The sequence below is a fragment of the Danio aesculapii genome, chromosome 18 (assembly GCF_903798145.1).
Source record: "Danio aesculapii chromosome 18, fDanAes4.1, whole genome shotgun sequence".
Taxonomy (NCBI): Eukaryota; Metazoa; Chordata; class Actinopteri; order Cypriniformes; family Danionidae; genus Danio; species Danio aesculapii.
In genome coordinates, this window is record NC_079452.1 from 8211830 (window position 1) to 8274226 (window position 62397).

Consider the following 62397-nt stretch of genomic DNA (forward strand, 5'->3'; position numbering starts at 1 on the left):
TACGTATGTAAATGCGGTTCTATGAGTTCTATATGACCGCCAGAGGCAGTGCTACACACTGGATATCATCCCTTCGCAGATGCACAGGTCGAGTCTAATACAAACAAAGTCCCTCATAACTAGGAAGACTCGGGATCCTCCCCTATTTAATCCCGTAACTTCCTGCAAACTGTCCCTATGGAATCTTCTCGCCTAGACTCCGAGTGACAGAGAACTCTGGCGGTCATCCAGAACTCATAGAACCGCATTTACATATGTAAAATCTCGTTCTATTTCGTTCTTCCTGACCGCCAGAGGCAGTGCTTCACACTGGATGACTTATAGCCACAAGGTTATGAGGAGGCTGTTTACCTTTAGGAAGTTGAAGGTCCCAACAGGACAGCGGTTTCAAAAGTGTTCAATGCAGCCACATTACATCTGTAGTATCTGGAAAAGGTATTCATAGACGACCAAGAAGCCGCTGCACAAATATCATTTAGGGGAACACCTTTTAGTGCGGCCCAAGATGTCGATATACCCCTTGTGGAATGACACTTCACTCCTGATGGTAGTGGGTATCCATTTGATTTGTAAGCATGAGTGATAACCTCAACCACCCAATGTGAAAGTCTCTGCTTTGAGAGGGGCTGACCTCTCCTGCCCCCAAAACAGAGAAAAAGTTGGTCTGATTGACGAACCTCTTTCGTAGCTCTGATATAGTAACGAAGGGCTCTTACTGGGCACATACGTTTATAATTAGTTCCTTCTTCTGTATCCTCTGTAGGAGGATTAAATGCTGCCAATTCAATTGCTTGGTTTTGGAAAAAGGCTGAGAGTCTTTTGGGTAGAAAAGTTGGGTTTGGCCACAGTGTCACTGCTGAACTATCTGCATTCCAACGCATGCAGGTGTATTGACAGATAATGCGTGTAGCTCACCCACTCGCTTTGCCGAAGTAATTGCTAAAAGAAAAGCAGTTTTCAATGATAGCCACTTTGTCACTGTGCTCCAGGGGTTCAAATGGAGGTAGTGTAAAGGATTTCAAGACTAGACTCAAATCCCATGAAGGTACTCTAATTTTTTGCAGAGGTCGTAATCGCTGTACCCCTCTTAGAAATTGAGTAATCAAGGTATGAGATCCCAATGTGTGACCCTCTACTCTAACATGATGCGCTGAAATTGCAGCTATATAGACTTTCAGCGTGGAAGCTGCTCGATTGTTTTCCAGCAGAGATTGCAAAAAACGTAACACCAAGGGAACAGGGCATTCTTCTGGGAATACGTTTTCCTCTTTACACCAATTTGAGAACAGCTTCCACCTATAAGTGTAAGCGCTCCTAGTGGAAGGAGCTCTAGAGTTCATTATAGTGTTTTGCACCTCCTGATCACAGACTCTCAAAAGTGATTCTGGCCCCCCAGAGGCCAAGCACAAAGCTGAAAGCGGTCCGGATTCGGGTGCCAAATCTGACCCCCCAACTGGTGGAGGAGGTCCCTCCTCCTGGGAAGGCTCCAGGGTTCCCCTTCTAGGAGCCTGTGCATCATTGGGAACCAAGGTCTCCCCGACCAGTTTGGTGCTACTAACAGAACACTGTGGCACCCTTGAAAGACTCTGTGAACGGTTGCCAATATCAGGGCTATTGGAGGGAAGGCATACAGTAGCTGATGTGGCCAGTCGTGTGCTAGAGCATCCTGCCCTAGGGGGCTGGACTCCTCTGACAGTGAAAACCAGAAAGGGCACTGGGTTGATGCTGCTGACGCAAAAACGTCTACTTCAGCCCTGCCAAACCGCTGCCATATCATCTCCACTACCTCTGGGTTGAGTTTCCACTCCCCTTCTGGAGGCTTGTGACGTGACAGGAAATTTGCCACTGCATTGTTCACCCCTGGTTTGTGCATTGCTCTGAGGCTTGCCAACCGAGGAAATGCCCAGGTCAACAGTTTCTGTTATACTCAAAGAGACTGGCTGGACCTTGTGCCCCCTTGATGGTTGATGTGGTAAATAACTGAAGTATTGTCTGACCTGACAAGAACATGCCTGCCTAACAGATTCGGAGCAAAGTACTTCAATGCCAGCATCGCTGCCCGTAGTTCCAGGGTGTTTATGTTCTCTCCTTTTTGCTTGGAGTTCCAATGCCCTCTGATTATTCAGTGCTTCCAAACTGCCCCCCAGCCTGAAAGAGAAGCATCTGTCTGGACTACCTCCCGACGAGATGGAATCCTGCCCAGAGCAACTCCTTGTTTTAGATAAGCTCTGTTCCTCCATGGTTGCAATGTGAGAAAGCCTTTCTGTGTTACTTTGACCATTGCGTTCCTGTGCCTCGTGGGATCTAAGTGCAATCCGTTCACCCATCTCTGAAAGGGACGAAGTGAGAGTAGGCCCAATGGTATGACCGTAGCTGCTGCTGCCAGCATACCCATGAGTCTGAGAAAGCACCTGAATGGTAGCTTGGTTTGGTTTCGGAATCGTTGAATGAGAAGCAGAATAGCATCCAACCGCTATTCTGTTGGGAAGGCTATCATCAATTGGGAGTCCAGTACAATCCCAATGTATTTTATGGACTGAGTTGGAGTTAACTGGCTCTTGCTGAAGTTCACTTCCAGGCCCAGTTGGGCAAAGTGGGAAAGCAACTGAGCAGCATCTTCCACTGCCTGCTGCTGAGAATGAGAGCAAAGAAGCCAGTCATCCAGATATGGGAGTATTTGTAATCCTTTGGCTTGCATTGGGGCAAGTGCTGCTGCAACGCACCTGGTGAAGACCCTTGGTGATAGAGACAGCCCGAATGGAAGTACCCGGAACTGAAACAGCTGTTCTTGGAATGCAAACCGTAGGAATGGTCTGTGCTGTGGGGTGATTGGAATATGGAAGTAAGCATCCTTTAAGTCTATTGTGGTGAACCATTGTCCTTGTCTGACTGACTGGAGAACATCTGTTGCATGCAACATGCGAAAGGGTAATACCTTGAGAAACTTGTTGAGAGACCGAAGATCGAGTATAGGTCTCATTCCACCGTCTTTTTTTGGGACGACAAAGTATATTGAATAGAACCCATTGAGCCATTCTGACCATTTTACTGGCTCGATCACTTCTTTCTGTAGTAATTAGTTATTTCTAGTTTTAAGGCATTTGTGCTGTTGGGGTCTGAGACTGTAGTCATTCTGACCCCTCTGAAAGTGGGAGGCCGCCGTCGGAACTGCAACTTGTATCCCTGAATTAAAGTTGCTAAAACCCAAGAGTCTGAGGTTGCTGTCTCCCAGTACTTGAGCTGCTGATGAGAAAAACGTCTGACAGACGGCCGCAGACCTTCAGGTCCTGCGTCTCTGGCCTTTATTATTCCTGGAAGGCTGCTGGGTTGGTGCTCTGCCCCTCGGGGCCTGAAAAGATTGTCGGCCCTGTCCTTGAGGTCGCTGAACGGATTGTTCTACCCCATGAAACCTTTCCAAGTGCTGAGGCTGGCTTCTACGGACACCTGCTGGGTTGTGGTGCTTCATTGCACCTAGGGGTCTGCCTGTACTGCAAGTGAGTTGATGGATGTCTCTTTAGGTCTGCATATTGCTGTCTGGTCTGATTGGCCTGTACACTACGTTCTAATGTCTGTTGAGCTGCTGGGCCAAAAATCTGTCCAGGAACTACTGGTAAGTCTCTCAGAGTCTTCCTACAGGATTCAGACAGAGGTGATTGAGCAAGCCAGACCTGTCGTCGCGCTTGTGTGAGTGTTGACATAAGTCTACCCAATTCTCTTGACATGAAAGCCATTGATTGTAAAGTAGCATCACTGAAGTCTTGGACTATAGTGTCTCTCTCAGCTGATTGCACAGATTGAGACATTGCTAATACAAGATGAGAGAGAGAGTTGCCAATGCGACCCATACGCGCTGTGGTGTTATATGCCTGTATAAGAAGATCATCTGTAATACGACACTGAGGCCTTGGGCAGCGCACATTAGGTTTCACAAACTCATCCGGAGAAAGAACAAAAGAAGCAATGATAGGATCAACCTTAGGCATCTGACCCAGCCCAAAAATATCTGCATCTTGCATCGCAGCCAAGGCCCTGCTGGCACTTGTATGGTGGGTCAGTGATTTTGGATTAGCCCAACATTTATGTAGTTCCTCAATATAATCCTTTGATGGTAGAATTGTGAGAGCAGATGGTTGAACCATCCCCCTAAAGAAAGCCGAAGTTGGTGGGGCTGCTGATGGGGCTGTATCAAGACCCAAGTGGGCTAATGCTGCCCAAAGTGCTCTTTTCACTACTTCTTGCTCTGACTGAGAGCTTTCTGCAGATCCACCAGTATCATGTGATTCGTCTAAAGAAAGCGAAGACTGATTTTCTGCAGTAATTTCACTTTCATTTTCCATGAAAAACTGGCTTTGAGAAGCAGCCATGGATATAGCATCCTCTTCAGAAACAGGTAACTGTTGGGTTTTCAACTGATGAAACTAGCATTTCTCCCGATTGTAAATTCATAATAAGTGATTTAATTTGGGCAAACTCAGCAGTTAACACATCCATCTTTTTAGCTAATGGATCCTTTGATCTTTTACTCAAAATAGCACCTGCATCCACAGTATGCTTTCGTTTGGTTATCACCTTACGTGGTGGGGGTGGTGTTGGCGGAGAATCAACCAACAGCCCTTGCACTGATGCTATTCTCGAAGTCCTCCTTTCCCAAGACAAAACTCTGCAATTCATGCAGGCATCCTCTGTGAGACCCTGTTTCAGGTGTTCCAAACCCAAGCAGGATGGGCAGCAATCATGACCATCATCCTTTTGCATAATAGCCATGCACAATGTGCATAATTGAGACGATTTTTCCATTTTTTTTATTATTATTTTATTTATTTATTTATTTAATTTTATTATATATATTTTTTTTTTGCGGAGCGAAAACACTTAAGGGTTTTTATTTATTTTTTTATCAAGCGAAAAACTCTATAATCAGTGAATAACAAGAACTGACAACAGAGCAGTCACTCTTAATATACTGTTGTAAGAAATTACAACACAGTCCAATAGCGCCCCCGGCGAACACACCCTGAACTGCTATAACAACGCAGAGGAGCTGATTCACCACTCAGTAATATATTCAACAGAGATGCGCACACACACTCGTGGAACATAAATACCGCACCGCAGAGCGTAATCACTCTTGCTGCAGTACTCGTGTAGTATACAGTAGCAACCCAAGCGAAAATCACTCTATGGCTGCAACAAAGCAGACGTGTAATTATACTCACCTTATTTTTAAGAACCTTAACTGAACCAATGCAGCCTCTGGAGGACGCGTAGTCACGTAACACCAACAACTGAATTGTTACGAGGCTGATAATGGCTTCGGCGTGTCTTCCATAAAATTCTCTGACCTGTAGTACATATGCTCGAGAAGATTATAGGGACAGTTTGCAGGAAGTTACAGGATTAAATAGGGGAGGATCCCGAGTCTTCCTAGTCATGAGGAACTTTGTTTGTATTAGACTCGACCTGTGCATCTGCGATGGGATGATATCCAGTGTGAAGCACTGCCTCTGGTGGTCAGGAAGAATGAAATAGAACTCATTTAACTCATTTGTAACTCGGAATTCTGACTTTATAACTGAGAATTCTGACTTTATAACTCAATTCTGACTTTATAACTTAGAATTCTGACTTTATAACGTGCAATTCTGACTTAATAACTCAGAATTCTGACTTTATAACTCGCAATTCTGACTTTATAACGTGCAATTCTGACTTAATAACTCAGAATTCTGACTTTATAACTTGCAATTCTGACTTTATAACTCAGAATTCTGACTTTATAACTCGCAATTCTGACGTAATAACTTAGAATTCTGACGTTATAACTCAGAATTGCGACTTTATAACTCAGAATTCTGACTTAATTTTTTTTTTTAACTTTTAATAATTTATTTATTTATTTTTTTACTTTTTTTTTTTTTCAATGAATTATTATGATTTTTTTATTCAGTGGCGGGAACCGGCTTCAGTAATAGGCTGCTTTTCGCTTTACTTTGTGACATAAAAGGAATATTGAATGTTGTTCTCGATCCATCATGGAACTTGCAGGCATATAGACTTGTCCCTCACACCTCATTTCTGTTGTCTATTACTAAAGTAAGCAGGCTGTATGCATGCGAGTAATACATTTATTTAAATATATCTTATGATAATACTATTTAGACACATTTATACATACAGTTTTAAAACTTTTACAACAATCGTAAAGCAAAACAAATGTATTTCCCCCGTAAAAACGATCCAAAAGGCACGTAGGTCTATGTGTTTTTGTGTATTTATTTGTTTATAATATATAGCGTTGATTATAATATAATAAACAGAAAGATTAACTCTTTGTCATGGACCATATTTCTAATAAGCTTAAAAGGTTGTCTGTAGCAGGGTGGTGCTGACGTCACAGGCGAGCGCCCCAAAGGTACTGTAGTCTGTTTATAGCCTATTGTTAGGTTTCAATTCTTGCGTTTGCATTTAAGATCCAAAAGTGCTAAAAGTTGTATTTTCGTGTGAAGATTATGCGGTTGGACAAAACCTTTTATACAGTCATTGGACAAAACATTAGTGTAATGAACAGTGTTTGAACACAGAGCTTATTTTTTGCAATCTTCGAAAAGCCTATGGGAAAATCCTATAGGGATTTTATCGATGGAACCCGTTTTACGCTAGCAGCCAATTAGCCTACAAGGTGACGTCATGGTTCCTCCACTCTATATGGCAAATGAAGCCCGCCTTCTAGTTCAAGAGCCAATCAGCGATTGCTATATGGCGAATAAAGCCCGCCTTCTAATACAGGAGCCAATTAGCGATGGCTATAGAATTACAATTCTCCGGGGGAGGTGCTCGTACCAGACGTAAATTTCTGCAGATTTTGTGTGATACGAACATTTAGAAATGAAATAAAAGAGACAGTTGTTGTTTCGTTTTATTGGTTATTTGTAATATGAAATGTAATCGTGAGCTTGGCAAGCAGTTTTGAAGAATTTAATGTTTCCTTATTCAAACAGAATGCCCAAGCATACTGCCCAAGAGGCGTTTCAAAGATGGCCTCAGAGTGAAATGACTTGCCTTAAAGGGACTTTGATTAAGCAGACAGTCTACTAATACTCAAATGGACCATCAAAATAAAGTGTTACCAAAACATTTATTGGTCTGTCTCCCTGTCAGTTAAATCCATTTCCTCTAAATTTGTTTGCTTGCTTAGAACTGAACCTGTGCAACCGCAGTCCAGCAACCTGTACACACACATACACACTTCCTTTTTCCTACAGAAAACTAGGTCATTTGTGGTTTAAAGTCAAAAAGTCTAAAAAAGAAAGAAAAACAAACATTTCCAGTCTCATTATTTTCCACTCTTAAGAAACATTTAAGAACTGTTCTTATAATTAAATAATCGAGTTATACAAATGGCAAATGAAATCCATTAATTGTGTAATTTTGGACATTTCATGTGGGTTTTATATTAAGAAATATCCACAGACTATCTTAATCTGGCTGGATTATATTTTGTTACCTTGCTGCCCATGTTTAAAATTGAATATGCAAGACGTTTCAAATTTCAGATAATACTATTTGGATATATTGTCATGCAGTTAAATTGTCGGTATTCATATGCTCAGTTCACTATATCTGAAAGAATGTCATAGTTTGTTTGATGACATTAGAGTGTTGCATTTCCTCAGTTTGTGTGAATAAATGGTTGGGATTTTTAAGCAGATCATTCACAGTCACATTCTAAGTGAAACCAAACTTTAAAACAGGAAAGTAAATACACTTTAGGATGTTTTCAATGTGTTTGAAGACTGCCGTATACTGTGCTTGTGTTTAGAGTCCCCTGAAACTATTAATTATTTAAATGGGAAATTCTAAAAAAAAAAAAAAAAAAAAAAAAAAAAAAAAAAAAAATATATATATATATATATATATATATATATATATATATATATATATATATATATATATATATATATATATATATATTTTTTTTTTTTTTATATTTTATATATATATATATATATATATATATATATATATATATATATATATATATATATATATATATATATATAGGAAATAACTCAAGATTTTTATACCAAAAAAAAAAGGTTTTCTCTAAACTGTGTTGAAGCATTTGTTATGATAAAATGCTTTTAATTAGATGGTAATAAGGGTTGTATATTTATTTTGATTTGGTTTAGTATAATAGCCTATTGCTATCCTACTGATAAAGTCGTATGGAACGATAAATTACTACACTTTAAACTATTTAAATTTAATATTAAATTATATTTGAAGACTATAGACTTTTTAATGTAAAATGTAAAAGCTAAAAAACTTAGCTGTGGTTTATGTCGTTTTTCACTGCCTTTTCACTTTTTCTCTTTTATTTATTGTATTCGTTCATATATATATATATATATATATATATATATATATATATATATATATATATATATATATATATATATATATATATATATATATGCATTATCCTTGACATGTCACGATTTACTCTAAATAAATTATAGAATTTATAAGTAAATATACACTCGCCAAATTATTATACTTAAAATGTAACGCAAAATAGACTGCTGGATCTCAGAGAATTTCTGAGCTCCAAACACTGCAAGGGACGCGACGCTCACGACGCGAGTTTCTGATTGGTCTACTGCCTTGTGACGTCATCATGGAAGACGCTCACTGGACGGGTGTCATCATCACACGCGCGTGGATCAGGTTTCACTGGATGGAGCGCGTATCTCGCGCAGGCCTGCGGTAACGACAATGGCGACTGGAAAAAACCCTCACATTTGCCGTTTCCTCTAAATATCACCGCTGGAAATGCGCTGCTCCGGGTGTGACGCTGAAAGCATGTCTATTTATATATTGTGAGTAGCACTAGTGTTTTTGGTGAAGGCAGCTTTAATAATAACGGATTGAAGATGGCGGAGTTTTCTCCGGTGCTGCCTCTGTTGCGGGATGATGGAGGAGGGGGACGGTATGGACAGCCGCTGTTCCCCAGATCCCGTTCCGGTTCGGAGTCCGACAGTGAATTGTCGCAGAGTTTGGCCCGTACAAAGACGCGCTCGTACGGCAGCACCGCGAGCGTCACCGCGCCTTTAGGAGAGAAATACATAGAGCATCGCGTAACGGATGGGGAGACGCTGCAGGGAATAGCACTCAAATATGGTGTTACGGTAAGAATATAAGCTTCACATTAATATAATCGCACACATATACAGGAAACCATGACCTGGTCATCTGCACGAGTGTTGTATGTATCCTTTTTTGGCTGTATAGTCGCGACGTTGACTGTGACATAAACACTAGTGAGGTGCCTATCTAGACATTTTTTTGGAACATTCTAATAAATAAGCCCTTGCAGCAATATTAATTTCTGTTCATATATCAAATTCTCGTGAGCGCTTCGACAGCGTTGTGCATCATAAAAGCGTGCGGTGTTTTGGGCCATCACTGACGCACCTGCAAGTTTGGGCCAATATGTAAAATTGAAACCAATAACCAAAAAATGAAATTGAAACCAAAAATTCTGAAAGTTAGTAATGTCCGGTTTTCCAAATGGTGTAAAAACAAACCTTTTTTCAGGCCTTAAGTTTTTTTTTTTTTTTTTTTTTTTTTTTGGAATAATCCTTTTAGATCTGGATGCAGACTTAAATTTGCAAGCTGAGACTGCATATCTCAGAGATGAAATGTGAGACATAATGCACTCAGTGGAGCTAGGGATGTCACCTCTCCAAGTTTCATTTACGTAGTAACGTCTAAAAAGATAGGTAGGTCTTAAATGGCATTATCAAACTCCTGAGAGCTTAAAAGAAATATGGGATGAACATTTGTTTATATTTTATCTTTGAGAGAACCTTGTCCAAACATTTCTGGATGTCTGGGATGCTTTTGCATAGTAAACCTTGTAAGCCCTCAAGATTTTGGTTCTTTAAATTGATATTTTCCCTTATTATTCTGTTATGTTTCATTATTCATTTAGGGCTAAAAAGAAGTTACATATTGGTATTTGATTCAAAAGAACAACAGTGAGTAATGGAAAATTTTCCAAATCAAAGAGTTCAAGGGAGTCTCAGGGAGAGTCCACAAAAAAAACACCTCTTGGTTGTCGGTCACATGAACTAATGTTAGTTTGAATGTGTTTACCTGCCAGTGCAAAATCTTTTGGAAGTTTCCCTTCTGATGCATTATCTGTGTCACTCTGATGTCTAGATTGACTCTGTACAGATATGTAATTGGACAAAATATGCGATAAAGTTATGTTACTCATTGCTATTAATTCCAATCATCCAACAATTTGGGTTTTGAGAGAAACTTTGGGAATCAAATGGGTGTGTAATCTGATTGCATGAAAGTCGGAATTGGTTCATCTAAGGAAATCACATTCTTATTTATAACCTTAATCTCAAAGCAAATGTTTATATAGTTTGGCTCGTTATACAAATTATATGCTGGTAAAACATGCAAACTTTAGGTAGATTGGTTCATATTTAGGGCTTCTTACTGGATATGAAAGTTAAAATGTAATATTGTTGTATGTTTATAATTTTCCTTTATCTCCACAGATGGAGCAAATCAAAAGAGTCAATAAATTATTCAGCAATGACTGCATATTCCTGCGAAACACGCTCAGTATTCCAGTTAAGTCAGAAAAACGCTCTCTCTTTAATGGACTGTCTCTGGAATCGCCCGACAGTGAGGGAAACACACCTCAGGAGTCGCCGTGTGTGAGTCAGGATGTGGACGCTCCATCGCCCCCACCAGAACCATTCGTCCCAGAGCCCAACACCCGGCCCGTGCAGGCGGAGGAGCTGTCCGCTAAAGACTACTTACACCGGCTGGACTTGCAGATCAAACAGTCCAAGCAAGCCGCTCGCAAACTGAAAGAGGATGGTGGGAGGTAAATTAACTTTTGACCTGCATTATAGTCTGTCTGCCTTACTTAAGAAATCAGTAGATGTATTAATCGTAAACAGAAGCTCTGTTCCTAACAGAGTAAGCCATCTATCTGTGTATTGGTTACCTTCTAAAGACATGTCTTAAAAACTGTACTTCCTTTACTCCTAAAGAAGTGGGCTTCTTTACTCACACAGGTGAGTGGGCTTTACAGACCACCTGTAAGAAACGCACACTTTTATCTCTCTGTCATCTAAAAAAAGGGCTTTTATGAAGTGAGCTTTACACAGGTGAGTGGCCTTGACAAACCACCTGTAGAAATGCTCTTCTCTTTAAAAATAAAACACTCCTCCGCCTTTATCTAGCACTTAATTCTCTAAACTCAAACTGTTCCTTTGGTATAATTAGCACTTCTTGTATGTATTGCCTCTTCTTGTTGAATCTCTGAATGCTTCCTCAATTGTAAGTTGCTTTAGACAAAAGCATCTGCTAAATGTAAATGTAAAAGGTGTAGATAGCAGGGCTTAGCTGCGACAGTTTTGATCGCTTATGCGCATGAAATTTATTCTATGCAACCTCATAATATATTTGGGAGCATTTGTGCATTTCACTGCAAAATATTGCATAAATATATTATGGACATTCCCACAGAATGCGTCTTTGCACCTTAAAACGTAAATTGCAGCACTCAGAAATGGTTTAAAACAGTTGTTTTGGCAACTTGCTACAGTAAACAAAAGTCTGCAATGCTAACCCCACCTTCTCCCTCTTCTGATTGGCGCACTGCTCTGGAACTGAGAGGCAGTGTAATGCATGTAAAAGTCGAAAATCTTTAACCTGATATAGGACTGGGCGATAAAATTGTTATTGATATTTATTGACCGAACACTATTGTCAATATTGATAAAAAAATACTCGGAATGAAGTTTCGGTATGAATCAGAATCAGAAAGAGCTATATTGCGAGGTATGTTCACACATATGAGGAATTTGTTTTCGTGACAGAGCTTCTACAGTGCAACAGGATAACGGAGACAGGACAAAAAACAGATAATAAATATATTTTAAAAAATGTATAAGTAGTGAGTGCAAATATACAAATTGACAAGTGTATGTACGTGTTTATTACTATATACAACGTTATATGTGCAGCTCCTTTGGGAGGTTAAACTTTCTCAGCTGACGAAGAAACAACAGCCTCTGTTGAGCTTTTTTGACAATAGAGTCAATGTGAGTGTCCCACTTCAGGTCCTGAGAGATGGTGGTGCCCAGGAACCTGAATGACTCCACTGCTGCCACAATGCTGTCCATGATGCTCAGTGGGGGGAGAGCAGGGGGGTTTCTCCTGAAGTCCACTATCATCTCCACTGTTTTGAGCGTGTGGAGCTCCAGGTTGTTGTGACTGCACCAGACAGCCAACTCCTTAACCTTTGTGGCAATATTTCCCTATTGTATTGAATATTTATGTTTGTTTTTATAGTATTGTGACAAAGAAGTTTTAGAAAAGTTAGTTTTCTTATGGTGCATTCACACCAGACACAGATGAAGCATCAATCGCGAGTGATTTACATGTTAAGTCAATGACGCGAATAGACATCCTGCAGTGCGAATTGACCGTTTAGCATGTTTGACGCGTTTAACGCGCAAATCGCTCGAGTTGGAAAATCTGAACTTTAGCAGACAGTCGCTCCGTGTAAACCAATCAGGAGATTGTAGTGGCATGGGTGATGGGTTGTGGGGTGAGGGCAGTGGTTCGTAGGTTGCTAAGCAACCATCAACCGTTTTCTCAGAGCATGACAAGCTGACAGAGCATTGCTGTCACTCTGATCCAAGTTTTTTTTATGAAGGAGATGTGTTTGTCTGAGATTAGTCTACTGAAATGTGTATATTACTTAAAAGCTGAAGATGATCAGTCAGTTCTTGTCACGTGACTTGCAGTGCGCTCGCGGCATTCATTCAACTGGGTGTGTCTGGAAGGCGCGAGCGCGCACCTCTTTTGGAAATAATGAACTTGCGCAAACTCTTATTTGCGATCTCCAGCAGTTGATCTTACACCGATATAGTGGACTCACCTGATTTGTTGACAAATGGGTTGTGGATTCAATCCTTGGCAGTTTGCGGGTCCTTCGCAAAGAAACGTTTCTAAGACATCTGTTTCTTATTAATTTTGCTGCTTGTGGGTTAAATTTGGGCCCTCAAGTGACTGAGATGTAACAGAGAATACGGTCATTTTTCTAAATATATGACTTTTAAAAATAAAAGATCATTCAGATTATAAATAAAACGGAAATAATGAATGATTTCTTGTGCGGCCTGGTACCAATTGATCCACAGACCGGTACTGGTCCTCGGCCCAGGGGTTGAGGACCACTGATCTAGTAGACTCAAGGTGCAAAACAAATCTATGCTCCTAATGCACAAAAAACACAGCTACTCTCTCAATAAAATCCATGTTAGCCATTTAGCAACGAAACTGGAGTCACTGGGCAAACAGCATGCAAATGAAGCGAGTATGTTCACATGTCTAATTATGCCCCAATAGCACGATTTGTTTGCCCAAGCCATGTCTGGTGTGAACGCCCCATTACAGTTCTACATCTAGGTAGCATAAAGGAGGTTCAGTTGTGTCGTTCTTTATACTCTTAAAAGCAATTTGTTGCACTTTTTTTCTTCTAAATGTACACCAGAGCACTGTTTTAGTCAGCACACTTCAAAAAATGCTGTTGAGGTAGGAAGCTTACTGGAGCAAATGATGGCTGAGAATGAAGTTTGCTGACCTGTGTTAAGCTTGTCCGTCAGATCCATTAATCTGAAGCACTGCAGTTTTTTTTCAGCTGAATTAGTCATTTGTGCGCACACATTTTCAAGCAAATTAGGAAGGAGGTTTTTGAGGAAAGCCTTGTAGTCTCTGCTCCAATTTCAAGCAATGAGAATAGAACCAGTCAAGTCAGTCCTGTCTTGAAGCATAAGAAGACATATTACTGAGATGTCTACAGGCGAAAGCTTGCCCACATGTTCATTCAGTCGACCTGCTGAACTTTGGGAGATGTTTCTGTTGATTGCAGTACATTACAGGTTATAACATGTTTGACTTTTAATGCTAATGTACACTTAACCAAGAGGCGTAGACTAATGCTGGCAGTCCTCAGATTGTTACATCAACACTCAAACATTACAAGATCAGATCAATACCAATTCAACTTGTTTAATCACCAAAAACAAGTGTCGAATAACCCACAATATTGGAATGATCAAACCTTGTCTGTGAGCACTTGACAGTTGTACAGATGTACTGTAAGAATATCTACGTCTGCAATAGACTTCAGCAGAGGATTTGTTTAAACTTGCACAATACAAGATGAAATCGTTAGTTAACACAGATGACATAAAAATATATAGAAGCAAACATGTTTAGTTGAATGTAAAAGCTCAAACAAACACATTATCATGAAATTATTTAGCTTTTATAGAATTAGAGTTTTCAACCAGATGTTGTGCTATATTGGAAAACTCATAGATTTTTCTGACACACCGAGGCTACATCGAGATGGCAATGATTCTGTTTTTTTTTTTTTTTTGTGAATTCTAAAGGTTTCATTTCAAATAATGTCTCCCTCCAGATGAAAAAGGAAGACTGGTTTAAAATGCTGTAATAGGTATACCACACCTATATGTCAAGGTTATTATAGTTAACATAAATTAACGAAAAACAAAAACTAGAATTGAAAAATCATTTTCGTTAACTGAAAAAAAAATTATAAAAATTTTTAAATTAGAACTAACTGAAACTGTATTGTGTACATACAAAACTAACTGAAACTAACTACAGTTATTGCAAACCCGTCCTTCGTTTTCATCTTTGTAAATATATTTAAATGAATAAATACAGACTTTTTTAAGAAGTACATTTATTTACTTCTCGATGCAAATTTTACGCCTGGTGTTTGAGCCATAGGTTCAATCCTGCTGCCATTGGCCAGATCAAGCTGGTCCTCCTCCAGTCCTCGCTGTTGCTCCCGCGACAAAAACAATGACTGGACATGACAGAAGCATGGTGACAGCAATAAATACAACCCAAGCAGACACTTAAAAGTATTAATTTAACACATTTGTGTCCAATAATGGCTTTTATTTCCGTACTAGTGATCTTGATCTCGAACAAATCATTCTTTTTCTCTATCTTCTAAGTAAAGCGGTTGAATTAGTTCATCAAATCAAACTGAATCATTTGAAACGATTCACGTCTCTTAGCAATTATCAGCAAAGACTTTATAACATGCCTGATACCCTCCTCTGACTCGAAATAAACCATTTTCCTGAGTTATTCAGTTATTAGAACAGTACACAAAGATCAGATTTGAGAACGGGTGAACTCATAATAAGGCACATGTGTGATTCACTGAACCGAGCACAAACAGTACATGACAGCCTGCTGTGACTGAACTAACTTGAACAACTGCAGCGCGAGTAAACCGAGGGCTCAAATGAGAGGATCTGGCGAAACTTAAGTTTATTTCATAACAGAAAATTGTAATGGAATTTAAATAAATCTTCAGTTGGGTTAAAAAAACGTAATTGTAAGAAACTTTTCAGATCATGATGATGTTTTAACTGACTGAAGTTAGGATTGCTGACTACATATTTTGATATGTTGAGTCCTAACATGGGAGGATTGTCACGAAAGATCTGATTCATGGAAAAGATCTGAACTTTCCATCATTACTGTGTATCTAACTCCAGAAGCATCCTTGCACACATATTGAACGGTACTTAGGCCTGCTATCTTGTGGGCTGTTGTATTAGGATTTGAGGATGGGTAGTGTTCATGTGTCCTCTGAATACAGGTTTTGAAAATATATCTTTGGTTGAGTTATTATACAATATTCTGATGATTTTGTATCTTACAATTATAATACACTAACAAATATTCTAATTTATATATATACAAAAAAAAAACTAATACTGAAACTAATAAAAACTAAATTAAAACTAAGCAATTTCATTATATAGAAACTAATAAAAACTAGTAAATCTGCCTCTAAAAACAAATTAAAACTAACTGAATTTGAAAACAAAAAGTCACAACTAAATAAAAAACACAATAAAAATATTGAAAAATCCACAGAGCTGCAGGATACACTAAAATTACAGAAGAAAGCACTCTTTAGCGTGCTGAGTACAGGCAAACAGGACACCTTAGTGAATTTAAAAGTGTCTATTGTGTAAAAGGGCCAGAACATTAAGCGGATGCCAAACAACTAGTGCAGGTGAAAACTAACTGTGTTGTCGGCTCACGTCTGGACCAAAAAAACGCTTATGAACACACCAAACAGATGGTAACTGACTGATCTGAAAGCACATGTTCGTGCCTTTGTTAAAGGATGTGTCTTTCTGCACCCACAGGTGACAGTAAGCTGTTCTTTTATTCCACAAAAGGAAACCAGAACCTTCGACGTACACATACAAACTGTTAACAAAGCTGTGTTTGGTACCATTATAACAGTAAATATGTCTGATAATCTAATAATCCATATCGTTTGCAAATATTTGATAAATTATAGCTGGCTTCTGTGTGTTCCCTCTTGACTTGAAGTGTTTACTTGGTTACGTCACTTCAGTTTTGATCTCGTGCTATGATTCGTTGCTGAATGACCAATTAGAGCTTTCTTCAGCCGATGGTCAACGCCGATTCTACATGCTGAATCAGGCCAACTCGATTCAACGTTAATCCGATGTGAAGCGATGTGTGGAACACACCAAATGATCTAGCTGGACTGATGCTGCCCAATAGCTGATCGTCACCAGCCTTAACGGTTGATGTGTCTCAGCTGGTAGTCTAGTACAGTGTTTCCCAACCCGATTCTTAAAGGCACATCAACAATACGCATTTTCAACCTCTCCCTAATCAAACACGCCAGAATCAACTGATCAGAACATTAGCAGAGACTCCTAAAACTGAAATGAATGAGGGAGACATCCATGATATGTACTGTTGGTGTGCCTCCAGGAACGGTTGGGAAACACTGGTCTAGTGGGTATAGCATTTCTAGGTATTTCTGTAATAGTGCTAATAAACTTAGCAGTGCCTGCTGCACAAACACAGCTCTGCAATCTGCATTGTTGTTCTCTGCTCTTTCTCCTCCTGGTCACCTGATACTGTGGTGTCATTGTTTCAAAAAAGTGGCATTTTGCTTATCTACATGGCTATGAAAGGGACAAACATTTCAGGTTACTGGCGACAACGATGTCGTCATGTGGACGGAAGGGCAAAACAATTGACTTTTTTTTTTCTTGTGGATTTATCTAAATCCATTACTGTTTGTATGGGACATGAATGTTCCAAGATCACAGACGCACTGACATATCTAGAGCAGTTTATTATAATATATTTCTAAGACTATTATATTCTTCTGTAGACGTTTGATGTGACCTTAAAGCTTGGTAAGAAACTAATGACATCCAAGGACAGCTAATGATATCCAATATATTCCTGATCCTCTGAACCCATGCTTGTCTTTCAAAGAGTTAATTTTGTGTGGACCAAAACTGATGATATGCAGGTAAAAAGTAATAATGACATCATTCATTTTCCTTCGGCTTAATGCTGTGTTCAAACAAGACACGGCATGTGCATGTGATAAATCGCGCTATTCGTGCTTGAATAGACATGTAAACATTTTGAGTTTAGTTGCTTCATTTGTGCGTCAAATCCGCTTCATTCGCTCGTCAATTCCCTTCACAATAGTCGCGGATTCGCATCATGGGCAAGGCTTCTGTCTGCCCGGTGACTCTCGCTTCGTTGCTAAATGGCTAATATGGATTTTATTGAGAGAATAGCTATGTTTATGTGCTTTATGAAGGCTAAAAAAGTGTCGATTCATTTAGAGCCATGTCTGAGTACACTAGATTCTTTCAGAGGTGCACCCAGCTCTGTGAGCTCATAAACTCCTCCAGAAAAGTAATCTGGATGATGGAAGCTTTCAGTGGTGACTCCGAGTGAGCCGAGCCCAGTATGACCAACTGTTGTTCGGTGTCGGCAGGAGGATTTCCCCCCTGGGACACCAACAACAGGTGCTACATCATAAGCATGCCCCTACAAGAGAAAGCTCCTTATTGGTTAATGCAGCGCGAGTGTCCGCTGAAGTTCAGATTTCTCGCTTTATTCGCGCCACCTCATTCGCGCGTATCGTGCCGCAGGATGTCTATTCGCGTCTTTGTATTGACTTAACATGTAAATCACTTACGCTTGATGCTTCTTCCGCGTCTGGTGTGAACGCAGCATAAGGCTGATTTCTACTTCTGCATCGAGTGATCAGCATGACCCATGGCGTCTGCCTTGCATTTTTACCTCCTGCGCACTTTTTGTGTTGCTCTGCAATAACACTTCTGAAACGCTAGCTGGCAGTAGGTTTTTATGTTGGTTTTCCTCGCAGATGTTTTGTTTTTACTGAACCCTACAAGTAGCTAAAACTCACTCATTCAGAGGCAAGAACCGGCGGACATGTAACAACTTTAATTATAAGGTAAACACAAAACAAAAGTTTCCACCTGGAGCTCCTTTACAGGGCTCGACACTTGTAAACACTCGCTCCATCGGGCTTGTGGCTCTCAGCACTGCACACGCTTGTCAGTGCTACCAAGCCAACCAATCACAGAGCTTGCGCTATGCGTTATTGTAACGTGTAGTTACATTTTTTTGAGAGGTGTGCACCAGTGTTGACCTCAGCCATGGTGAGCATGTGCATGGCTGCACCGGACCATACACGTGCGCTTGATGTAGAGTAATAAATCAGAATTTAGTCCCCCATTCATCAGGGATCGTCATAGCGGAATGAACCCCCAACCACTGCAGCACGTTTCAAGCAACAGATGCCCTTCCAGCTGCAACCCGTTACTGGGAAACACCCATACGCTCTCTCATTCCCACACTGATACAGTACGGTCAATTTAGTTTCTTCAATTCACCTATAGCGCATATCTTTGGACTGTGGGAGAAACCGGTGCACCTGGAGGAAACCCACGCCAACATGGGGAGAACAAGCAAACGCATAGAAATGCTAAGACATGATAAACATGATGATAAACCCTGAGTACACATGAACAGAAGTGAAATTTTTATCAGATCAATACTGCAGCTGAGTCATGGAAATGCTCAATGACCAACGCTATTAATCAGTGTATTTACACTCCCAGCAACTGCCAATCCAAAAGCTTCAAACAAATCTCAACAACTTTCCACTGTTTAAACAGCCTGCTTAAGGAACACAGGAAGTCAAACAGAGACAGATACATTTGTTTGCTCAGAAATCTCAGTGAACGGTTTCTTTTAGGCAGAGCAGAGATGACTGGCACGGGGAAGCCAACACGTTTAACACTGTTGCCAATAGCTTTCAGTGGAAAGCAGATCAAATGTTTCTAGATTATATCCTATTGCTGCATCTTAGTTAACTAGATCCACACTACTGGTTTAAAGTTTAAGAGCAGTAAGAAAAGAGCAAAAAGAAGCCTCTTTTGTTGACCAAAGCTCCCTTTATTTGATCCAAAGTTCAATTAAAACTGTCAAATTTGTTAAGAATTTTTAAGTAAATAACAGTTTTGTGTTTGATAGTATTGTAAAATGTCATTTATACCTGTGATTTCAAAGCAAAATTCTTACCATTATTACTCCTTTAGAAATCATTCTAATTGCTATCAATATTTTAATGTACTGTTCAAGAAACATTTTATATTATAATTACATTTTTAGACACTTATACAGATGACTGATCTGAAAGCACATGTTTGTGCCTTTGTTAAAGGATGTGTCTTTCTGTACCCACAGGTGACAGTAGGCTGTTCTTTTATTCCACAAAAGGAAACCAGAACCTTGGACGTACACATACAAACTGTTAACAAAGCTGTGTTTGGTACCATTATCACAGTAAATATGTCTAATAATCTAATAATCCATATCGTTTGCAAATATTTGATTAATGCAACAAAATTATAGCTGGCTTCTGTGTGTTCCATCTTGACTTGAAGTGTTTACTTGGTTACGTCACTTCAGTTTTGATCTCGTGCTATGATTCGTTGCTGAATGACCAATTAGAGCTTTCTTCAGCCGATGGTCAACGCCGATTCTACATGCTGAATCAGGCCAACTCGATTCAATGTTAATCCGATGTGAAGCGATGTGTGGAACACACCAAATCAACTAGCTGGACTGATGCTGCCCAATAGCTGACAGTCACCAGCCTTAATGGTTGATGTGTCTCAGCTGGTAGTCTAGTACAGTGTTTCCCAACCCGATTCTAGAAGGCACACCAACAATACACATTTTCAACCTCTCCCTGATCAAACACACCATTCTTTCATGCTTGATGCGCTCATCATTGTACTGCTATTTGCAACCACAGGGGGCGACACTGAGTAGGGTAACTGTTGTGACAAAACAAATGAAGAAGTCAGCGAGTGGAGTTGCAATGTGGAATTGCTACAGTACATCTGGAAAGTATTCATAGTACTTCACTTTTTCCACATGATTTTATGTTACAACCTTATTCCAAAATGGATTAAATTCACTAATTTCCTCAAAACTCTACACACAATACCCCATAATGACATAATGGCCAGCTCTAGGATGAGTCCTGGTGGTTCCAAACATCTTCCACTTATGGATGATGGAGGCCACTGTGCTCATTGGAACTTTCAGAGCAGCAGAAAATTTTCTCTAACCTTCCCCAGCCTTGTGCCTCAAGACAATCCTGTCTCTGAGGTCTACATACAATTCCTTTGTCTTCATACTTGATTTGTGCTTTGACATACACTGTCAACCCTGGGACCTTATATAGACAGGTGTATGCCTTTTCAAATTATGTTCAATCAGCTGAATTTACCACAGGTGAACTCCAATTGAGCTGCTGAAACATCTCAAGAATGATCAGTGGAAACAGAATGTACCTGAGCTCAAATAAGAGCTTCAAGGCAAAGGCTGGGAATACTTATGTACATGTGATTTTTAAGGTTTTTTATTTGTAATAAATTTGCAACAATTAAAAAAAAATTGTACATTGTCATTATGGGGTATTATGTGTAGAAGTTTGTGGGAATAAATGAATTGAATCCATTTTGGATTAAGGCTGTAACATATGGAAAAAAATGTGGAAAAAGTGAAGCGCAATGGATACTTTACGGATGCACTGTATTTGAATGAATATAATAATATATCAAATGAATTGGTTGTGGATAAATTTGGAAAAACTCATGAAAACTTTTGGTGAAAATGGTGAGTATAATACTCTGGTAAATATTTCCGCCATCTTGCCAACAACATCTCGTTGTGAATTCTCGCATGGTTCAATGGGATCTTAATAACTGTAAGTTATTGCACCTAACTTACTACAAGTTACACCCATTTATGTTACGCCCCTGTCTTGCAGTCCGCAGACAGAAACACTTGCCATAAAATGTCCCTAGACTGTTCAGAAGATGCATAATTGACCATATTTGGATTGGTCCAGCTCACTGACACACCATGGCAATATAATAATTAATTTGTCTAAAAAGCTATTTTAATAAGCAAACTAGATGCCTAGTTAAATCTTTTTAACTAAATAAAGGTCATCAGTTGACCAAACTCACAGCTGTTTACTATGTAACCACAGATACAGGGACACTGGAGCATTTTAAAGCCATGATTCATCAGCGGATCGCTCGTATATGTCAGCTTCTAGACAAACCAGCAGATCGGCGTGACTTTGAAACGCCCCAGTGTCCCTGTATCTGTGTTTACACTCAGTAAACAGTGGTGAGTTTGGTGAACTGATGACCTTCACAGCCAATCACATTTCTGTCATTTCTGGCAAATCAGCACTGTTTAAGAAAGCGATCAACAGCGATCGAATGTTATCGGAAAATGGACATTTTTCAGATTTCAGTATCACTTGTTATCGAATTCCAGTATTGTGACAACCCTAATGTATTGTTTGTATGCTTCATTTCAGAGAGGAAGATGACACAAACTCATATCAGGAGATCTGATGGACTCTTCATCTGTTTTCCTGCAGCGCTGACAATGACCCATCATCAACTTTCCATCCCTCTTTTGCCTGCTTTGTTTTTAACTTGACCCAAACTGCAACACAGGACCACATGCCATACTCTTGTGCTGAGGGTCCATCATTGCCTTCTTCAGCAGTATTACACTGATTTTATCTCTGATTTTTATCATCGTTCTGTCTCGCATAATAGTAAGGATAGTTCATTTATTATAGGAAGAGCAATGGCCGACCACATGTAGATCTCAAACTTATGATAACCTCTGCTTATAAGAAACACTGTATCTGCAGTTTATCCTCTATATACTGTATTACAGATAAAAACAACCCGGACTCTGTGTGGCTGCCTGCTGATTTTAATTTATATATGTTTTGTTTGCCTATAAAAGCTTTATGTGTGGGTTTGAAAGGGATAAATAATGCTGTTTTGGTGTGAATGTTGTGTTTTTTTGTGTGTTGGGGGTTCAATAAATTAAAAAGTTTTACTGTGCTGTTTGATTTGAGTTGTGCAGAATAAATGCTTCTGTAAACTGAGCTTCTGTTTCATGAATCATAGATCTGGCATGAAGTATTGGGTTATTATAGGATGGATGATCACATAAAGACTATAAAAGCAACCACAGGCAGTAGAGATAGTTAGATAACAGTTCCATGACAAATAAGTTCTCAGTTTTTCTGCTAAAAAATAGAGTTGGCTTCTAAATTTAATTGTAGCTGGATTGGTTATTGTTTTGTTGTATTGAGACTGCTGGGAGAGGGCTTGCAAACTCTATGATGGCCTGTTCCATGATCGTGTTTCAACAAACTCCGGATTAGTTTTGACAAAACCAAACCTGTGCAATCAGGATTTGTTGCTACCATGATGCTGGTAATCAGCTTTCTACATTAACTCAGAATTTTATTTAAGGTGCGTTCGACTTCATGCAGCGCTGCACAGCTTAATTGAAATGTCTTGCAGTGGTGCATGCTGGTTAGAAATTTTGTCCAACTTGAAGCTACGCCAACGCCACGTGACTATCACATGTGGCATCAAAGTACCCCGACAGCACTCCGAGATCAGACGATTGATTTAGCCAATGCAGCATCTGAAAAGGGACTGCAGGAGCTGCGATGACGACACCGATATTACACGATGCCTTTCAACCCTCCTGTTTTCCTGGGATTCTCTGTATTTTACAGTTCTATCCTGATATCCTGTTAAGGTATTTATTTTCCCGTATTTCTCCTGTTTTTTTTTTTGTCTTTCTCTGAAGGCTGGCATTAAACATTAAATAGCTGATCCTCCCTATACGCAACCCATACCGCCGAACCACCAGGGGCCGCCCCTTGCTCTTAAATGTGAATCTGTTCTGTGTGTTTGCTTTATTTAGGCATGAAAACACTTTGAAATAAATATAAAAATGACACGATTCCCTTCCTTTTCTTTACAGGTGCCGTCGCTTCTTTTATGCAATCCTCAAAACAGTCATGTAGTGGTGCGTAACTCTCTGACGCGCTCCATAGTGATAAATAGTTTCTCAAACGGATTCTGTACTAGGGATTTGGAGCGGAGCGAAAGTGTGCGTTTTGGGTGCGTACATAATATTAATAACATCTAAAGATGTCGATCTTGGTGGATTTTTTGGGGGATTCCCAAATTAGCATAAACAGTTTGGAAAACAATTGAATGTTTTCATTAAAATGTTAGATATGTGCATTTTTAAAGTGACACCTGTTATTTAATGTAATCAAACGAAAATCCAAATAAATAAGATTAATTCGTTGCTCTTTAATCAGAATGTGTAAGTTATACAGTGCAAGAACAGATTGAGATTTGACTACTTGATTGTATTTTTTAATAATAGGTATTAATTTTAATAGGCTAAACTGTTAATGTTAACTTGCTAATTTATTCGCTGCTAATGTATACAAATTTTGTTTTGTAAATAATAATAATAAAACATATTACTGACCGTTTAAGGTAATTAATCTACCAAAATATGTCACATGACTCGCGGTTTTCAAATAGGTGCGCCTGGGAAATGTGAGCGTGCGCAATATGCACTCCATATATGTGTGCGTGCAAAGATGCATTACGCGAACGGCTTAATAAGAAGCTGCTTCTCTTCACATTCAAAAGAAACCTTCACTCCCGCTCCTGCACAAAAATTCTATGTATCCTGTTTAGGCTGAGTTGGGCCGCCGTGTTTTTGGGCGCCGGTGTCCTCCTTGGTGACGAGTATTGGCGTAGAATGCTTTCTATTCAAGCGCTTGAACAAGTTGCTGGTTGAGTTATAAGCAGTGGAAAGTTCTTTAGACTGTATGTCACGCCAATATTTTTTTGTTTTTACGGCTCAATGAAATCAATGTCTGTATTTCCAAGAAACAACCACTATCAATAACTACATCGGCTCACGTTATCCACCAATTTAAAAGCTTGCTTATAAACTGACAATGCAGCAGAAAACTTGATTTAAAAGAAGTATTTTTTTTCTTCCAAAAACTATATTTGTAACGTAAGTAATGCAATTACATTGACTTTAGTAACTGTAATCAAATTACACAAATTTAAAATTTTATTTCTTACACTACTGCGTTCCTCAAAAATTTTATAACAATACAGTAACACAATGATGTAGAACTTCTAAAACCCAACTCTGGCCATTACGAAAAACAAACACAAAAAAAGACCAACGACACAAGTTACATAATCAAAGAAAGGCAATGTTTAATAGATTTCTGGAAAAAAATCACAATATTTACATTTAAAAATACTCGATGTGTGTGAATCTCTAGCATGTGGAATACACGGAGAACCCAAACCGAGAAACGAAAACTAAAGATAGAGAAGGGAGATGTAAAGTTGGCCCCCCATAGACTGGGAGACAAAACCACAACAGAAGAGGAAAGCAATTTAATGACAGACAAAGCTGATTCGTTTTTGGATGATTTTTGGTCGACTGAGAAACAATAATAATACGTCAATTTCCTTCATCAAATAAGATCAAAAGATTAGCAAATGCTATACACCATACATGAGTGAATGTTTACATACAGATATATGCATATGGCGCTGTAAAAGTCTATTGCGAAAGAGGTGCAAAAGCTTCTATTTTCATTGATCTGCAAGTCATAGCAAAAAATCCACTGAATTTCAATCTAGGTAGCAGATGCACATGTTCTGTCCTAATGCGTAAGAACACTTACAGCTCAGATGCGATTGTGGCTCGTCTAGAACTAGATTGTGTTCTATTGCTGACTGTTGACTGAGAGAAGATATTGCCATCGGGAGGGAATTAGAAATACTGTCTGATTCGCAGACTATATATGATTTATTAGGAGTTCTAGCATTAGGATCTGTGTTAGTATGCCGGTCCGAGTATTTAGTAGATTTTAGCGGTGCCGTTACTACAGGCTTCCGTAGATTCTCTTGATGACATCACCTTCGTCCTTCTCAAGGATGCCTTTATCGATGTAGGAGTCCACCTGCTGGTCCATGAAGTCCCTCAGTTTGGAGAGGTCATAGTCTAATAGAAGGAGACAGAGAAGAACACACAAGCTGATTAGTTCAGATATTGAAGATGCTTTTTTTAGGACTTGAGGGCATGGTGATGTTTGTGTGCAACATAAAAACACTGACAATGTAATGTTCATGAAAAAGGTTCTGCGTTCAGAGTTATTTAAACATTTTAATTCTGTAATTAGTTTTTCTTCTAACGAACATACGTTTTTTTAAGTATTTTTACTAAAGTTATATTATATATGATATTTAATATAAACGAAACGAAAATGCATTAACATTTACAATGGCAAATATAGCAGCTGTCGGATAACATAATGTACTTTTGAGGCTTTTAAGGTGAGAATGCAGTTGTTTAGATTGCCACTATGCAGTTTATTTAGAAGGTTAGTGCCTTTTTTAAATATATATTTTTTTAATTTTGGAGCTAAATCTCGTCAGCATCCATCAGCCTATCATACTGAGCAGAGCAAAGACCGTTGATGTTCTGCCAAAAGATGGTGACAGAGACCGCATAATGAGCCCTTAGAGGAGAAAAACAGCGCAATTTCAAACTACAGCTGATCAAATCATTATAAAACAGGTAAGTGACATTCTAATTTGATCTCTTTCTTTTGTATGTTGTAGTGCTGTATTTATACCACAGTAATCTGGTAGTGTTACTGGAAGTGTTTGCTTTGTTTTGGCTTTTTTGGGGATTATTTATTGTGATATCTTGATTGCAACAGAGAAATACTGGGGAATCTCTGTAGACCCTGTAGCCAACGCATGCCTCCCACCAGTGCCGATATACAGCCATATCACACTGCTATATATATATATATATATATATATATATATATATATATATATATATATATATATATATATATATAATGCATTTTAGAAATATTGTACTATTTTAAAAGCTTTATTTTACATTAAAAATAAATAACTAAATAATAAATGAATGAATGAATGAATGAATGAATGAAGAATCCTTAAAAATAAAATGAACAGAAATGATAATAATAACTATTTAAATTAATTACATTTGGTGGTATTTTACATTGTTAGGCTCTTGCCTTGGGGAAAATGTTTTTCTGTCTTTCTTTTTTTTAATTAAATATTGCTCTTTGAAAAGATGGAAAATGTTTACTGTGAATAATGACAGTGAAAGAATATTCTGAGTAATGTTTTTTTAATAATAGCCTGTTATAAAACAGCTTTGCACTGAACAGTTTTGTAACATTAAGATATAATAACGCTCCCACAAACACATTTTCTTCCCAGAAAAGATACTATTATGAATGCTCAATGTCAAAGTTGACAGTAATGCTGTGTAAAACTCCACAAGCATGAGCATGTTTGTCTGTTTAAGAGTGGGTGTTTGTGTGGGAGACCGAAAGACTCAAATCACAGCAAACATGTATAAATCGACTTCCAAAATCACTGGTTTTGGCACAGTGTGTGTGTGTGCGTGTGTGTGTTTGAGTACATTGTGTGGGCTGAAGAAGTTGCTGGCTATTAGTTTGTGTACAGTATGTTTGTGTATTGGCCAAATTTTCAGTCCAGTGGATTCATCCTACACTGACCATTACAACTGTCCACATAAACACAGATCAGAGCCATGGAGTTTCCTCCAGACCTCCTAATTAATGACTAATGTATGTCTGTATGAGTGTCCATAATGATCATGACTCAGAAAGCACTCACACAAATGTTTTCATGAACATTGGAAAACAGAAACAGCTTAAAAATATCTGTAGAGAACAAAAAATGGCCTTAAAAAAGAATTATCCACCTTATTTTTTATGTAAGAGCGGGTGCAGCTATTGAATGTCAAATTTAACTTCCATTCTCGTTCCCTTCCATTGACTTTTAGCCATAAAAAGTTTGTTATGCTGCATATTGGCTCATAATAATATTTTAATTTGAATGCGTTGTCATCACTGTATGTCCACACATGTAGCTAAACGACAATAAAGCTTTACTTGGCTTGACTTGACAACGAACTGGTTTTAGCAGACAATAATTTAAATATTACTGCCTTTTGTTCTTTCTAATCTTTTACCCATAGCCAAAGGTACAGTATAATAAGTCCTAACACAATTGCAGAAAAGAGCGTAAAACACATCGTAAAACAAGGCGAATAAATGCAAAGGAAATAAACTACAGTGGGAACAGGTGAGCAACAACATTGGTAATTATGAAAACCTACCAGGTGTAAGTTTATACAACAATATGCTAATAAAACAGAAATATTTGTGTCTTCTTTGTGCTATTGAAAAGCTTCATTTACAGATACCGGTGTATGATGCAAGCCAGGTTAATAGTTGCCAATGTTGGTAAAGAACCATTCAAAACTTTTAAAATTGCTGCATTTTTTTTTTTATCAAATAAAGGCAGCCTTAGTATGCGCAAGATACATTTGAAGAGTAGTGTAAAATGTTTAAGTGCCAAAAATTTATGTATTGGCGCTATGGTATTATGGATGATATTTTTTTAAAGATTTATTTTTGGCCTTTTTTAGATAGGACAGTAATGAGACAGGAAGCAAAGTTGGAGAGAGGGAAATGTCCTCGAGCCAGGATTCAAACTCGGGACGCCCTGACGTGCTACTGCACCATATGTCGACGTGCTAACCAATAAGCTTTTGCGCCGACTGTATGATATATTCAAGGTAGTTGTATGATTTTAATTGCACACTTTTGAATACATTTTTAGTTAAATCAAATGAACTTTTCTAGTCATCTCAACTTAAATCGGTCAAACTGACTACAATTATTTTGTTAAAATTTGTGTAGCTACAAAAATGTTTTTGATTAACTTATTAAAGTAAGTTAAAGTAACAAAAACATGTGTTGTCCTGAATTTTTGTCATTTATTTTTTTCAGTGTACCGTTCAAATAAAACACAATGTTCTATTGGTTTTGATAATAAAATATGAACAATGAAGTTCTGTTTTTCCTTTGCAAATCTCCACTGTAAATGCACTACTGTACCTGCTGTGTTTTGTGCTGACAACTGAACAAAAGAGTAGCAGCCCACATTCTTTACAAGCAAAATGTTCTTCCTTTCTCCTTTTTCTTTATTTTTTCACATGTCCATCTTAAAATAATTCTCTAAATCCCTCTACAATGCATGCCACTGTTCATTTATTTTCCCTCAGACTCAATGAACAAAGACATTAGCAAAGCCTGTCAGACTGCAGGTGTTTGTGACGCATAGAAGAAGTAAGAGTGAATGTGTGTTTGTGTGAATTTTGCATATTTTGGATGCACATTAGTGTCTTTGTTTTTTAAAGGTTTTGACTGTGGAGACACAGTGACTCAGTGGTTAGCACTGTCGCCTCACAACAAGAAGTTCGCTGGTTCAAGCCCCGGCTGGGTCAGTTGGCATTTCTGTGTGGAGTTTGCATGTTCTCCACGTTTGCTTGGGTTTTCTCCGGGTGCTCCGGTTTCCCCCATAAGTCCAAAGACATGCGCTTAGGTACATCGGGTAAGCTAAATTCTCCATAGATATGTGTGTGAATGAGTGTGTATGGATGTTTCCCAGTGATGCGTTGCAGCCGGAAGGGCATCCGCTGTATAAAACATATGCTGGATAGGTTGGCGGTTCATTCCGCTGTGGTGACCCCAGATTAATAAAGGGACTTAGCCAAAAAGAAAATGAATGAATGGATGAATGAATGCACATTAGTGTCTTTGTTTTTGAAAAGTTATGACTGTGGCGACAGCAAGAAGTTCGCTGGTTCGAGCCTCGGCTGGGCTAGTTTCTGTGTGGCGTTTGCATGTTCTCCACGTGTTCGCATAGGTTTACTTCGGGTGCTCCGGTTTTCCCCACAGTCCAAAGACATGTACTATAGGTGAATTGAACAAACTAAATTGGCCGTAGTATATGTGCGCGAATGCGAGAGTGTTTGAGGGTTTCCCAGTCCTGGGTTGCGGCTGGAAGGGCATCCGCTGCCTAAAACATATGCTGGATAAATTGGCAGTTTATTCTGCTGTTGTGACTCCTGATTATTAAAGGGACTAAGCCAAAAAGAAAATGAATGAGTGAATGTTTTGATTTGTAAATATTTTTGTTTTGGGCGGCGCGGTGGCGCAGTAGGTAGTGCTGTCACCACACAGCAAGAAGGTCAGTTGGCGTTTCTGTGTGGAGTTTGCATGATCTCGCATTTGTGTGGGTTTCCTCAGGGTACTCCAGTTTTCCCCACAGTCCAAAGACATGCGGTACAGGTGAATTAGGTAAGCTAAAATTATCCGTAGATTGTCCATAGTGTATGAGTGTGAATGAGTGTGTATGGATGTTTCCCAGAGATGGGTTGCAGCTGGAAGGGCATCTGCAGCGTAAAACATATGCTGGATAAGTTGGCGGTTCATTGTGCTATTCCGCTGTGGTGACCCCAGATTAATAAGGGGGCTAAGCCAAAAAGAAAATGAATGAATGAATGAATATTTTTGTTTTATGTGCTTATTTGGTTTTCCTTTCTAAGACATAGTAAATTCTACTGGGTTTAATTTTTTTTATTTCAATTTAAAAATGACATTCATTTTCATAAATATGATGTTAATAACTCAACTGGTAAAGTTATTAGAAATTAGTTACTAGTTACACTATAGAAATAAACTTGAATCGAATTGAATTAAATTTTAATTTCATTTTTAGGACTTTTTTTTCATGCCAAACTATTTAAAACTGCCTTTAAATCTTGATTTTGTACTGTGTTGTCAAACCATGTAATTATAGTCATGTTTTACCTCAAAATCAAACATAAAAACGATGCAATATGTAATAATAATGATGCAATATGTAAATATAATTAAAAATTAAATATAAAAAAAACAAATTCAAAAATACGCGATTTTCACATTCCACTTCATATTTTTTTTTACAACCATAAATATTTCCATTTTGATAAATAACAAAAATACACAAACAAATAAATAATAAGTGATTCATAATACATATTACATAAACTATGGGTGATATACAGTTGAAGTCAGAATTATTAGCCCGCCTTTGAATTTTTTTTTCTTTTTTAAATATTTTCCAAATGATGTTGAACAGAGCAAGGACATTTTCACAGTATGTCTGGTAATATTTTTTTCTTCTGGAGAATTTGAATTCTTATTTGATTTATTTCGGCTAGAATAAAAGCAGTTTTTAATTAAAAAAAAAAAAATTAGGGACAAAATTATTAACCCTTTAAAGCTATATATTTTTTCTATAGTCTACAGAACAAACCATATAACTTGCAATAACTTACCTAATTACCCTAACCTGCCTAGTTAACCAAATTAACATAGTTAAGCCTTTAAATGTCACTTTAAGCTGTATAGAAGTGTCTTGAAAAATATTTAGTAAAATATTATTTACTGTCATCATGGTGAAGATAAAATAAATCAGTTATTAGAAATGAGTTATTAAAACTATAATGTTTAGAAATGTGTTGAAATCTGTTAAGCCAAAAGGGGAGGGGGTGGGGGGGGGGGTGGGGGAATAAACAGGGGGCTAATAATCCAGGGGGTTTATAATTCTGACTTTTTTCCATTTTGAGCATTATAAACTAATAAAGCCCAAAGTGTCTTCTTTACAAAGATACATGAACCGTGAATGTAGACCAAATTATTCAGCAACTGTTAATGTTTTAGTTTGGGAAGGTCATTTTTGAGAAAGTGCCTTTGACGGTGAGGGAAAGGACAACGATATAGTCTCAGAAAATCTTTTTTACACAAATCTCATTTTGCATGCTATCCTAATCAAATTTGAAATATAAACTCATGAAACACTTGGCTTTCAAGGCATATTTTTTTTCTAAGACATTACAATAATGTTTTCCTGTGTTTGTACAGTATATGGACAAATATTAAACAATAAAAAAAAATTCTAACCACTTCATAATATATAAGTTTTTTTTATATTTTTGAGCATAAAACTTCCCAGATGGACCACAGTTAAGCTCAAAGTTTTTTTTTCCAATGAAGATCCAATGATTTTTGTTTGTAGCTCACTTGGGTCACAAACTGTTACTATTTAAAGTTAGGTAGGTGTAAATCCCCTAAATTGAGTGCTGGCTAACTTAAGGGATTATATGCAACATTCTTTATTTACTCTCTTAGGTAAGGCAAGATCTCTACTTAAGTGTCACGATTAGAGGGAAATGTGCTTTATGTGCTTTATTCAGAATCTGTGCTCCATATCGGTCGATCACAATGATAAGGAATCGGTACTCGGTATCAGCTGCAAAAATCCTGATTGGAACATTCCTACTAAACATAATTATTTATTTATCTGTGTTATTACATAACATAATCATAAAACAATGATTTAACAGCAAAATGCCTACACATGCTCCATAAATACTTGAAAATTACAACTTTTTTTTAATGGTTACATGCCTTTAAAAATATTTTACAAATCTGAATGATTGAAGAAGTGTATTTTGAAGGTCTTAAAGCAATTGCAATGTTTTATTGCCTAAATGTGCAGCTTTTGAAAATTCTTCATTGTGACAATTATTTAATATCAATTTAATACAATATAAATACTGTAAAAAATGAATTCACATTACAGCAATGCAAAAAAGTTTATTATTGAAAACCATTTCTTCTATTTATCTCAATTAACATACTGTAAGAGGTATCAATCTTATTAGTATAAATCTAAAAACATTCAAATTTAAGTCAAATGTTCAAGAGCAACAACAGTCCTAAAATAGTCTTTGTTAGCTTTCTACACATTGTTTTATTTATAATTTGGTGATGAACATGACCTGACCATGACTCAGTCTAGATTCTGACAGGCTGCTTTTAAATGAATCACTTCAGAAAACGAACAATAGTGATTTTTTTTTTGTTGTTGAGCTGATCAGATGATGAACACTGAGGAACACAGACAGTCTCTCAGTCTCCCGCTGGCAGGTATGAAGAGAGAAACACTGATCTTTTGTGTTTAAAACAGCAGACTCACAGCCAGGCTCATCAAAGCCACGCATATTCATGAGGCTCTCACCCACGCTTATTTTAATTGCAAATTAAGGGAAGAAAGGAGTCTTTAATTTGACTGTTCTTCTCCATGTATCCATTAAATTCAGTGTAAACTTGGGTTAAGGGTGAACTCGAGAGAGAGAGATGAGACCAGGTTTAAAAGGTTAGCCGGTATTACCAGCTTCTTTACTAGAGGGGATTTTCTATGATACAAAAATATTGGCAACCGTAAAGCAAATACAAATTTGGCAACATCTGTTTTAACTAAATAGAAATATTTGTTTATCTCGCTTCAGTTTTATTGCTGCAGTAAAAAATGACCAACATGTAATGACAAACTGCCATAAATGTTTTAAGCACCTGGTCGTTACTTAAGTTAAGTTAATGACATAAGAAATTAATTACCAATTACATCATTACAATTGTATGCTTAGATAGCTTTTGTAATTTCGTAAGATAGCTTTCGTAATTACTTTCTCTGAAATGTAATTTAAATACTTGTTAAGTAATTTTAATAACTTGACTTTAAACTTTAAATCCCTATAAATCTCAATACATAAAAAAGTTTATAAATTTTTTTTTGTCAAACAGGGCCTTTTAACTTTATTAACAAAAGTAACACATTCTATTTTTCAAACTTTCTATGTAACAAAAGATAAAATATTATTAAGATGGAATATATATATTTTATTATTTTGACCTTAAAATTGGTGTTAAAAAAATTTAAAACTGCTTTTATTCTAGCCAAAATAAAAACAAATAAGACTTTCTCCAGAAGAAAAAATATTATCTGTGACATACTGTGAAAATTTCCTTGCTCTGTTAAACATAATTTGGGAAATATTTTTTAAAAAATAATTCAAAGGGGGGGCTAATGATTCTGACTTCAACTGTATATATGCCCACACACACACACACACAATTACTCTACCTCTGAATTAACTAATTTCTCACTCAAATACATTTTCTAAAACATCTTAATAAACCTTTAGTTGAAAAAAAAAACAAAAACACAATTACACTGCTTCTCAAAATTGATTTAAATAATATAAAATAATAATACATTTATTCATTTTCTTTTCGGCTTAGTTCCTTTATTAATGAGGTGTCGCCACAGCGGAATGAACTGGGACTTATCCAGGATATGTTTTACGTAGCGGATGCCTTTCCAGCTGCAACCCATCACTGGAAAAATTTCATCCACACTAAATCACACACTAAATCACACACACACACGCACGCGCGCACGCACGCACACACACACACACACACACACACACACACACACACACACACACACACACACACACACACACACTATGGACAATTAAGCTTACCCAATTCACCTATAGCTCATGTCTTTGGACTGTGGGAAAAACCGGAGCACCCGGAGGAAACCCACGCAAACACATGGAGAACATGCAAACTCCACACAGAAATGCAAACTGACCCAGCCAAGGCCAAGGCATTAAATAATATTAAAATATTAAATTATAAAGCGTATTAATTTAATAAATGTATTCATTAATTAAATTAAAACTGAAAAGTAATCTCTTTACTTTTTCTGCAGAAAAGTAATTTAAATACAGTAACTAATTACTTTGTAGTCTCAGGTCGACCTCAGACTGATGGCTGGAAACTTTGCCCACATTAAATTGTCAAGGACCGCCCACTATGTTATTTGACTGACAAGTTACCAACCAATCACATTTTGGTCCATGCCATGTTTGTGGGTGTGAAAATGTCCTCAGAGTAACAGCAATTTAAAAAAAAAGTTGTAAATTATTACATGCAACACTGCTGTCATCTTTATTTTACTGCATATTGAAGGTGACACAGCTCACCAGAAAAAAACTACAACAACAATGTTGTTTACTATTCACCTTATTCTCCGCGTATGAGCGGGTGCAGCCATTTGAATGTTTTTGGCTCGAGACTTCCAGTCTCATTCATTCCTTTCATGTTTAGACATAAAAAACTGCTCATTATGCTGCTTAATGTTGCAAACTGAAGTTTTTCCCCACAGTAGAAAGACATCCGATATAGGTGAATTGGGTAAGTTAAATTGTTTGTAGTGTTTATGAGTGTGTTTGGATCATTTCCCAGTGATGGATGGCAGCTGGAAAGGGCATCTGCTGCATACTGTAAAACATATGCTGGATAAGTTGGTGGTTCATTCTGCTGTGGCGACTCCAGATCAATAAGGGGACTTTAAACCGAAAAGAAAATGAATGAATGAATGATATAGCGATAATCCCAGTCAAAAGCAGTACTAAACTGCATTGGAAAATAAACGGAGCCAGGCAGAATCAAACCAAAACAACTCCATAAAATTCCATATCATGCAGTGGATAACTTTCATTTATTTTTAAAATCCAGCAACACCCTCGTGATCTATTTAAGCAGATATTGTGTAAAATATATGTTTTTTTTTTACTTTGACGAAACGTGTTATTCAATATTTAATTAAACTGCATTATGCATGCTATCATCTGTCCTCCATCGCTTTAATATAACCACTAATTAGTAAGTAGAAATCAATTTTTGCCATAATACTAAAATCGGTGTGCATTAAAACGTTAATTTGCAGTGCACACATCCTGTGGGCTGAAACCACGAGGAAATGAAGCTTCAATATTTATCAAATCTTTACCTTCTTTGTTGCCTTCCTTGTTATGTTTTTTCAGCCATTCGATGTTCTTCCTGATCGCCTCCAAATAACTCTCAGACTTCCCAGGATGACCTGACAGACAGAAATGATAAATATTATTATTATTGTTGTTATTGTTGTTGTTGTAATTAATTAGCACGCCCAGCATCTTCACGATTCTATATAGGACTATATATAGGATTCTACTCTATTAGTTCTACAGAGAACGAATAAATGGATTATCATTAATGATTATTATTAGTTATTTTTTTGTTATTTCTTCCTCTTTTTATATAAGTAATATTAATAACATAATAATTATTAATTATTAAATAATTATTAATTATTATGAATCTGTTATTTTTGTTTTTTTTTAACTTCTTTTACTACTACTATTATTATTACTATTATTATTATTATTATTATTATTATTAGTAGTAGTAGTAGTAGTAGTAGTAGTAATAAGAAATATATTATATTAATAATATTTTTAATACAATAAATTATCATTATTGGTGTTAAAAAACATAATTAACTATTTAATTAATTAATTATTATATATTATTATATAATTATTACCATATATTAATACTAGTTTTTAAATAATAATAAATTAGTATAATTATTTTAAATATTTTATATTATTTAAAATAATAATAACAACAACAACAGCAACAACAACAACAATAACAATTTATTATTTAAAAAATAATGCCAAATTAATATTATTCATTTAAATAAATAATAATAATAATAATAATAACAACAATATAAATAATAAATTTAATAATTAATTTATAATTATTAAATTATTTTTTTAAATAATACTAAATTAATATAACTAATTTTTAAAATAATAATAAATTATTATTATTATTATTATTAATAATAATAAATGGTTGTTGTCATATTTTTATGTGTAATCTATTAATAATTTGGGTTTTATTTTTCATTCGTAACTCAGAAAATAATATGAATAATACATTCACATGTTTTGGTGTGGATTATTACAATTTGCACATCTTTTACAGCAGAGAAATTTGATGTATTACTAAAAACAGGAAGTATTTTTCACTCATTAGTCAAAGCTAAAAATGGCTAATTTTGTTTTGAGTTAAGAGGGTTTCCACGACAATAAATCATAATGTTCTGAGATATCATTCATTCTGAAGGCATCGTTAATGTAGAATGGCTGTGTTCTAAATGATCCTTGGGTAATAAAGCACAGTGATTATCACAGCTTTTAACAAAAATATGAACAGTAAAACATTTCAAGGAATCAATAAAAGTACTGTCAGGTCACATTAACCATGTTTTTAACATGAAGCGATTAAGATTACAGCTGATTAGTCACATTGGTGTAATCTTGAATGTTCATGTAGCAACATAATTTCCTTAATGTTATTCACTTTACATTTTGGTAACACTTTTTAAGGTGTTCATGTTACATCCATCTGCTTACTATAGTAATTACAATTTATTACATGCAACTCAGTCTAAACCTAACCCTCATTCTAGCCCTAATCATACAGCAAGTGCATGCAACTAATTAATATTCCTCAGTTCTTAAATGAATAGTTACACTGCAACAAAGATACCTTAAATAAAGTGTAACCTAACTCTTTTATTTTTAAGCTTTCAAGGAATGCTTTTTTTTTTGGCATTACCATCACTGGTTTCTGAAGCAATACTTTAAAATGCGCATTAAAACAGGATGATGGAAGCATAGTTGCTGTGTGTTTCAGCACTGGCCTCAATCTGTCGGCTGCTGCAGAGTCTCCTATGAGACAGACTTTCTCTCTGGATCTCTGGATCACACACTGTATACTGCAGTATGAACGCATGTTTCCACAAAAAAATGCAGGTTAGTGTAGAATTGTGTTTAATTCAGGCTTTTCAAAATATCTGTCTAATTCTGTGACAAATCTGAGGTGATTTTGGTATTTTGTAAAGTGTTTTTTTTCTGTCTAATAGAAAGGAAACACCCAAAAGTAAACTTTTAAGTGTTCTTTTATCACACTTTATCAAATCAGGTCTGTAGATCTACAAATATAAACTATTTAAAGGCTGCTTTCTTAAAAACAACCCTTCAATGAGTCATAAATATCTACTTCAGCTGCACTTACAGTTGAAGTCAGAATTATTAGCCCCCCTTTGAATTTTTTTTTCTTTTTTTAATATTTCCCAAATGATGTTTAACAGAGCAAGAAAATTTTCACAGTATGTCTAATAATATTTTTTCTTCCAGAAAAAGTCTTATTTGTTTTATTTCAGGTAGAATAAAAGCAGTTTAAATTTTTTTTTTATAAATATTTTAAGGTCAATATTATTAGCCCCTTTAAGCTATATATCTTTTCAATTGTCTACAGAACAAACCATAGTTATACAATAACTTTTTTTCCCCCAATTTCGGTTTAACAGAGAGAAGATTTCTTTAACACATTTCTAAACATTATGGTTTTAATAACTCATTTCTAATAACTGATTTATTTTATCTTTGCCATGATGATAATATTTTACTATATTTTTTACAAGACACTTCTATCCAGCTTAAAGTGAAATTTAAAGGCTTAACTAGGTTAATTAGGTTAACTAGGCAGGTTAGGGTAATTTGGCAATTTATTGTATAATGATAAATTGTTCTGTTGACTTTTGGAAAAAAATCTAGCGTAAAGGGGCTAATTATTTTGACAGAAAAGGGTGTTAAAAAATTTAGACTGCTTTGATACTAGCCAAAATTAAACAAATAACTTTCTCCAGACTTTCTCCAGAAGAAAAAATATTATCAGAAATACTTGAAAATCTCTGTAGACTGATGGCATTTTATGCCATTCAGCCTTGTAATCTTAAAATGTGAGCAAAATGACCTGTTTTGTCATCACTTTAGACATTATGCTTGAGAATCATTCAAATTCTAGCTCTAAAGTGGCATTAGTGAAGTAGTATACCCTAATCACCTGCCCTAAACAGGTAAATTACAGCAAACATGACAGGCTGTAATGTCACCTGAAAGTGCAGTATGATGCTTGTATGAAATGTATGAACTCACTGATCTCCGCAGCGGTCTGGGCATCTTTGGTCGAGTCTTTTAAGGACTCGTACTCCTTCTGCATTTTGGCAGCTTCTGTTTTGGTGTTGTCATCATCATCTGCTGCTTTTCCTGGAATGAGGACGAAGGTGAAAAAAGTCAGCACAGTGATGCCAAAGTGTTTGTGAGCAGAGTCTGCAGTGGATGACTTGCATCTGTGATCTGGGCTGGTTAATGATGTACCTGTAGGTGGTGTTATGCTCAGAGGAACCAGAGATTTGCCAAGTTTGTTCTTGGTCTGCAGGGCAATCATGGCATCCAGGTTTTCTATATGAAAAACATAATATGTATACATATAGAGATTATGTTTTACATTTTTAAAACAGGTCACAAGGAATCAAAATTACAATGTTTATTTAGCTAATGCACATTGTTATTCTAGATCGGATATGTGGCCAGCCAGAAGTGCGATATGCACATCTATATAGCAGCAGTTTTTATGACACTGTACAACAATATTTAATATTTTTACAGAACTTTGTCGGCTGGGTAGGGGATAAAAAATACAATTTATTGGGTAATTTAATAGATAACAAATATTACTCAGTACAACTACTGTTTTTACGTTACAGTGACGGTTGGGGTTAGTAATGGGGTGGGGGTAGACATTAATAAAATATAACAAATGGGAAATTTAAATAATAAAATTTAAATTAAATTAAACAATATAAATAATTCTCATTGACTTCCGGCTGCAACCATTTCCGATCTAGCAACAACCCAGTTAATCCTCAAGTTAACCCACTGATTAAAAAAGGTTTGCTTGGTAATCTTCAATCAAAGTCTGTTCATTGGTTTCCACATTTGGAGCGGCAGTCCTCCTCTTTTAGGTAAATTTTTTAATATAATTATAATACATTTTTTTTTATTATATATATATATATACATACATATATGGACAGTGGAATGGACAGGACAGTAGAGATTACAGACAGGAAAGTGTTGGGAGCAGAAAAAGGACAAGGATCAGCAAAGGACCTCAAGCCAGGAATCGAACTCAGGTTTGCAGTGTCGACTCTCTAATCACTAGGTTATTGGCGTCAAAAAAATTAAGTAATCACTGCAGGTTGAAGGAAAATAGTATAGTAAAAGTACCGATACAGCACTAAAAATGCAAACTGTTGAAGTCAATTCTACTGATTCAACCACAATATTCATAACCACAACCCTCTTAGCATTAATTTGCTTTGAGTAGGCCCACTTAGAAATCTGCGCACGCAGATCTGAGATTTTTAGCCCATCATTGAGTCTATTTATTTACTTGTGTAAATGTGTGTAAATTTATATTAATTCAGTTTTTAAATTAATTTCATTAATATCTTTGACTAATATGAAAATGTTCTTTTGATTTAATTACAATAAAGTTTAAAAAGTAATATTTCTGTTTTTTGTAGATATATTATGAGAGACTTGCTTTGTTTACCAAATAAGTGGATCTAGATGGATTTGCCTTGTAAACATTAAATAAAAGTTTAAAAACTATTATTTTTAAATTAATATATTACATTTTTAATTAATTTCCAAGTGACGGGTTGCGGCTGGAAGGGCATCCGCTGCTTAAAACATGTGCTGGATAATTTGGTGGTTCATTCCGCTGTGGCGACCCCGGATTAATAAAGGGACTAAGCCAAAAAGATAATGAATGAATGAATGAATGAATGAATGAATGAATGAATGAACGTTTTTAGTTACGATACACCCAAAATAATTCCGCATAAATTCACAGATTTTTTGCAAAATTCTGCACAAATAGTTTACATTTTTAGAGCTGTATTGGTACTTTTACTACACTATTTTCCTTCAACCTCCAGTCACTACTTTATTTTTTACTTATGTTTTTTATATTTGATTGGGTAAGTAGAATAATCAGTCGTGTGATTCCCGTCTAATCAAATCACAAGTATAAAAATGGCATCATACAGAACAACCTCCATGAATACATAAAATCATCAGTATCAGTGAGCGAGAGACTGTTAAATGACGTACGAGGGAAAAAATTAGGACTAAAATCACTAAATGGTCTTAAAAATCACAAAATTTCCTACAGAAAGTTACATTTTCGAATACATGAATGAATAGCAAGTAAACACATTAACCTTTCACAACCTTTCACATCACTACTCTTGATTAAAGCTACTTTGTACTCAAACTTTAAGTAATGTTTACAACAAATACTTTTTTTACTTACTACATTTTTGGCCACATAATGATACTTTTAGTTGGGGATGATTTTTCAGCACTCTTTCCTCCATCGCATGGGTTGTAGAGCTTTTTCGTACAGTGCGCCTAAGCTATGGTATGGTCTACTCATCAGCATCAGGAATGCCGCTTCTCTGGACTGTTTGAAGATCTCAAGACTCACCTTTTACCGTTGCTTTTAACTTAGATTAATTATTTTTGTCAATTTAATAATTAAATTATTTTGTTCATATATATATATATATATATATATATATATATATATATATATATATATATATATATATATAATTTTTTTTTTTTTAATTGTTCTGCTTTGTTACTGTTTGCCTTGTATGGCTTGTAGCGCTTTGGGTCTGAGAAAAGCACACTATGAATCAAATGTATTATTATTATTATTATTATTATTATTATTGTTATTATTATTGTTGTTATTATTATTATTCATAATCCACATCACATCATTTTTTAAGTAAAAACTATGGTAATGTGCATTTCTACTCTTTAAGGTCGTATTTTTTAATTTGAGCAGAGTTCATATCTAGATGGGCATTTACTATGTGCTCATTATGCATTGTGTACACACTTTAGTGTCTTAGAGCTGTTTGCCATAGTCAAACACACACATTAGAGCACAATGATAAGAGCTTCATCTCATGTTTAAACCACAGCAGATCAATAACCAGCCGTTTCCAGGCAACAAACCCGGCCATTCCATTTGATCTTTACAGCAGTGTCATCGTGTGGCACGGGTTGCCAGCGTAACCCCTATTATTGCACGAAGGAGATTTCCAAATCGTTATCTGTGTTCTATCATAACGAGCGTGGCAGAATTAATTACACGCAATGAAAGACAGGGACAACAAAGGAAAGAACGCTGCCTGAATGAAACAGGATGCTGTTTGCTGGAGCAGATGTCTTGTACTTATATGGGCATGAGAGGGCTTGAGTTTCCACAAAACAAAATGATCTGTGATGAGTAGTAAGAAAAGTTTAAAATGTTTAAATATGAAATCATAGCAAAGTTAATGAAACATTACAATTAAATTTTTCATTTCAGAACAATCAATTTGAACTAAAAGCTCATTTGACTGGCGTGCAATAAAATAAATAAATAAATAATATAAATACCATATTCAAAAAACCTCATTGGTACTTGACTGCAGAAATTAGTTCTAAAGGTTGCAGTATATTCTTTAAAATATTAACTTTAGTACCAGGTTATATAATAATCAGACTAAAAGATGTCAATATATTAGCATCAGTTTGTTCATTATTGATAAGCTACATGCAAAGAGATCAGCACAAACCATCTTTAGCAAAAAGAAATGCGTGTTGTGTATGAATGTAGTGCACCTGGAAAGTATTCACTTTCTCCACATTTTTTATGTTACAGCCTTATTTCAAAATGGATTAATTTAGTTCCTCAAAATTCTACACATCATACCCCATAATGACAATGTGAAAAAAGATTTTTTTGAAATACTCAGTACTTTGTTGATGCACCTTTGGCAGCAATTACAGCCTCAAGTCTTTTTGAATATGATGCCACAAGCTTGGCACCCCTGTCTTTGGGAAGTTTAACCCATTCCTCTTTGCAGTACCTCTCAAGCTCTATCAGGTTGGATGGGAAGTGACGGTGTACAGCCATTTTCAGATCTCTTCAGAGATGTTCAATAAGATTTAGGTCTGGGCTCTGGCTGGGCCACTCAAGGACATTCACCGAGCTGTTGTGAAGCCACTCCATTAATATTTTGGCGGTGTGCTTTGGGTCATTGTCTTGCTGGAAGATGAACCGTCGTCCCAGACTGAGGTCAAGAGCACTCTGAAGCAGGTTTTATTCAGGATGTCTCTGTACATTGTGGCATTCATCTTTCCCTCTATCCTGACTAGTCTTCCAGTTCCTGCTGCTGAAAAACATCCCCACAGCATGATGCTGCCACCACCATACTTCACTGAAGGGATGGTATTAGTCAGGGGATGAGCGGTGCCTGTTTTTCTCCAAACGCAACGCCTGGCATTCACTCCAAAGAGTTCAACGTTAGTCTCATCTGATCAGAGAATTTTGTTTCTTATGGTCTGAGAGTCCTTCAGATGCCTTTTGGCAAATTCCAGGCGGGGATTGGCTTCCGTCTGGCCACTCCACCATACAGGCCTGATTGATAGATTGCTGCACAGATGGTTGTCCTTCTGTAAGGTTCTCCTCTCTCCACAAAAGAACACTGGAGCTCAGACAGAGTGACCATCGGTTTATTGATCACCTCCCTGACTAAGAACCTTCTCTCCCGATCACTCAGCTTAGATGGCCGGTCAGCTCTAGGAAGAGTCCTGGTGGTTCCAAACATCTTCCACTTATGGATGATGGAGGCCACTGTGCTCATTGGAACTTTCAGAGCAGCAAAATTTTTTCTGTAACCTTCCCCAGCCTTGTGCCTCAAGACAATCCTGTCTCGGAGGTCTACAGACAATTCCTTTGTCTTCATGCTTGGTTTGTGCTTTGACATGCACTGTCAACTCTGGGACCTAATATAGACAGGTGTATGTCTTTTCAAATCAAATTAACTGAATTTAGCACAGGTGAACTCCAATTAAGCTGCTGAAACATCTCAAGAATGATCAGTGGAAACAGAATGTACCTGAGCTCAATTTCAAGCTTCACGGCAAAGGCTGTGAATACTTGTGTACATGTGATTTTTCAGGTATTTAATTTTTAATAATTTTGCAACAATTTCAAAAAAATCTTCCTGCATTAATATTACACTGATTTACAATTAATATGAAAATAAAGTCATTTAATATAAATATTTAAAACATTTAATATAGTTTGCACTTTTGTATATTCATTTTAAGTGTATTATTTCCTAAATCACACTTAATCTTACAAATCGCCTACAACCACAACAGCTTAAAATATTTGATTTAGTATTACAATAGATGGTGATCTGCTGCTTAAAAAATGTATGTTGTGGTTGGCCACACAGCAAACACTGACACATCTACAAAAATCAGGTTGTATATTTACCTCAAATTTGATTTGACTAAGCATAAAATTTCACATTGGGATCAAGCAAAACCACAGCTGCTCTCTTTCACTGTCTCTCTTTCAGACAGGACAAAGCTTTATTGCAGCACACAAAAGCCTTCAACCACATTAAGCTTATCTCAGGGATTCCTTACTGGCCACAAACACATACTATGTGTCCTAACCCCAAAACAAACTATCCATAACAAGTATCTACCACAATCTTCTCTGAAGGGGAAAATACTGCACAATGTCAGCCATTAAGAACATACTTGTGATTTAAATGAAACAAACTACATCTTCTATAGCTTATTTAGAAGAGACAGCTAACCTCACTTTATCATTTTGACAAAATTTAAGGCAATCAAAAAACAAATGCAGAAATCACAATATTCAAAATGGAGCCTTATTGACGTTCATATGTAGTTAAAAGATCAGCGTGACATACTGTTTAGCCTCATTTGACCTAGAAAATGTCAAACTGGTGACTAAGCTAAGCTCCAATAACATGAAGCTTCTTTCAGAAAGATTACCAAAAAGTGGATTTGCTCAGCACAGAAAACGTCTTCTTGACATGTGAAAAATCACAGAGCAAAGAAGATTCTGTTCATGGTGCAGCCAGATCAAACCATACTCTGGCATTATGCAAATATGTTAATAAATTGACATATTTTTATGCCGGAAGGGTGCTGGAATTACTGATGATGAGTTTCAGGCAGTTCACTTGTTTTTGGGAAACTAGCTCCATTTATTTTGCATTTTGAAACTTTACACTCACAAACAGTTACAATACACATAAACTAAAAAAAAAGCATTCCAGTTTGGATCATTAAGCAGCCTTGCACATTTTAAAGTCTGCGTCAAATGAAAATTTACAATGTTTTACAATGTGGTGGACATTCTCATTGTTTAGTTTGATCCACTGAAAAAAATGTTTTGGTAATCTTTAATCAAATTCAGACCATTTGGAGTCGTAGTTCTTCTCTTTTGACGTCAGTTTGACAGCTTCTGCCACAATAATCTTAAACCACTACCCTCTTACTGTTAAGCCCCCGTCAGATCACATAATTTTGTCATGATTTCGGCATGATTTTCTTGACGTAGGGTGTCGTGGGGAGTCGTAAACGACAAATGGGCATCGTGACGCAAGTTTAAATCCTTTCTTCTAGTGTAATGTGGCATAGTTCATGACAATCAATACAATGTCTGCGACGCCTCACGACACCATCGCAGAAATGTAGCATGTTAAATTTTTTCCCCATTCTTTACTACGAGTTCCATCAGGTAGGTGACACTGGACAATAGGAGCACATCATTTCTCAGTTTTATCTGCGGTTTCTGCTGTTAATCAACTGGTTGGGTAATCAAAAATAGGCTGCATATTTACGTATGGGTGGGTCTCAGGTGGACAAGATCAATCATTGGTTATGCAAACTTTAACTATTTTCTCTAAAATTAAAGTGTTTTAAGATATTTTATTTGACAGACTGGCACAAATATGCAGACATCTGCTTTTTTCACAGTTCTCTCAGCCTTCCAAGTTCGTTCTTCTGAGGAAACACATTCAGTGTTGCAAATAGATTGTAAAAGGAGGTCTTGCTTATTCAAATTACTTGATTAAACCAATTAAATTGAAACTCACAAACTAATTTCGAGAGGATCACGTGCTTATGATTAACACGACTGGTCCCGCATTAGCTAGCGTATGATTCACCAATCAGACAATTCCTAACTTAATATAAATAATCAAAGCATCTTACCTTAGTCCTCTTTGTCTTGAGAATGCCCCTTCCACCCCCTCTCCTCCTCTTTTTCCTTTATAGGGCAGCATGGAGGCCCAGTGGCTAGCACTGTTGCCTCACAGCAATAATGTATCTAGTTCGGGTCTGGATCTACCCGGCCAGTTGACATTTCTGTGCGAAGTTTATGCTCTCCCCATGCTCGCGTGGGTTTTCCCCGGGTTCTCCGGTTTATTCCCAAAGTCCAAAACATAAGACAAAAGTAAATTGACTAAACAAAATCAGCACTGATTTTTACAAGCAGCCTACCCTTATACCAATCCTTAAGCAGCGGGAAGGTTCTCAAGCTCTACCTGAGATCAAACTCCCCTCTCACCCTGCAAACAGGAGGGATCCCTGGGCTTGAGGATCTTATGAGATCAAAGCTGCTCTCCCGGGACAGCATGCCAAACAAGCTTTATTACTAATCATCAGCTGAGTGTGAAATCTTGAATATTGATTTCTCTGAAACTGAGAATATTTCACTTTAATTTTATTTAGGCTAGATTTTATTTTATTTGACAAACCAGTTACTGGTTTGTAACCAGACTGGTTTTGAAGCACGTTACCTCAGATGTTATTTGTTATACTTGTTTGTCTAGTAGATAATGGACCAACAAAAATACATTAAAATTAAGATACAAATCATACCAAACGAAATTAATTCTAAAATTATATTTTTTCCATGAAAAATATACAAATTATTTTTTGTTTGTGTCTGTCGACTGGATGAATTGTTTCGCTCTGTGGAAAATAAGCATTTAATTAATGCTTCACTTTAACTGTTGTATCACAAACCTCTGTCATATATTTGCCTTTTTATTTTAATATACTATTATTTTGTCTTGAGCATCTAATTTTTCCTTGGTGCTGATGTGCTTTAATTTTCTCTGTCTCACTCGCAGCAAGTTCAAGCGAGGGAGTGTTTAATAAACAACCCATGGCTGCAAAATATACAATTAGTTTTAAAAGTAAATATTTTAATATTAAAATGGAAATATGTTGGATCCTATCAATGCCATAACGAATGCCCTTAAATAATGTAGCCTAGTTGTCAGCAAGCATCAATGTTTAATGAGATTGAAATAAATAAAAAAAATAATTTAATTGAGATAAGAAATATTGTTATAGCAACACTTGTGACTGCTTTGGGAAATAAAGCTCGGCGTAGATGCACGGGATGACTGATTGTGAAGAAATGTGTAGTCTGGCACAATTGTTACCCACGACAAGTCAAGATTTTATAAAGACAAAATCACATAATCTGACATAGTGGCTTTCGTAACCGACAATAAAAATTATGTGATCTGACTGGGGTTTTAGTTTGCTTTGAGGGAATAATGTGCAAAAAGAAAGCCCCACCCCCAACTCAATACTCAGTTTCAGTTGGAAGTACATCAACATCCCCCCAAAAAAGTCTCAGCAGCTTCCTGTTCACATCAAAAATGGCATAAAATAACAAAAACAAATTGATCTTACCTAGATAAGTCACTCCTTCTTCAGGTGTGATGGTTCCATATTTGACCATCATCTTCACAAAATCAATCAAGGTCTTCATGATAGTGATCAGGGTCTCTCTCTCCTCTTTATCTTGCTCTGTGAGAGGAAAAGTGATGAAACTGAGCTTTAATTTGGAGTATTGTGCTTTTTCTAAAGTCAACTGAAGCCACTGGAAATGTGTTTAACCAAATGGTGATGTTTCTACAGACCATGGCTCTTGATTATTGATTAACCAAGCTAATTATGTTGTATTGTGGGTTTGTGTATTGTAGTTAATCAAATGTTCCATTTAGACTTGGTTTCCATAATTACTGATTATGTTGCGCACATGTTCCTTGTTTGGCACTTATTTGCCAAAATTGCCATTTGTTGTCTTCAGTATGTTTAGTTCTTATTGTGCTATTTTTGGTTATTCCACCAATCTTTGCTTGATTATCTTTTACATTTTGTTGTTGTTGCTGGATTGACTACCTACAGTAGTACCTGCATGTTGCCATCTAAAATGTGAATTCGATTTTTGCGCAAACCTGGAATATCACATAAAACATTCGTGAATAATTCACTGTTTCCATCCAATGCGTCTAAGAGAACAATATTGTTATTTCCTGAATGAAATTTGCTGTGGCAGAAAAAGCCACTGTAGGCCTTTTTCTTATTTAATAAATTACTTCCACTTGTTGAAGATGAAATGCAATGAACATGCGGTGGCTTTGGGAGCCATGAGACCTTTTACTACAAGCGGGAACTCAAGACAGTTCTGGAAGGTAATAATACGAACCCCTTTGATGACAGACTTCGGCTAAGAGATTTTAGAATTACCAAAATAACATTTGAGCTATTTTACAGTGTGGTCAGTCTATTGTTTTGTCCATTAATGTCGTCTCATTGTGCCCATTAGTGATGGGTTGTTCTTGAACGATTCAATTTGAATGAAGTCCTCCCAGTTTAATTCAATTCAATTCATGTTTATTTATATAGAATCTCATCAGGTTTTGTTGAAATATATAATTGAGTATCATTTGCATCTCATCTGGTTTTGTTGAAATATATAATTGCGTATCATTTGCATAGCAGTGAAAACAGATCTTGTGTCTTCTAATAATTTCTCCCAAAGGTAGCATGTATATTGTAAACAGCAAAGGGCCTAAAACTGATCCTTGAGGCACCCCACACTTTACTGGCCTGACTTGTGAAGGCTGTCCATTTATATTTACAAACTGATAATGGTCAGTTAAGTATGACTTAAACCATTGTAGAGCCTGTCCCTGGACACCTGTAGAATTTAAGTGATCTATGAGGATATTATGGCTGATGATGCCAAATGCAGCACTGTGATCAAGTAAAACAAGTAAGGAGATGCACCCTTGGTCACCAGCTAAGAGTAAATCATTGGTTACTTTCACTATGATGGTTCTTGTACTGCGATGAGGCCTGAAACCTGACTGAGGGTGAACAAACTCTTATTACATTTATACAAATAAATCACTTCTCAGGGATTGATTCATTAATTTGCGCATTCATTCTGTCATGTAAACAATAAATGATTATTTTCTCTTTCTTATAGCATTCTAGTTATGACTTGCTTGTAGTGTGATCAACATTTAAGCTAGTTGTGGATGTGTTTGCAAGCAAGTTGTAACATTTTAAAAATATTTTGGCAAATTGAACTTAATGAAATAACTCAAAACAAGATTTGTTCATCTCAATGAACTATTGAAACATAACTATTGACAGTTGTATTGTATTCCGTTGTTATAATTTGTGATATCTATACTGTATTGTGTTTTAAAGCTGTGTTACATTGTTTGTTGTATTCTGTTGTGTTGTTACCTGAGTCAAGGCTCTTGAGGAGTCTGTAGAAGTTTGGGAAGAACTGAAGGTCCTGCAATCCATCTTCAGGGTTCAGTTCATTTCTGTCATTCCCGTCACTCACCGCATCCCATGAGTCATCAGACCTCACCGTATCATCCCTACTCTCCTCCTCCTGCTGTTCATCACCATTAGCATCATCACCACCTTCATTCTCACCCTCATTCTCTTCGTCAAATCGAGGACTGGGCTTGTCTTTCTCATCCTGGAGAGAAGAAAATGAAATGTTTACGTTTTATAAACATTCTTTATAAAAGTCCACAGAGCACATTTGTTTAATACACACCTGTGTATCTTTAGCTGCACTGACAGGGTAATCCATACTGCGATCTCCAATCATGTTATCTTTGGCGTTTTTGGTGATGAGATCCTGCAGGGCTTCTGCGACTTCATACTCCAGCGTCTCCGCCTGACTATCTGTGATCTGAAGGACAAACAAAAGAACACAACACCTGCTAGAACAATCAATTCACATAGGGATTATTGCATGATGATCAGTTTTCCATGCAATCCATGCTGGTTAAACTGGAATATGTTTCCCTGGAGCAATTAATATATTATGTATGATGTTTACTGCATGGCTGATCAGTATGGCTGATGTTAGAATCACTGCTGATGCCACAGTTTGAGTTTTTTACCAGGCCAAGCTTCAGCAGTTTAGACACAATTCTGTCAAAAACTCCTCTGTCATCCTCCTCATAGATTTTGTTGGCGATTTTCTGTACGATGTCCTGAGCTGTTAGCGGGGTTCCGTCCAGCTGCCGAAAGCTTTCAGGATCATCTGAAACCAAATGCATGAAAACATTTAGCTTCAATATTATTTAATACATTTATGACACAAATACATCTATGAATCAAAACTGTGAGGATGACTATTAACTACATAAAACAATTTTAATAACTGTTCTAATTCTATGCAATTTTTTACACACTTACGTAATGACGTAAATGCACCATTTATTAATATATTAGTTCACAATCAATGGTGGAAAGTGCAAAATTGCCTACTTGCCTAAAAATGTAGTGCAAGTCGGGTAAAAGTATCTGTTGTAAATATTACTCATAGTATGAGTAAAAGCAGACCTTTCAAAAGTACCCAAGAAAGAGTAGTGAGTAGTGAGTATTACGCTGTAAAAAGCTGATGCATTTACATGTAATTTGTGGATGTGTGTAAATGTAATATTCTGTAGTGCATTTGCTTTTTGTAACATCATTAGACATTGATATTTGGTTGATTTTAGATTGGACGTTGAGTTCTGGCATCAACTCGATTTTTATTTTCCAAACAAAATGCAACGTCCCCACGACGTTGGGGTTGAACGTCAATTTGACGTCATTTTGACGTATTGTGCGTGCTGGGTTTTTAAGGCCATTTTGGTCATCATACAATAAACATCTGCCATCTTCTCATCAGTGACATGCATCTAAACAGTCTCTGAGTAAATGCGTGTAAAGATTTAGACATCTTCTTGGACACTTTTAATGCTTCCAAACAGTTTGCTGCAATTATAAATCACCCACATCTTGAAACAATTTATTATGATTTACCAATTTACTTCGATGTGTGATTCGATTGGACAGGAATCACAAGACAAAATTTTCTAATCCCCATAGACAAGAAAAAATAAAGAAGTGACTGCAGTCATTCAGACTGCAGTAGTGGAGCAGCACTAAAAATGAACTCAAGGGAAAGACAAAGTACACATTTTTAAAACTACTTAGTAAATTACAATTCCTGAGAAAAACTACTCAATTTACAGTAATTTGAGTATTTGTAATTTATTACTTTACACCACTGTTCATATTGCTTAAAAGTTATAATTTAACATACTAAATATGGGATAATGTACATCTAGCCGTTTGTTCTTGCAGAATAAATATAAATAAATAAATATAATATATATTATAAATAAATAATAATCATGATTTTGACATTAGATGTTTGTGTAAATTATAGATTTATTATGTATATTTAATATACACACATACATAAAAACAAATCTGTACAAAACCTTTTTATGCATAGATATTAAAATGCATATATAATTTGTATCAAATAAATAGTTTTTTTTATATGTAAATATGAATAAAAATTCTTAAATATATGCATACATGTGTGTTTTAATGCATAATACATAATACACAGCACCCACACATATGCTATGTCAAAACAAACTTTTATAATGAATGCAATTAATTAATCTTTGGCCAGAACTAATATACAGTATAGTCAAGGTCAGAGATGCACAAACTAGGGCCTGCAGGCCAAAGTTAGTCCATGGTAACCTTTGATTTGGCATCTGAGAAGAGAGGCAGAGTGATGGGAATGATAAAGAGATTGTGGTTTAAAATTTTATGCAACCTTTTATTTTTTGTTTTATTGTTAAGCTACAAAAAGCTTACTGAAATTAAATGTCTCAATTCAAATGGTTTAAATTAATCTGATTTAGTTTAAATGTGATTGCTTTTACTGCATTTTATTGCAAGTTATAATTTAAAAAGTTTTTCAAATTAGGTAATATGATTCAAAGTAATGCTTTCTATTTATTTATAAATGTAATGAAATGAATTGGGAAATAACTAATTGCAATTTTAATGTAAAATAGTTTGATATATTTATCTTCGGCACATGGCTCTCAATAATATTTGATTTTGGCCCTTCAAACAAAACATTTTGCGCACCCCTGTACTGAATGTAATAACTAAAAATAAAAGTTATTTTTGGATTATTTTAACAAATGTTAACTAATACGACCCTTTGTAATGTGATGTGAAGGACAAACAAAAGAACGCAACACCTGCTAGAACAATCAATTTACACTGGGATTATTACATGGCGATCCATTTTCCATGCCATCCGTTACTTTTGGATAATTTTAATTTGGATAAAGTTACTTCTGGTTAATTAACTGGTTAAATAACTGGTTAACAAATGTTAACTAATATGACCCTTTGTAATGTGTTATCAAAGCACAGTTTTTTGTTCTTTTTGCATTGCCCCAAATGACAGAAAATGTAACAACAAATACTTTATTTTATAAATCCACTCAGCATTACTAATACCACAATCTCTCTTCCTTCATTTCGCAAAGTGAGAGTGTGTATTTTAAATGACAAATAGATTACATCCATTAATACAGTTAGTGGCAATAGAGTGCATTAGTGCCTGAACAATGGTTCTGTCAGTGTTTTTCCATTCATTTTTTTCCCACAGGGATGTTAAAGTCTTAGTAAAAAGCCACACATAAAGCAAACCAGCTATGCAGTGAATCACATTACAAACTTCAATTTTAAAGCAAATCAGCCAAAAAGGCTAAATTAAAATACTGTATTAACCCTTGTGTGCTGTTGAGGATGTTTTCATACACTCTGGGGTGATTTTGAGTATTAATTTGACCACAACTCTGTGAAATTCTCTGTGTTTTAGTAAGAGGAATGATTTTTGGTGACTAATCTTCTTTTGACACATGTTTTGGGAAAATGCTTTTCAAAATTTGAAAATTCAACAATACACTCTGGGCAAATTGACAACCCTTTTTTAGGTTTTGGCCCCATTGACCTCCATTATAATTACATTTTTTTGATTTCAAAGTCATGAAACCATATTATCATGCATTCTTGATTGTTGGAGATTTTACTCCATAGAACGCCATAAGAAACCCAGAAACATTTTTGCACAGGCATGAAGGGTTAATGTATCACGTTTGTGGCTAGGGAAAGGAGCGAGGACTCATTTGCACTATGGGTGTTTAAAATAAAATAAAATAAAATAAAATAAAATAAAATAAAATAAAATAAAATAAAATAAAATAAAATAAAATAAAATAAAATAAAATAAAATAAAATAAAATAAAATAAAATAAAATAAAATTAAATTAAATGAAATTAAAAAACAACAAAAACAACCCAAAGGAGGAAAACATTAACTAAAAGACAAAACACAAGCTTGGCAGGGCTGGCAGGACAGGACAGGAAGAATCAAAAACAAAGTGACAAAACAAGTGCGACATAGGACTTATTATGAACAACGACAAACTGGCACAGGACAGCAGACAAGAGGGAGCTATAAAGGAGGAATACTTAAGAAACAAACAGGTGAAATGAATAAACTAATAACAAGGAGGGTGGGACTAAACAAAAGTCCGAAGAGCACATGACTCACGAGAAAACGACTAGAACACAGAGCCAATGAGAGAACCTATTAACACCGCGTGTTCACATGAAACACAACAACACAAGACACGAGTACACGATAAATAAAACACTAACCATGCAGTCACACATGCAACATGCACGTTCCGATCACAGCGCCAACTGAAACTGAAGCCAACTAGACTGGAGCGATGAGAACGAAAACACCATGCCGCGAACAAAACAACAAACACACTAGGACGAGAGTGCGCATCCGGAGCACGCCCGAACATTCCGCACTCGCGTCAAGAGAGAGCATGCAGGGCCCGAATGTGGCCAAGATGGTGCTCATACAAAGACAAGGACAGACAATGACAGGAAATATGAGTGCTCAACCTGAGAAAACTCAAGCCAAGCATAACATACTAGACAAGACAGGACTAGAGTTTGGACTCCAGCACAAGAATTAACAAGACCGGGGTGGCAGAATCCTGACATAATGCTGCTAACTGATATTCAACAGTAAGAAATACACAAATCAGCAAAACCAATCAAGAATGCATGATTATATGGTGCCATGGCTTTGCACTCAAAAAATATCATTATAATGGAAGTCAATGGGGCAAAAACAGCCACCAACATAACAAAAGAGTAGTCAATTTGAACAGTACACAAGGGTAAAATGTTTCTAAATTATAATCAAAAATGAAGAACATCCACTGATATTAAATGAAACAGCTCAGAGCTCTTGGAAAGCAAGACAAAGTATGAGCAGAATGTGTAAAAAAAAGAACTGAACATTGGAGCTGGGATTTGCCAGCAATTCTTGTTTGTCTGTTGTAATTCCAGTTAAAAGTGAAATAACACAAAAACACCTCCCACCATGCTATCTGCCATTATCTACCACAGAGATCCACTTACTCTGCCTTAATCGCTTCCAGTAACTCACCACCATCTGCCTGAAATGTGAGAATGATCAAATGTCTGATGCTTATTCTGTCACAAAAAGAGTCAGTGGTCTTACATGGTTTGAACACCGTTATAAAAAGACAGCCGTAAGGTTAAAAATAAGACCCAAAGGGGGTCATTCTATGAGTTATTTTCTAAAGGCATAGTTCACCCAAAAATGAATATTTACTAATTATCTAAATGTTTAGGAATTTCTTTCTTCTGTTGAATGTTGGGGAAAAAACAGCCGTTGACATCCAAAGCGAAGGCATAGAAAGCGTTCTTGCAGGACTCCCAGAGTTCATCAAGATTCTTTGGATTCATCTTCAATGCCTCCTCCTTCATCTTACCCCAGACATGCTCAATAATGTTCATGTGCTGGCCAATCCTGGAGCACCTTGACCTTCTTTACTTTCAGGAACTTTGATGTGGAGGCTGAAGTATGAGAAGAAGCACTATCCTGCTAAAGAATTTACCTTCTCCTGTGGTTTGTAATGTAATGGGCAGCACAAATGTCTTGATACCTCAGGCTGTTGATGTTGCCATCCACTCTGCAGATCTCTTGCACACCCCAATACTGAATGTAACCCCAAACCATGATTTTTCCTTCACCAAACTTGATTCACCAGACTGATTTCTGTGAGAATCTTGTGTCCATACAGGTTCCAGTAGATCTTCTGCAGTATTTGTGATGATTGGGATGCAGTTCAACAGATGATTTACTGGAAAAATCTAGCTTCTGCCACTTTTGCAAATTATCAACTAGTTATTATTTGTTGCTCTTACAACTGGGATTTAAGACAAGACTTTTGTTAGATAGTGTATAATTTTCATTTGTGCTCAACAGAAGAAAGAAATGCAAACATGGCTGGGATGAGTAAATAATGACAGAATTTAGATTTTTTTGGTTAACTATCCCTTTAAAATCTTGAAATTAGCTGCGAAAGCAGCTTGTGCTTAAGATTTCTGACATCAGATGAATAAATTTACACCTCACACATTGACATGAAGCATGTCAACAACATTCATTCAGCATTTAGAAACATGGTCCACTCAGTGTCAGTGAGGTAGCATAAAGGATTAGCTATTCCTAAACACTAAAAGAGCTAACCAGTGGTTTTTGATAAGGTTTATCAATTATTAACAAGTAGCTAAAATTTGTTCCGATGTAAAATGTGGTAAAGTACAGTATGTAGAATTGTTTTTGCTGTATGTTTTTCATACATCTCTGCAGATGCACTAAAAAGATTCCAATGTTTGTTCGAGAAGCTGAAGTTTATTTTCAGAGTAAAATTTGACTAAAGCCTACAAAATCTTTTGCTTTGTACAACATACAGCTCTGCTTACCACTATGACGTCTATCAGATGTTGGATTTTAGCTGCCATACCAGACAAATAAATGTCAATATCTGACATATATATATATAGGACATTGGTTTAAGATGTTGGCTCGTTGTTGGGTTTTGATCACTTTCTAACACAACCTAAAATCGACCAAATATCAACGTCATTTGATGTTGTTATTGGGCTTGAAAATAATGTTGTCCTTTGACGCTGGCTATACATTGAATTTTGGTCAGCTGACATCACAACCTAAATCTAACCTAATATTAATATCCTATGACATTGTGGGCTTGCTGGGCAATAACTAAATGCACTACAGAATGTTACGTTTACAGACACATCCACAAACTACATGCAAATGCAACAGCTTTTCCCAGCGTAATACTTACTACTCACTCCTCTTGAGTAGTTTTAAAAGGTCATCTTTACTCATACTTTGAGTAATATTTGAAACAGATACTTTTACTCTACTTACACTACATTTTTTAAGCAAGTAATGGTACTTTTACTTAAGTATGATTTTTCAGTACTCTTTCCACCACTGGTAGCACCTACAACTCAACCAAATATCCCTATGTAAAAAATAAATAAACAGCAAAAATTAATTTTAAAGAACGATTTGATGTTTTGAACGTGCAATTCTGCATATCAATTACAAGGATCCCAAAGTTAGAATATAAACAGAATGAACGGTTTATGAATCACAGCTCACAATCTCAGTTAAAATGTCTCAATATATTTGTGCCAATGCAAATGGACTGTTTTTGAAGCAACACAATGTACAATGTATAACCTGTATTAAAAAAAAAAAAGCTAGGTTATTTCAACCCAATTTGGATAAAATGTACAAAACATCTATATAAAATGAAATTTATAGCCCAGATTTTACCAATTTTGGGGGGAATTTGTCCACATTTTTACCAATTTTGGGTTTAAATAGCACAGAAATTTTTTAGAGTAACTTAGAGTAAGCAAACATTATAGTTATTTCACATTCATAAATGTTAGCCAATAATGACAAAGCATATTTAAATAAAGTGCATATTTAAGTCTCATAAAATATTAATTGTAAATTAGCAATATTTAATTGTCATAAAAAAATGACATGGAAATAAATGTTTTCGCTACAATAAACGTTCAGTGGGTGAGGTAAAATGTTAAAAGTGATTATGGCATGACCTCTTTGAGCTATTATTAGATTTAGAAGTATTTTTTAATGTGGGTGAATATTTAGTCTGTCTGTCATTTTGTAGGAGACTGTGAGAGTTTAATGCTATAAAACATCCAGTGCAGCAGCCCGTGGAGGGATAATCTTCTGCCTGTCTCTCTCTCTATCTCTCTCTCTACAAAATACCTCCTGATTGACCTATGCTGTCTGCCACCTGTTCCTGTATTTAGGATCACATACAGTCACAGAGAGGGATTACCACTTTCCAAGTGGAAGATTACATGGCCTTTGACAGGTCAAATTAAAATCTTAAAAATAAAAAGTGTTCATTAATATTTGCTTTTTCTTAAGGTTGAATATTATGCCAGTTAGAATACAAAACTTCCTCATAGCACACAATTAAATGCAGAATGAATAAATTTCCTTACAATGGATTGCCCTAGAGGCATGCGTTTGACCAATTGTGCTGATGTTTTGTGTCTTTTGTGGAAATACTGTGGAAAACTCTATTTATTAACAATATTTGAAAAACTGTTGAAAAACTATTTGAAAATTTCACAGGAGCCTTGTATATTGTATGTATATTGTTATTTTTATATACACTGTATATAAAAGTTATTTATATACAGTAGTTATTTAATATATGTATGTTATTTAATATAGTTAAGTGTTTTTAGATATTATTTTTACTTAATTAACTTAATATATAATAATGTTTAGACATTTGAAATAAAATGAAGATTAAAAAATAACGACTAATGAACATTTGGTGCATTCATTAGACTGGAAAGGCCAAGCACATTGCATAGTGGTCCAGTTTTCCACTCACACGGTGCTCTGGCAGAGTTAGAAGGTCATCCGATGAATCCATGCATATTTAAATGTGTGTGCAAAGAACATACTGTGCGGTATGCGATTCCAAATAAAACTTTTAAAATATGTTAATTGTAGTTCTTACTGTCAAAAAATCATGTTTGCTGATTGTTTAAACTACTTATTTAAAATGAGCTGAAACAACACAATTTTTGAGATTTTTTGGGGACAACTTAATTGCTTTATGTTCAATCCACTTAAATTTGTAAAACTGCTAAGTTAACTTAAATCATTCATTTTGCCCCAACAAAAATTTGTTGTGTGGAACCCAGCAATTTTTTACAGTGTACCTTGATATTTGTAGTCCATCCCATTCTTCGTGGAGTCATAGTCATCAGCCAGTCTTCTGTTCTTGGTGGAGTCGGCGTCATCAGCACCCAACCGCTCGTCTGCAGAATCTGAGATGGGAGTTTCATTGTTCGACTCTTTGGATTTCTCCGCCAGAGCTTTGAGGAAAGTGATGTCATCATCCTCTGAGATTGTTTCCTCCTCAGCTGGCGGTGTTGGCTTGGATTCTGCAAGGATGAACGGCAAACTGAGCTACTGAGCTTATATCGATCGCTATGAAGCACTTTGTCTCCGAAAGATTATATCTCACCTGTCTTCCTGATACTGTCAGCTTCTGCAATCTGTTAAAAAAACATTAAATATGCATTTGTAAAGGGTTTGAACTTTATGCATAAAATGTCTTCTGTATTCTTTTTTTTTTTAGCAAATGTAGGTGTTTTCTGATGCTGAACATTTGATATCAAAGTTAATATAAGAGATTTCAGACCTGCTGTTCCAATGGTTTCTCCTCAGTCAGCTCACGGTTGTATTTATCTGGATAAGGACAAAAAACATGCATTTAATAACAGATCTCTGATCACACATCAGCCAATGCTGAACTTAAACTGATTTTCACAAAAAAGAAAGAAAGAAAGAAAGAAAGAAAAAAAGAAAGAAAGAAAGAAAGAAAGAAAGAAAGAAAGAAAGAAAGAAAGAAAGAAAGAAAGAAAGAAAGAACGAAAGAGGTGACAAATGGTGAGTAAATCATGACAGAATTTCCATTTTTAGGTGAAGTACCCCTTTAATACAGTATACTGCACCACTGAATAATAAAACACTGCAGTATTACTATCATGCTCAGATTACAATTGATTGTGTTGTAGCTAAAATTAAAAACAAACTGTAATAATAATATATTAATAGTTTTAATAATTCATTTCTAATCACTGATTTATTTTATCTTTGCCATGATGACAGTAAATAATATTTTACAAGACATTTTTCAAGACACTTCTATACAGCTAAAAGTGACATTTATAGGCTTCACTAGGTTAATTAGGTTACTAGGCAGGATAGGGTAATTAGGCAAGTTATTGTATAACGATGATTATTTCTGTAGACAGTCGAAAAATATATATAGCTTAAAGGGGCTAATTATTTTGACCTTAAAATGTTTTTTTTTAAATTTAAAACTAAAAAAATGTACTATACTATAGGTATTGTAAAATAAACATTAAATAAACATCAACATTAATGTTTTAAATAAATGTTTGGTAAGCATTTTGGACACTGTTAAGGTATAAAGTGTCTTGACACTGTGGTGGTACCTTCATGGATTCATGGTACCTTTGATGAAGGTACAATATTGTATCTGCAGGTTTAAAAAAACCAAAGGTTCATTTTGGTTTACCATGGTACAAATCATGTCCTTAAAGGTCCAAACTCCATTGGTACAAATTTGTTCCATAAAAAAGGTACTGTCCAAGTGACAGGGTTTGTACCTTCTTTGGTACAACATTGTACCATTTTTTCTGAGAGTGTAAGGTTGTTGAGATGTTTCATATATTCCATTGGAGTCCACATTGTCCAAGGAAAAACTGCCACCAAATAATCAGATTACAGGGCAAACAATTACAGACACTGCATGCAATTATATTTAATTTACCTAAATTAATTTAGTCAATTTAACATGTAAAGACAAATAATGAGTATGTTAAATGAGTATTTTGATTTTGACAGAATTCAGATAATTTATACATGAATCACTTTTGCTGTGCTATTATTATGCGTTTTCTTCAACTCTGTCTACACTGTAAAAAAGGCTGGGTTCCACATAATTAATCTGTGTTAGGACAACATAAAGGAATTAACTTGTTATTTTTTGCAAATTTAAGTGTATTGAACTTCAAACAATTAAGTTGTCCCCCAAAAAACTCACGAATTGTGTTGTTTCAAGCTTATTTTATATACACATACTGTACTTTAAACAAATAGCAAATGTCTTTTTTGTGTGTGTATGACTGTTGGGATCTTTGATATATTCCGTTACAGTCCAAACTGTCTGAGGAAGTTTAACATGTAAAGATTAAAAAAATAAAGTTTTACTGCCCCCAAAAATCTGTCAACTCATGACGGAATTAAGGTAATTTATACACAATTAATCTTTGCTGTGTTATTATTGTGTGTTTTCTTCAACTCTTGTCTATGGCTGTTGAGATCTTTGATATATTCAGTTGCAATCCAAACTGGCAGATGAAAAGCTGCCACTGAATAATCAGATTACAGGACAAAAGATTAAAGACCTCTGAAAACACAGTCTAAAGCTTCCAGTGCAATAAATTGGTGAAAACTACAACAAAACAAACCATTCAATGTGCCCTCCTTCATCTCACAAGTGAACATCTCAAGTTTTTTGGTCAACAAATAATATAAAAGGTGCAGTTAATTAAATAAAATACAAAGTAACACACTTTAAAATGAACGAATTTCTTGCTTGATTTGTTCATCTCTTACGTGTATATTTTTTTACATATAAAAAAGGCAAAAAATGTTTCTAAATTATTTAACCTGTATAGCCTATTCATTCAAACGGCAACATTTGAATACATTTTTAGTTTTATTATGGTTTAGGCTATATAATTTAAGCAGAACACCCGTCAAAATCAAACATGGCAAATTTGAAAATCTACATTACATGTTTAACATGTTACAACATATATTATTACACCGATGTTTTTGACTAAAGGCTCTTTAGTTTTTTAGTAACTCACCGTCGGGTCCGGCAGGTGTGGGAAACCCGCTGATATGCTGACAAACTAAAGCAAGGACAACCACAAACCCTACGCGTTTGGACGCCATCCTCCAGTTTATGTCCGAAACGTGTAGTTTTGCGATGTTTTTATCCCTCTGTTGTCCTCCGTAAACACGAACGCGCTGCTGGTCTGGTTTCGTGAGCGCGCTGCTGTTGGCTGGATGCCGCGCGCGAAGGCTTTAGATGCGCGGGAGCTGTTGAGTCCCTGCAGTGCTGAAACCAGGTCGCTGGCTATAATTAACAGAGGATAAGCTGATGGAGCTCCTCGTGTATAACGGGGCCCTGACTCCAGCAGCTCATGGATGGAGGAGGTGGAGATGGAGGGCGTCACGGTCACATCCGCCCATGTGCGTCAGTCCGAAGCACCTGCGTCACGCGCATCTCGCATTCATTTATCCTGCGGGGCGGTAAACGAGAGACCGATGAGCGCTATGGGGAGCAGATAAGAGACCAGACAACACTCTGAAAACTGCAGATTTATGACAGCGCAGATTGAAATGTAAATTACAGACATGACCTGCTTTGTGGAGCTTAATCCACTATTAGAACTGAGCTGTGCTTTTGTTTGCTGGGAGCAGATAGATCTGGGCTACATATAGCCTAATAGATGGGTACTTATTAATACATGACAAACTTTTTCCTTCACTGAATAATTAAAAGTATTTTCAATTTCAATTGCAGCATATTATCCTATTGAAAACAGGTTGGCCAGGAAATAAAGGTAGGCTACAGTTCATTGAACACAGTGACCTTTTGGTCCAAGATGTCACCATGGGAACGTGCCATAAGCTTTTTTATGCCATATAAACTTTTTACAAAAAGAAAGAATTTTGAATCAAAATCATGAAACTGTTGAAAGTGTTCATGTTAAGCTTATTGACAATATACATATGCTAAATATTTAACAAACAAAACGATACGAAAAGCTTGCAAATGATGACATCCACATTTAATAAAGGGACTAAGTCGAAAAAGGATGAACATAAAAATGTGTCTGTCTTTCTTACATATTTTATATAGTCTATTTATATAATAATTTATATTGTTTTATGTATTATATTTTCAATATTTAACAGATGTAATACCTATATTAATCACATTCTTTCTATTTGATAAGCTTTGCAATAACCTGATTCGTGATAAATTATATGTATGTTTGTGAATTTTATTTTGTATGTTTGCACGGGTGTTATTTTTTGTTTATACACGCATTGATATGCGAGAGTTGCATACGTATAGATCAAGTTTATATGTAGGCTATATGCAAGTATAGTTTGCATGTGTTAATGTGGGTGTTTATGCAAGGATCAAGTTTATATGCTATGTATATGCAGTGTGTTTAGGTGTGTTTGCATGTAGCGAGTTTATATGTATGTGCGTGTGTATGTGGGTGTATATGTATTTAAGCTGGGTTGAGTTAAGTTGAAAAAATTTAATGAAGAACATTTTTTTACAGTATATATATATATATATATATATATATATATATATATATATATATATATATATATATATATATATATATATATATATCGTTTTAGGAACAGCAAATAATAACTTGACTTCTAGTTTATCATTTGGTATCAGAAGTGGTTTATATGAAAGGTTAGGCTTATTTTAGCAAAATAAAATGTGATCATGCTTTGATTTTTAATTATTTAATTAGGACAGTAAGGTCTGACTTTGCTTAGACAAAAGTCTTGTCACTTAACAAAAATAATGTACATTATAGAACATAAAGTCATGGTGCAGTGGAAAAATAATTAATAATGTGGATGACTTCCATGAGCTTGGAGGACTGCATCCATACATCTCTGCAATGACTCAAATAACTTATTAATAAAGTCATCTTAAATGGCAAAGACTCAAGATTTGCAGGACTCCCAGAGTTGATCAAGATTCTTTGGTTTCATCTTCAATGCCTCCTCACTTCATCTTATTATATGCATGTCTGGGGTAAGATGAAAGGAGGAGTCATTGAAGATGAATTAGGCAAGTTATTGTATAATGATGGTTTGTTCTGTAGACTATGGGGAAAAAAAGCTTAAAGGGGCTTGTAATTTTGACCTTAAAATGGTCTTTAAAAATTTTAAAACTGCTTTTATTCTAGCCAAAATAAAACAAATAAGACTTTCTCCAAAAGAATAAACATTATCTGACTCACTTTGAAAATGTCCTTGCTCTGTTAAACATAATTTGGGAAATATTTAAAACAGAAAAAAAAATCAAAGGGGGCTAATAATTCTGATTTCAACTATATATATATATATATATATATATATATATATATATATATATATATATATATATATATATATATATATATATATATATA

General features: G+C 36.0%; 2 protein-coding genes across 2 annotated transcripts; one reads left to right on the forward strand and one right to left on the reverse strand.

Annotated features, from left to right (window-relative positions):
* The first annotated feature begins 8704 nt into the window (after positions 1-8704).
* Positions 8705-22477, forward strand: lysmd2 (LysM, putative peptidoglycan-binding, domain containing 2). The gene is made up of 3 exons (XM_056478709.1): positions 8705-9188; positions 10578-10912; positions 21890-22477. The coding sequence occupies exons 1-3, from the start codon at positions 8934-8936 to the stop codon at positions 21924-21926; spliced, it is 627 nt and encodes a 208-aa protein (XP_056334684.1). The 5' UTR covers positions 8705-8933; the 3' UTR covers positions 21927-22477.
* A 2148-nt stretch (positions 22478-24625) lies between these two features.
* scg3 (secretogranin III) lies at positions 24626-60393 on the reverse strand. Its single transcript, XM_056478677.1, has 12 exons — positions 60022-60393; positions 57759-57805; positions 57582-57612; positions 57274-57498; positions 49158-49300; positions 48806-48943; positions 48481-48724; positions 46630-46746; positions 38335-38418; positions 38113-38223; positions 35067-35156; positions 24626-25449 (listed from the first exon to the last, which is right to left on the reverse strand). Exons 1-12 carry the CDS (start codon positions 60107-60109, stop codon positions 25331-25333), a joined length of 1437 nt encoding a protein of 478 aa, XP_056334652.1. The 5' UTR covers positions 60110-60393; the 3' UTR covers positions 24626-25330.
* Between the last annotated feature and the right edge of the window lie 2004 nt (positions 60394-62397).

Bases quoted from the DNA above. Each gene is read 5' to 3' on its own strand.
- lysmd2 (XM_056478709.1), top strand. From the start codon at position 8,934: ATGGCGGAGTTTTCTCCGGTGCTGCCTCTGTTGCGGGATGATGGAGGA. The intron at 9,189-10,577 runs GTAAGAATATAA...TTATCTCCACAG, and splicing joins CACTCAAATATGGTGTTACG to ATGGAGCAAATCAAAAGAGT. The intron at 10,913-21,889 runs GTAAATTAACTT...GCTTCATTTCAG, and splicing joins CTGAAAGAGGATGGTGGGAG to AGAGGAAGATGACACAAACT.
- scg3 (XM_056478677.1), bottom strand. From the start codon at position 60,109: ATGGCGTCCAAACGCGTAGGGTTTGTGGTTGTCCTTGCTTTAGTTTGT. The intron at 49,301-57,273 runs GTACACTGTAAA...ATTTGGTTTCAG, and splicing joins GATGGACTACAAATATCAAG to ATGATCCTGAAAGCTTTCGG. The intron at 46,747-48,480 runs GTAACAACACAA...TTCCTCTCACAG, and splicing joins CCTCAAGAGCCTTGACTCAG to AGCAAGATAAAGAGGAGAGA.